The sequence below is a fragment of the Urocampus carinirostris genome, chromosome 2 (assembly GCF_059441175.1).
Source record: "Urocampus carinirostris isolate Australia breed hairy pipefish chromosome 2, RoL_Ucar_1.0, whole genome shotgun sequence".
NCBI lineage: Eukaryota > Metazoa > Chordata > Actinopteri > Syngnathiformes > Syngnathidae > Urocampus > Urocampus carinirostris.
The window spans coordinates 59,718,854-59,790,942 of record NC_142350.1 but is presented as its reverse complement, the minus strand read 5'-3'; the positions used below and the strand labels follow the sequence as shown (position 1 = coordinate 59,790,942).

At 40.6% G+C, this 72,089-nt stretch overlaps 1 protein-coding gene, 1 non-coding gene and 1 pseudogene across 3 annotated transcripts; 2 read left to right on the top strand and 1 right to left on the bottom strand.

The window, feature by feature from the left end:
* Positions 1-13,172: 13,172 nt before the first annotated feature.
* Positions 13,173-70,706, bottom strand: rorc (RAR-related orphan receptor C). 2 transcript variants are annotated; one of them, XM_088327341.1, is made up of 13 exons: positions 70,434-70,706; positions 70,267-70,345; positions 53,065-53,091; positions 28,796-28,881; positions 26,057-26,198; positions 24,073-24,408; positions 23,894-23,995; positions 23,683-23,804; positions 21,310-21,442; positions 21,136-21,243; positions 20,948-21,058; positions 14,787-14,896; positions 13,173-13,616 (listed from the first exon to the last, which is right to left on the bottom strand). In XM_088327341.1, exons 1-13 carry the CDS (start codon positions 70,674-70,676, stop codon positions 13,446-13,448), a joined length of 1,770 nt encoding a protein of 589 aa, XP_088183467.1. In that variant the 5' UTR covers positions 70,677-70,706; the 3' UTR covers positions 13,173-13,445. The 2 variants fall into 2 exon arrangements, with proteins under 2 accessions (XP_088183467.1, XP_088183468.1); XM_088327342.1 differs by having other exon boundaries at positions 70,424-70,569.
* On the top strand, positions 57,660-57,741 carry trnas-uga (transfer RNA serine (anticodon UGA)). Its single transcript has one exon. It is a non-coding gene; the product is annotated as a tRNA-Ser (tRNA).
* Positions 63,398-63,530, top strand: LOC148372771 (U2 spliceosomal RNA; annotated as a pseudogene).
* Positions 70,707-72,089: the final 1,383 nt, after the last annotated feature.

The following is a 72,089-nucleotide window of genomic DNA, read 5'->3' as shown; positions in this document are numbered from 1 at the left end:
ATTGTTATTATTTTATCTTTCATTTTTCATTTTCTAGTTTTAATTTTTAATTACTATTATCATAACTGACATTAACTGTAATCGCTATTGTTATTAGATAGAAAGGAGTGGAGAGGTGTTGTGAAAAGAGAGTGGGATTGTGGACGCGTTCTTAAGGATGGGCTGGGCACCCGTATGATGCGGCAGGGGTAAACCAGTGAAAGCTGTCGGGCCCTGCTGTTGAACGAAAGAGTGTGTTGTGTCACCCTGACCCGAGTGACATGGCCGCTTTCTGGTGTCCCGTTTCATCTGGAGGGACGAAAGCATGACCAACTTGGGTGCCGAGGTGCCTAACTTGTTTGGGTGTTTGGGCAATTGGGTTGGCCATTGGTCCCAAAAATTTTGTGTGGTTTTTTTTTTGCTATTCATTTCCCTTTTATTTTCTTTGTTATTGTATGTGTGTGTCTTGCTGTCGGTCACCCCTCTTGAGGGATATGACCAAGGTAGATAGATAGATAGCTATTGTTATTATTGTCATTACTATCGGTGCCTGAATGATATTTAGCGATTAGTAACACAATAAAGTTAACAGATGGGTAACACTAATAATTATTCCGGTATTATTAGAACTATTATTATGATGATGTTGATTATTCGAACTTCTATGTGATTCTTATTCTTATTCTTATTCTTGTTCGTTTTAGTACTAGTAGTAGTAGTCGTAGTATCATAACTGCCATTAACTGCTATCACGATTGTTATTATTGTCATTACCATTGGTGCCGAGATATCATATCTAGTGATTAGTATCATAATCAAGTTAACAAATCGGTAAAACTGTCAGGACAAGAACGGAAACAGGACCCAATTGCGCTACGTTTCTCACCATTTTTTTAGGAGGAAAGAGAAATGGCTGAGCCCACGATCCGGTGTTCGCTGGACGCGGGAAGCAAGTCGTTCTCATACTCGGATTGTGCTCCGAACGCGGAAGTGAATCTTCTGTAGCAAGCGATGGCGGGTCGGTAGCCGGGACTGGGAAAGCAAGGCGTGGTCGGGGTTGGAAACGAGTCGTAAGCCAGAACGGGAGAGTAGATGTAGTCGGGGACAAAAAGAGGTTGTAAGCCGGGACGGGAGAACAGACGTGGTCGGGAGTAAAACAGGTCTTAGCCGGAGACAGACCGGAGCAAAATTGAGACAGTTTGGAGTCAGGGTCGAAAAAGACTTGCCTAGCATTCACTGAGGTTCGCAGACGGACTGACAACAGGGGATAAATAATCTGTTACCATATTGTTAGAACTATTCTTATGATGATGTTGATTATTCAAACTTTTATTTGACTATTATTATTATTATTGGTATTGTAATAATTGTTGTTATTCTTATTGTTTTTATTGTAAGTATTAGTATTATGATTATGATGATTAATTATTATTATTAATATTTTTCCTTTTATTTGAATTATTGTTATCATAACTCCCATTAACCGTTATCACCATTGCTGTTATTGCCATTACTATTGGTGCCTGAATGATATTTAGTGATTAGTAAAACAATATAGTTAACAGATGGGTAAAACTAATAATTAATCTGGTGTTATTAGAACTATGATGATGTTGATTACTTGAACTTTTATCTGACTATTATTGTTATTATTATAATTAATTATAGTAGTAGTAGTAGTGGTAGTAGTAGTAGTAGTAATAGTAGTAGCAGTAGTAGTGGTAGTGGTAGTGGTAGTAGTAGTAGTAGTAGTAGTAGTAGTAGTAATAGTAGTAGCAGTAGTAGTAGTAGTAGTTATAGTAGGAGTATTATCATAACTGCCAGTAACTGTTATCACTATTGATATTATTGTCATTACTATTTGTGCCTGAATAATATCAAGTGATTAGTAACATAATAGAGTTAAAAGATCAGTAAAACTAGTAATGAATCTGGTATTATTAGAACTATTATTATGATGATGATGTTGATTATTTGAACTCTTATGTGACTTATTATTATTATTATCATTATTATTCTTATTAGTCGTAGTTTTTCTTGATAAAAAAAATTGTCATACGGCCTACACAATTTAAAGTGATCAAAGTCCGTATAAAATACGGGGAAAACATATAAGGTGACAGGTATGTGTACCTTTGTGTGAATAAGTAGTTTTGAACTCAACTGTTCAGGGAGAAATTAACCAATACACATGAGGCTACTTATCAAGTAAGCAGGAGTTTTCTTGTATCATTTGTCTGTGTACTACAAGTCCCAGAGTGCACTGGGACAAAGAGTGAGGGAAACTGTGTGTGCGCACAAACAATTGGATTATTTGAATGTGTACACTGTACATGCGCATTATAACTGCAATTTGAAAACTAGCAATCGGACTAGGACTGTTATAATTAGTGGTTTCCTGCATGTAGTATTGTGAAAAGTATTTAGACTTGTCTGCGATTGGCTGGCAACCAGTTCAGGGTGTCCCCTGCCCACTGCCCGATGATTGCTGGGATGGGCTCCAGCACCCCCGCAACCCTACTGTGGATAAGCGGTGCAGCTAATGAGATGAGATTTTGACTTGTCAGGACCAGAACGGAAACTGGACCCAATTGCGTAACATTTACCACAAGTTTTGTTGAAGGAAAGAGGAAGGTCTCTGCCCAAAAATCCGGTGTTCGCTGGACGCGGGAAGCAAGTCGCTCTGGGACTTCGACTGTGATCCGAACACGGAAGTGGATCTTCCGTAGCGAGCGATGGCGGTGTCAGGGACGGAAAAACTGGTTGGTAGCCGGGACTGGGAGAGCAAAAGCGTGGTCGGGGTCGGAAACGAGTCGTAAGCCAGGACGGGAGAGTAGACGTAGTCAGGATCCAAAAAGGGTGATAGGCCGGGACGGGAGAGCAGACATGGTCGGGATCAAAACAGGTCATAGCCGGAGACAAACAGAAGCAAAAACGGGACAGGCGGGAGTCAGGGTCGAAAAAGGCTTGCTTTGTATATACAGAGGTTTTCAGATGGACTGACAACAGGGGATTGACAGGACTGGGTTTAAATAGGGACAGGGAGCCAATCAGAACCCGCTGCGGTTGGCACCAAATGAGCGGGCACAGGTTCACATCGGTAATCATGAGAAGACTGTCAAGGGAACAGGACCGAGATAAGCTCAAGCTTTTTCCCCAAAACCAGTATTGATACCAGTTTCTCTGGTCCACTTTAAAAGATGCTGGTATCGGCACCACAACTCATATAATGTTAATCAACTTTCCCTGATAATAATGAGGAAGTGCTGGTTATCTCTCCCTTTCCTGACTCTGACAATGGTTTTAAAATGTGAATTTATGACTCATCCTTTCACTGCTAAGATAAGAATGTGTTATTAGAAAGATGACTCTTCCATGTTACATGACCTTCATATTGTGCACGTCATCAACTTTTTTACGTCAACTGTTTAAAGCACATGTGTCAAACCGGCGGCCCGCGGGCCAGATCAGGCCCGCTAAGGGATTGAATCCGGCCCGCGAGACAACACTCAGAGAAGCGCAAGAGAAAAACAAGCTGCAGGTTGAAATATGTCAACTTGATGTTGCCAAAGCCAGGTGCCTTGAACAAAGACACTGTACTTGTATTTATTTCTCTCTCTCTCTTTCTTTTCCACCCCTTTTCTCCCACTATGTCTGTTACACTCTGTGTCTCTCTCTTTCTCTTCCTTTGTTGCTCTTTGTCTCTTTCTCTGTCTGTGTCTTTTAACCTCGTTTGCTCCTTCCTTTTTTCCTTTTCTCTCTTTTCTCTTTCTCTACTCATACCCTTTGCGCTTTCTTTTCTCTTTTCTCTCCTTCTGTCTTTCTATTTCTCTTTGGATTTCTTTCTTCCTCTCCCTTTTTTCCCCCTCTCTCACGACTTTTTATTTTTTGTTTCTCACATAGGATTTTATTTACTTGCATGTTTAGTATTTTTATGACTTTAACAAATGACGGCTAAAATTAGCATTAGTTGGGATTTCCGAATCATTTATCTTAAATGTATTTTCCTTCAGGAGTTTGGAAACCTCGGGTGTCAAACAGGCAGCCCGCAGGCAGGATCAGGCCCGCTAAGGGATTGAATCCGGCCCGCGAGACAACAGTCAGAGAACCTCAGGAGAAAAACGACCTGCAGGTTGAAATATGTCCACTTGACGTAGCCAAAGCCAGGTGCCTCTCACAAATGCTCTACTTGTATTTCTTTTTCTCTCTCTCTCTCTGTCTCTCTCCCTCTCTCTCTCTCTCTCTTCCTCCCTTTTTCTCTCACTCTCTATCCCTCTCGCTTTCACTCCCTCTGTCTCTCTTTTTCTCTTTCCTCTTTGTCTTTTTCTCTCTGTGTCTTTTTACCTTCGTTTGCTTATTCTTCCTTTCCCCTTCTCTGTAATGATTACCGATGTAAATACCCTGTGCCCGCTCCTTTGGCGCCAACTGCCTCGGACTCTGATAGGCTCCCTGTCCCTATTTAAACCCACTCCTATCTGTCCACTTTTGTCAGTCCGTCTGCGAACCTCAGTTAACACTATGCAAGCCTCTTTTTGACCCTGACTCCCACCTGTTTTTGGCTCCCGTCTGTCCCCCAGTTTTGACCCGTTTTTGATCCTGACCACTTCTACTCTCCCGTCCCGGCTTTCAACCTTTTTTTTTCCCTGACCACGTTTACTCTCCTTTCCTGGGTTACGACTCGCTTACGACCGCGAACACGTTTTTGCTCTCCTCTCCCGGCTACTGACCCATTTTTCCTTTCCCGACACCGCCATCGCTCGCCACAGAAGATCCACTTCCGCGTTCAGAGCGACCTGCTTCCCGCGTCCAGCAATCACCGGATCGGGGGCGCAACCCTTTCTCTTTCTTCCAATAAAACATGTCAGAAACGCAACGCAAGTGGGTCCTGTCTCCGTTCTGGTCTTGACATTCTCTCTTTATCTTCTTCTCTCTTTCTCTCCTTTCTTTTCTCCACTTCTCTCTTTCTCTCTTTCTGTTTATCTTTGCATTTCTTTCTTTCCCTTTTCTCGCTATTTCTTTTTTTCTTGTTTGTTTCTCATGCTCTTTCTCTCTCTCTTTTCTATCTTTCAAGCTTTCTCTCTTTCTTTGTTCCACCCTCCCTACTTTTCTCTCTCTTTCTTTCTCCTATTTCTTTCTCTCTTTGTATCTTTCCATCTAATCTACTTGTTTGGCCCCCGAGAGATCGTTTGTTCTATTGCGTGACCCCGAGTTGAAATGAGTTTGACACCCCTGGTGTAAACCTTTCATCTCCATTTTATGTAACCTGCTATGAGACATCGTCTCTTAGAGGCCTCTAAATTCCTTCTTATCGTGAGCCCAGGGTTACGGTGGCCTCCTGGATTCCACTCAAAGAAACAATAACAATGACCTTTCCGAGATCTCTCTCCCTCGCCTCGTTTTAAAAACACATAAAGAGAAACTCTGTTTGTTGCAGAATAAAACTTAAATGCAGTACAATGTCTGCTCTCAAACATCAGAGATGCATCAAGCTAATGTTAACAAACATGCATGTTTCATATTGTAGAAGCATCATCAGAATACTGATAGGTCTTGGGCAATGTTCCCTCTAAGCTGCGCGCGTGCGCAATCGCGCACTGCCCGCACATGAAAATCTATCCAGCGCAGTTTTTCGAAAACCGGCTTCTTCGGCTCGGCTCACTAAAAGGAACCGGCTCTTTCGGGTCCTAAACGGCTCTTAAGGTTGTTTTTGCTTCTTTCATCCCTATATGACCAAATATTATGTAAAATTATGCACAAAATGACTTAAAGGAAGGGGAAATAGAACAAAAAAGAAAAAAATACCAAAATGAAAAAGTTGTGAAAAGCTGAGAAAAAAAGAAACAAAGGAAAGAGAAAAAAGAAGGAAAAAGTCAGAAAATAAGCCAGAAAAATAAGAAAGAAACAAAGGAAAAAAGTAAATAGAGAACAAAAAGAAAAAAGTAACAGCGAGGAAAAAATAAACACAATGAGAATTTTTTTGAAGGAATTAAAGGAAAATAGAAAAAACAGGGAAAAAGAAGAAAAAGTTTGTGTTGCATTCAAATATTTTCCAATTATACCAAGTCAATCTTGTTGCCAACATTGTACTTCCACTAAAAAATGTGATTAAATACAGTTCTGTATCGTGCAACCGACTAATTTATTTTGCATTGCCGGAAACTCAGCAAAATATAACTTGATTTCAAGTTTTGGACATGTTTGATAATGACTTAGTTGCCTCACTTGGGATTGCTGTTGCTCACTGTTGTTTCAAGCGTTGCTCACCGACTTTGTGTGAATGCTCAGACCTGTGGAAAATTACAGGGAGCATTGGTCTTGGATAGAACTAATAAAATCAAATAATGGAATATTAAACAAAAATATTTGGAAAAGAAAAAAGCCAGAAAAATCCACTATGTCAGTTGAACTTTATTCTTCTGACTCATTTAATACAAATTTATTGTACATGTAATTTGCTCATTCTAAACTCAGCCATATCATTTTTGCAACGGCATAACCTCAGTTACTTTTAATCTTATTTTTATCCCTCCTTTATTCCGGTAATTGGTGGAAAATAATCAGCGAACGTTTATCAAAGCATCATTGGTCCTTTTGTATAGTGTGTGTCTGTGTTTGTGTGTGTACGTGTATTTGTGATTTTCAGTTTAAATCTTCATAAGTCTTTGGTCTTTCCTGCATATTTGGATGGATGGTGTTATGGGTGCACTGCAGGAAAGAGGTCTAAATATAGTGGAAGCTAGAGCTCTTGTTGGTGATAGGAATGAGGGGAGAGGGGTTGTAAAAGGATAGTGTGATGTTTAGACGTGTTCTAAGGATGGGCTGTATGATGCGGCAGGGGTAAACCAGTGAAAGCTGTCCGGCCCTGCTGTTGAACAGAAGAGTGTGTTGGGTCACCCTGACCCGAGTGACATGGCCGCTTTCTTGTGTCCCGTTTTATCTGGAGGGACGAAAGCATGACCAACTTGGGTGCCGAGGTGCTTAACTTGTTTGGGTGTTTGGGCATTTGGGTTGACCATGGTCCAAAAAACTGTGATTTTTTTGCTACTTTTTCACTTTTATTTTCTTTGTTTTTTTATGTGTTTGTCTTGCTGTCAGTCACCCCTCTTGAGGGATATGACCAGGGTAGATAGATAGATAGATGGATGGATAGATAGATAGATAGCTGTCTCTAGTAGTCAGGAAACCATCTGAGGTGAAAGGAAGATGTAACAGTGTGATACCTGATATCCATATCAACTCAGCATTCTGGAACAAAGCGCAAAAGAATTAGGGGCAATGGGGCTGAGGTGGTGTGTTGGGCAAGCATGTGGTATTTCCCTGTTTCCCAGACCATTTTCCTTCACCTGAGGCAAAGTTTTACCAAGGTGCCTACCTTCAGAAACTAAAAGAGGATTTAGAATGAGATGAGTGTTGACCACGGATACCAGTATCAATCATCTAGGAGGCGATTGTTCTTCCGCATCATAGTAGGCACTGGTGTACCATCCGTGACTGGGAGGTTGTTGGTTCTAGCCTCGGCTGAGTCATACCTAAGGCTTACAACATTGGTCTCCTTTGACTCCCTGTTTGGCACTCAACAGCTAGGAATTGGGGGGTTTGGTCATCTAATGACTCCCAACGTCAAGTTGTACAACTGTATGGGAGCTGACCCCTGGCAAGATTGGCTAAGGCGAGGAATATTAAACCTACACTGAAATGACCCAACCTTGATCCAGAAAGCTTATGTAATTATAGACCGTTTCTTTCTAACATACTTGAAAAAGTTGTGGCAGCAGCAGCTGAAAATGTTTATATCCGAGAACAATCTTTCTGAATCTATGCAATCAGGATTCAGGGCTAACCACTCTACTGAGACAGCCCTGATTAAGGTAACCAATGATTTTCTACTGGCAATGGACTCCGGCGCTTCATCACTCTTGCTGCTGCTGGACCTTAGTGCCGCCTTTGACACTGTTGACCATAATATCTTACTAGAACGGGTGGAAAAATGGATTGGTCTCTCAGGAACCGTCCTCTTATGGTTCAGATCCTACCTCTCAGATAGGACGCACTGTGTTAAATATGGTGAAATGACATCTGAGCCCTTTAGTGTTACCTGTGGTGTTCTGCAGGGTTCAGTACTTGGCCCCCTTTTTTTCAGCACATGACTTGACTTGACTTGACATGATGGTAGGCGCTTGGTGTGTCTTGGTTTCACAGATAATAGCTAGAGAACAGGGGTTTGGTGTAAACTTTTTATGTCCACTCTGGATATAATACTGGAATGAATGCATGTACAAGTTACATCACAGTTTGTTTGTTGATTTACTTGCATTATTTATTAGAACAAAAAATCTACAGTGACATTTCCACCGAACAAGCATGAAAAAAAACCGAGCCAAAAGATCCGCAGAAAATGTGTTTTTTGTGTTTTCAGAAAACACAAGACAGCATGAAAAAGTGCCAAGCTCTATGAGTTTCCATAGTAACCTCATAATCATGTGTTTAAAAACCGCTATCGCAGCAGATGCGTAATGTGTCAGGCTCTCTTACTGACTCACAGCAGTTTGTTTTGTCTACATGACAACACTTGCAGAGACCACTTAATGGTACAAATTTTGTTTAAAATCAATGCGATAGTGTGATAGTCGGAGTTAAGCCGACTACTATTACTACTACTACTACTAACACTGTATACTTGTCCACAGTGTGGAATACTTCAAGTGCCGTAGGAGCGTCCAGACATCCTCACGATTATTTTATAATCAAACCTCCAAAACAGAGAAGTGGCTGACACATTTCCTTGCACTTGCACTGTCAGCATCTGGCTTTATTCCTTACACATTTCATCCAAATGCTGAATTATTATTATTATTATAAAAAGCATGAGTTTTGTTTCCAACACGACAAAGCAACATTTAGTTCAAGTTCATCTGATAATGAGCCACCGTATTTTCACGTCCATTGGGCGCACTGTGTGAAGGGGCGCAGTCTCCATAGCTGGTTCTATTTCGTTTTTTAACACTATGATGGCGCACCCGTACGTTAGGGCATGGGGGCCCTCTGCCTGCATTAATTGCTTCTTTTCTCGCATAAAAGGTGTAAATGTTCCGTGCTTTATTGTTCTATTACACTCCCCCCAAAATTTAATACAAACACTTTAAATAATGTTTGTGCGAGGTGTTTAAAAATACGGCGGTAGAAAAACTTGGTTTGGTTGTAGTTTATTTCAGTATTGATTACAAAGTAAAACACATGGATAAAAATGAACAGAGTTTGCTGAAAAACCAGCTTCCTTCAATTCTGAATCATCGATTCATTAATCTTCAATTCTCTCGCAGCCGCTGCTCGGTTTTAATTTTCTTCCGCGTAGCGCGGCAATCAACACACCATTACGGACGAAAGCATTCAATGGAGGGAAAGTGAGATTTTGGATTTAATGAATATTTGGGCAGACAACTCTGTTCTGCCTCCGGTAGTGAAATAACTTTCAAATTGTAGGGTACACTATGTCGTTAGCATCCATGAGCACTTCCACTAACAATGCAATGCTTCTCCCGGGACATGATGGCAAGAGTCCCAAGAGATGCATAGAAGTTGCATTTAGTCGGAAATGTGAACTGTGATCTCACAAAAACATTGGATTTCACCCAAAAATGTTGTACGTGTCATAATTACCGATGTGAATCACCTGTGCCCGCTCATTTGTTGCCAACCGCTGCGGGTTCTGATTGGCTCCCTGTCCCTATTCAAACCCAGTCCTGTAAATCCCCTGTTGTCAGTCCGTCTGTGAACCTCTGTTTATACAAGGCAAGCCTTTTTTGACCCTGACACCCGCCTGTCCCGTTTTTGCTCCCGTTTGTCGCTGCCTACGACCTGTTTTGATCCCAACCACGTCCGCTCGCCCGTCCTGGCTTACAACCCATTTTTGATTCCGACTACGTCTACTCTCCCGTCCTGGCTTACGACTCGTTTTCCGATCTCGACCACGCTTTTGCTCTCTCTGTCTCGGCCAGTTTTTCTGTCCCTGACACTGCCATGGCTTGCTACGGAAGATCCACTTCCGTATTCGGATCACAATCTGAGTGCAAGAGCGGCTTGCTTCCCCAGTCCTGCGAACACCGGATCATGGGTGCATCCCTTCCTCTTTCCTTCAATAAAACTTGTAGTAAACGTTAAAGGAAATAAAAAAAAAAAAGTGGAAAAAAACGAAAGAAACGCAACGCAATTGTGTCCTGTTTCCGTTCTGGTCTTGACAGTACATCTTTGACTCGAACCTGTGACCTCCCATTCTCAGCTGGCACCCAACCCTACAGCCACCAAGCTTGTCTATGTCTGCCGCTCTGCATGAAAAACATGGCGCACGGCACGATTTGAAGAAAATCGGAGGCTTTCACGTACGCCCAATGGTCCTGAAAATACAGTATTTGAAAAAAAAACATCAGTTTTACAATAATCTGAGCACCATGTTGAATATGCTGCTAAAGGTTGTTACAAACAAAAATTCAAGTTTTGAAAAGACCTACATTGCTTGGAACCTGATCACACAATACTGCAAGCTGACACAATTGAATAACATACAAGTATTCAAATATAGTTTTACCAAAAATTCTGGAATTAAAAATAGTTTTGAAAATACTAAATCATCTGGGTGAAGTGTTATTTCAAGTTTTGGCGTCTCTTATCTCCAACAATATAAAAATAGATTCTGTCAAAAAATGTACACCCAGAAAAAATATTATTTCCACTTACTTATCAACCTGATTCTGTTTTGCTCAAAATGACAATGATACTCACATTTTATAAATATTTGGAGGTATTATCAGTATTTAATGCCTGGATATTCGCTTTATGGTGGAATCAACATCAGAATAAGCTCTTTTAAACATTGAAACTTCACAACAAGAAACATAAAAAATGACATTGAAATATCAACTACACACATGAAATCGAGCAATTATTTTCAAATATAATTTTGTAATGTACAGGGTTGGGTAGGGTTACTTTAACTTGATTACTTTCAATTACTTTTGGATTACTTCAATACCAAATATGCTAATAAAAGACAAAAGAAACTGAATATGAATAAAATGATGACTCACAACATGTGGTAAGCTTTCTCTCCTGGCTTTGATCTCTTTGATCTCCGGCAAAACTAACATAAAATGCGACAGAAACAACATGAAAGTAAATCCAAACAGCTTGCCAACATCATTTTTGCCGTTCCATGTATTCCGTTACTCCCCAAGCCTGCACAAAATTTAGTCATTTCATTCATATTGAGTTTCTTTTGTCTTTTATTAGCATATTTGATATTGGAGTAATCCAAAAGTAATTGAAAGTAATCCAGTTAAAGTAACCCTACCCGACCCTGTAATGTACAGTCCAGTCAAAGCTACTGAAAAAAGGAAGCCTTATATGTTGCATTGTAGATATTGTCACTTGTGACTGCCACCTCAGGCCAAAAGGAGTAACTGCAGCCCACCTGAGAGAGAACATTTTGAAGTCCACTATGTACATTCAATGGTTGGTTGGATCCTTTGACCACTATGGTCATAGGGAAACCATTCCCTGTGGTGTGTCATGGGCAAATACAGCCTGGTGGGGCCCAAATATGTCTCGAATGGGAAACTTGTTGCGTGTTAGGTGAAAGTGCTAACCACTGCACTATAGAAACATTTGATGTACCACCCAAAAGGTTATTTTTTACCGTTATATACCATAAAATAAGGCCAATACTTTGCTATTAACATTTTATCTCACCAAATACTGGAATAGTCTTTGGCCTAGTAAAAAAAATAAAAATGTACCTTAAAATATTGCCTACAATGTGGTGCCTGTCATGATTACTGATGTGACTCAGCAGTGCCCGCTCCTTTGGCGCCAACTTCTGCGGGTTCTGATTGGCTCCCGATCAGTATTTGTACCCAGTCATGTCTGTCCCCTTTTGTGAGTCCGTCTGCGAACCTCAGTTAACACTAAGCAAGCCTTTTTCGACACTGACTCCCACCTGTCCCGTTTTTTGCTCCCGTCTGTCCTCCGGCTTCGACCCGTTTTTGATCCTGACCACGTCTACTCTCCCGTCCCGGTTTTTGACCTCTTTTTGTCCCCGACCACCTCTTCTCTCTTATTCTGGCTTACGACTTGCTTACGACCCCAACCACGTTTTGGCTCTCCTGTCTCGGCTACTGACCCGTTTTTCCGTCCCCGACACCGCCATCGCTCGCCACGGAAGATCCACTTCCGGGTTCGGAGCACTATCCGAGTATCAGAGCGACCTGGTTCCCGCGTCCAGCAATCACCGGATCGTGGGCGCAACCCTTTCTCTCTCTTCCAATAAAACTTGTGAGAAACGCTACGCAAGTGGGTAATGTCTCCGTTCTGGTCTTGACAGTGCCTACTATTTACAGTATGATTGCATTGGTGTCAGACTGAATATATTTTCTAGATAATTCCACAAGTATTAACCATCCTTAAGATTAAACACGTCTCAAACAAAACAAACATTGAGTAACAGTACTCATTGTTTAAATTCACAAAAAAAAACATATTACAAAATTGACTGCTGAAGCTATTAGATTATAAGCTTGTTGCAAACCAAAACAGCAGCACATACAGAGGCATATCGCTTAGCGCATGTTGCGCAGAGCTGAAGATGAGCTAACATTAAGCGATGATGTCGGTATAAGTGGCGATTATTGCTTATGCTAGCAACTTTAGTCATTGCATTAAATTGATATCCGCTTTTGTAAATTATTGAAAAACATTTTTTTGTGTTTAATTTTTCTTGAGATTTTAATTGTTAATGTTAGGACAAACTTATGTCTAATTAACATTTCCCATGGGTAGTAGTGCAAAAAAAAGTCGATGTTGCCAAAAATCGATTATAGAAATAATCAGGGTTGGGTAGGGTTACTTTAACTGGATTACTTTCAATGACTTTTGGATTACTCCAATACCAAATATGCTCATAAAAGACAAAATAAACTAAAAATGAATAAAACCACTAAATTTTGTGCATGCTTGGGGAGTAACGGAATACACGGAACGGCAAAAATGATGTTGGCAAGCTGTTTGGATTGATTTTTATTTTGTTTCTGTCGCATTTGATGTTAGTTTTGCCGGAGATCAAAGAGATCAAAGCCAGGAGAGAAAGCTTACCACGTGTTGTGAGTCATCATTTTATTCATATTTAGTTTCTTTTGTCTTTTATTAGCATATTTGGTATTGGAGTAATCCAAAAGTCATTGAAAGTAATCCAGTTAAAGTAACCCTACCCAACCCTGGTCTCAAATTTTACTCGATAATAAAAATTGTGCATAAAAAAACACTGTTCTAAGTCGTTCTCAATCGAAAGTGTAAAAGCTATTTATTTAGATGTACTCTGCGACTGGCCGTCGATAAGTTGTACCTGAGTCAGATTTTTTCATACAAAGATCGTATTGGATCCGATTCGATGTCTATCTGGGCATGTTTCTTGAGTTTTATCAGTGCGCGACCCCCGGTAGCATCATCAATTCTGCCTCTGGCGCAAATAGCTCCTTGTAGAGTGGTGGGAAAAGAGAGTGGGCGGTGAGCGGGTAGCGTTGACTGAACCAGCGCAACTTCTCGGAATGCAGGTTGCACAGTGAATGCAACATGGACATCCTTTGGTACAGCTGCAGACAATAAACAATTAATAAATAATTGAATATTGGAATAATTGAATAAATGAAATATGATTTTATATATATATATATATATACATATATTTCTCCCCTTTAGAAATCATGTAGGGGTCTGAAATTTTAATTGTAGGTGCATATCCACTGTGAGAGAGATAAACTAAAAAGAAAAATCCAGAAATGACAATGCATACTTTTTTTTAAAGATTTATTTGTGTGATGCTACCACCCCCATGCTTCAGAGTAGGGATGGTGTTCTTCAGATTGTACTCTTCATTCTTCTTCCTAACACACTTAGTAGAAATAGGACCAAAAAGTTGTATTTTGGTCTCATCTGACCACAAAGCTTTCTCTCATGACTCCTCTGTATTATCCAAATGGTAGTATGCAAACTTAAGACAGGCCTGGACATGTGCTGGTTTAAGCAGGGGAACCTTTTGTGCCATGCATGATTTCAAATCATGATGTCTTTGTGTATTACCTACAGTAACCTTGGAAATGGCGTTCCCAGCTCTTTTCAGGTTATTGACCGATTCCTGTAGCGTAGTTCTGGGCCGATTCCTCACCTTTCTAAGAATCATTGAGACCCCAAAGGGTGATATCTTACATTGGGCTCCACCCCGATTGACTGTCATGTTTAGCTTCTTCCATTTTCTAATGATTGCTCCAACAGTGGACCTTTTTTCACCAAGCTGCTTGGCAATTGCTCCGTTGCCCTTCCCAGCCTTGTGGAGGTGTACAATTTTGTCTCTGGTGTCTTTGGACAGTTCTTTGGTCTTCGTCGTGTTACAGGTTAAAGTCTTACTGATTGTATGGGGTGGACAGGTGTCTTTATGCAGCTAACAACCTCAAACAGGTGCATCTTATTGAGGATTATACATGGAGTGCAGGTGGACTTCTAATGGGCGGTCTAACAGGTCTTTCAGGATCAGAATTCCAGATGATACACAGGTGTACAAATACGTATTTGCAGCTGTATCACACAAATAAATTGTTAAAAAACATGCATTGGGATTTCTGGATTTTTCTTTTTAGTTTATCTCTCTCAATGTGGATATGCACCTACGATGAAAACTTCAGACCCCTCCATGATTTGTAAGTGGGAGAAATAGCAAAATAGCAGGGTGTTCAGACTTATTATTGTATAAGGTCGAGTGGTCTTACCTTGTGCATCAGACTGACCCGGTTGTCTCTCTGTAAAATGTGCGTGAGACCCAACTCCACACTTCTTTGCACGCGCATCACCCTGACCCTGTCTTCTAAACATGGACGATCTGCACACAAATAATTTATTTTTATGTATGAACAAGTCATCCCAGTGTGAGTGCCATGAGTTGCAAACCATTATCTTTGTTACACAACATGACCACGTGGGGGCAGCCTTATGCTGTAGCAATCAGTTCCCTTTTAATGTGGTCAAAATTGCATGAAGTGATACTGTATTGGGCAGCACGGCGGCGCAGTGATTAGCGCTTGTGCGGCACAGTTCATGTCATGGGAACCTGTCGTGGGTTCAAATCCAGCTCCATACTTCCTGTGCGGAGTTTGTATGTTCTCCCCGTGCTTGCGTGGGTTTCCTCCGGGCACTCCGGTTTCCTCCCACATTCCAAAAACATGCATTTCAGGTGAATTGGCCGATCCAAATTGTCCCTAGGTGTAAATGAGCGAATGAGTTGTCTGTCCTCGTGTGCCCTGCGATTGGCCGGCAACCAGTTCAGGGTGTCCCTTGCCCACTGCCCGGAGATGGCTGGGATGGGCTCCAGCCCCCCCGCGACCCTAATGAGGATAAGCGGTACGGCTGATGAGATGAGATGAGATACTGTATTGTGGTTGTTGAAGTTCATGTGCAAATTAAAGTAGATATTCATGGGATTGTGAACGTATATTACAGATTCCTGTGACGTTTAAAGGGTCACCTTATATCATCTGACCACTAGATGTTGCAGTATTCTTTAGTGACACCAAAAACAAGTGCTCCACAGCAATGTTCTCTCTAATTTTCCAGGGGTCTGAGCTTTCACACAAAGTCGGTGGGCAACGCTTGAAACAACAGTGAGCAACCATAATCCCAAGTGTGGCAAGATAATTTTCAAACATGTCCAAAAATTGACATCAAGTTACATTTTGCTGAGTTTCCGGCAATGCAAAATTATTTTTCTCTTTTGAATGAATTGACTTATGTACTATTGCTAAGGTTGTACGGCCTACAAACGTCGTTTGTTCTTACAATTCTTTCACAAGATATCCATTTCTTTTTATTTCCTGATATATTTTGTGGCATAATATTAACATTTTTTGGGGCTTATTTAGTCGGTTGTAAGATACAGAAATGTACTTAATCACATTTTTTAGTGGAAGTACGATGTTGGCAACAAGATTCACTTGATATAATAGGAAATTATCTGAATGAAACACAAACTTTTTCTTCTTTTTTTCTGTGTTTTTTTCTACTTTTTTTAAAATTTCCTTTAAAAAAATCTCATTGTGTTTATTTTTTTCCGAGCTGTTACTTTTTTCTTTTTGTTCTCTATTTACTTTTTTTCCTACATTTCTTTCTTTTCTTTTTTTCTGGCTTTTTTCCAAGTTTTTCCTTCTTTTTTTCTCTTCCTTTTTCTCAGCTTTTCACTACTTTTTCATTTTGGTATTTTTTTTCTTTTTTGTTCTATGTCCCCTTCCTTTAAGTCATTTTGTGCATAATTTTACATAATATTTGGTCATGTTGGGATGAAAGAAGCAAAAACAACCTGAAGAGCCGTTTAGGACTCTTGTGCGCTGGCTGGATTTTCTTGTGCGCTGAGAATGTGGGAGCAGTGCGCAATTGCGCACGCGCGAAGCTTAGAGGGAACACTGCTCCACAGCACAAGGGAGATAACAAACTACGGAGACTCAAAGTGACCAAACTGCACCTATGCATCCATCCATCCATCCATTATCTTTACGGCTTATCCTCAACATTTCTTGACCTGCACTTTTATATAATAGTTTATGTATTTTTGCATATCATTCAAATCTTTTTTCTAATATGTTAAGACGTTTTTACCACTAGGAGGTGCTAAATAATACACAATGTCCCTTGAAGATAAAAAAACAGAACTCAAAATCACGATGATATGAAATTTTCCTTGAAAATACTCAGACCATAGGATTTTTCAATTGTATTTGAGATACAACAAATAATCGATGACATACTGTCTAATGCACAGGTGTCAAAGAGGCGGCCCGCGGGCCAGATCGGGCCCGCTAAGGGATTAAATCCGGCCCGCGAGACAACACTCAGAGAAGCGCAAGAGAAAAACAAGCTGCAGGGTGAAATAGGTCAACTTGGTGTTGCCAAAGAAAGGTGCCTCGAACAAAAACACTGGACTTGTATTTATTTCTCTCTCTCTCTCTCTTTCTTTTCCACTCCTTTTCTCCCACTCTGTCTCTTTCTCTTTCACTCTTTGTGTCTCTCTTTTTCTCTTTCTTTGTTGCTCTTTGTTTCTTTCTCTCTCTGTGTCTTTTGAACTTCTTTTGCTCTAACTTTCTTTTCTTTTTTCTCTCCTTCTGTCTTTCTATTTCTCTTTGGATCTTTTCTTCCTCTCCCTTTCTTTTTCCCCTCTCTCACGACTTTTTATCTTTTATTTCTCTCTCTCTCTCTCTTTCTTTTCCACTCCTTTTCTCCCACTCTGTCTCTTTCTCTTTCACTCTTTGTGTCTCTCTTTTTCTCTTTCTTTGTTGCTCTTTGTTTCTTTCTCTCTCTGTGTCTTTTGAACTTCTTTTGCTCTAACTTTCTTTTCTCTTTTCTCTCCTTCTGTCTTTCTATTTCTCTTTGGATCTTTTCTTCCTCTCCCTTTCTTTTCCCCCTCTCTCACGACTTTTTATCTTTTGTTTCTCTCTCTCTTTCTCACCCCTTTTCTCCCACTCTCTGCCTCTTTCACTCTCTTTGTCGCTCTTTTTCTCTTCCTTTGTTGCTCTTTGTCTCTTTCTCCCTCTGTGTCTTTTGAACTTCTTTTGCTCGAACTTCCTTTTTTCCTTTTCTCTTTCTCTCTTCATACCCTTCACGCTTTCTTTTCTCTTTTCTCTCCTTCTTTCTATTTCTCTTTGGATCTTTTCTTTTCCTCCTCTCTCCTTTTCCCTCCCTCTTTCTCTTATTTCTTTCTCTCTCTTTTTCTTTCTCTTTAATCAACTAGTCCGGCCCTCGACAGAATGTTTGTTCTATCGTGTGGCCCCCGAGTTCAAATGAGTTTGACACCCCTGGTCTAATGGATTATCAATCTCCCCAGCAATTAAAAAAATAAAAATGTTTTTCATTGTTTTGATGAGAAATTTTAAATAGTCAAAAGTAAACATTTTGCTGATTTTACATACCATGTAAGATAGATAGTATTTTTCAACAAATGTGTTTTTTACTTTTAAGTGTCATGTCCAGAACAAAGGGATAGACCCAATCGCATAACGTTTCTCACAAGTTTATTGAGATAAAGAGTAAAGGCAGAGCCCGTGATGCAGTGCTCGCTGGATGTGGGAAGCAAGCCCCTCACGCAATTGGATCGTGATCCGAATACGGAAGTGGATTACAGATCGATAGGCGGGACAGGAGAGCTAAAAAGTGGTCAGGATCAAAAACGGGTCGTAAACCGGGACGGGAGAGAAAACGTGGTCGGGATCAAAAACAGGTCGGAGCCGGAGACTAACGGGGAGATCAGAACGGACCGGTGGAAAAACAGGTGGAAAAACGGGACTGGCGGGAGTCAGGGTCGAAATGCTTGCCATGTAACAACAAAGGTTTGCTGACGGACTGACAACCGGCGAGTGAAAGGACTGGGCTTAAAAAGGGAAAGGGAACCAATCAGGTAACCCGTAGCGCCTGGCGCCAAATGAACGGGCACAGGTGATCATGACATTAAGATTAAGATTACCATTCTTAAATATAAAAATTCAATGCTAACTTTTAAATAAGCAAGGTATTTATATGGTCTTAAAATGATCATGACTGTGATCTTTTTTTACTTTAGAAGACAATGATGAACATTTTTGCCTATTTTATCTTTGGCCAAATTTCCAATTACAGAAAAATAGAATCATTTTTCACAGTATTCATTTGAAGTCATATTTTTTTAAAGGGATACTGTAATATTTGACAGCTAAATGTCACTATTTTGTGTAGTGCAACCAAAACAAGTGCTATAAAGCCCAAAGAAAAACAAACTACAGAGACTCAAAATGGCCCACCCGCCCCATTTTATGTAAAGTAAATCCACATTTTTTTCCAAATTTCGAAGAAAAATGCGTGTCCAATGAGTTCATGTACTTTGGCGTATTATTCATATTAAGTTTATTTTTTATGAATTCAGTTGTTGTTTTTATCACTAAAAGGCACTAAATAATACACAATGTCCCTTTAAGAAAATGGGTATTGAAATAAAAACATTTTGCTTTATTCATGTGGTGTTATTGTTTTTTAGTTGGGATTTTCTGTGGGTGTATCGTATGTTTGATGTTACCGGCCCTTTAAGAGAATCAGGAAATTACAGACGCTGCCCTACTTAGGACGATCGTTCGAAGTTGAATTTGTTCGTAAGTTGCTTCAGTGCTATATTTTGTATGTTTTAGGTTCATATAAGTATCTTTAGGGCTTGTTTTAGTAACCTGTATTGTTTTGTCCTAAAAATAAACATTACATAAAATAATTTGCTCTACAAAGATAAAGTTGAGTTTAACTTACTTTTAGAAGATGCGCTTCAAGATGTCCTTCTCCGTGAAAAAAGTGGCCGAAAAAAAGCGTTCCGACTATTTTTTCAACCGCATCAAGCTTTCTTATTCCACTTTCATTTCAAAAAACGGTTCGCCTCTTCTTTACACTTTACACTAACCATATTGAATGGATGCACGAGATATTGAATAACTGTTTTCTCAACCGCATCAAGCTTTCTTATTCCACTTTCATTTCAAAAAACGGTTCGCCTCTTCTTTACACTTTACACCAACCATATTGAATGGATGCGTGAGATATTAAACAATACTGTCAAAGTTCCTAGCACGCTGGAGATACAGTGTAGAATGTTTACACACGAACTAGGAAGAGGAAGCCGGATTTCTTCTTCACGGTGGATGCTGGGTGACATCTCACAGCGCCACCTTATGCCGGTAGCGGCAGAAAGAAGCACTACAGTACTATCCTGTACTCGGAAAAAGATGTGCACAGTACAAAATCTAACTTACAGCAAAGTCCAGATATTTTTCGACTTCCCGAACCAAATGTTCGTATGTACCGTATTTCGTAACTCGAATGTTCGTAAGTAGGGGAGCGTCTGTATATTCAATCAGATGCAAACAAGGAAGTAGAAGCACATGGTAATAGAAAACAAAGAATCCAACAGAGACATCTGCACACACATTTTGCCATCTTTTTCAACATATAGCTGTCTTCAGAGTTTTGATGAGCCCAACGTCTTTAGCGTACTGCTAAAGTATATTCAACATATACCCAGGGCCAGGGTTGGGTAAGGTTACTTTAACTTGATTACTTTCAATTACTTTTGGATTACTCCAATACCAAATATGCTAATAAAAGAAACTAAATATGAATAAAATCACTAAATTTTGTGCAGGCTTGGGGAGTAACGGAATAGATGGAACGGCAAAAATGATGTTGGCAAGCTGTTTGGATTGATTTTCATTTTGTTTCTGTCGTATTTTGTGTTAGTTTTGCTAGAGATCGAAGAGATCAAAGCCAGGAGAGAAAGCTTACCACATGTTGTGAGTCATAATTGTATTCATATTTAGTTTCTTTTGGGCAGCACGGCGGCGCAGTGGTTAGCGCGTGTGCGGCACAGTTCTAAGGTCTTGGGAACCTCCTTTGTGGGTTCAAATCCAGCTACCGGACTTACTGTGCGGAGTTTGTATGTTCTCCCCGTGCTTGCGTGGGTTTCCTCCGGGCACTCCGGTTTCCTCCCACATTCCAAAAACATGCATTTCAGGTGAATTGGCCGGTCCAAATTGTCCCTAGGTGTGAATGAGCGAATGAGTTGTCTGTCCCTGTGTGCCCTGCGATTGGCTGGCAACCAGTTCAGGGTGTCCCCTGCCCACTGCCCGATGATTGCTGGGATGGGCTCCAGCACCCCCGCGACCCTACTGAGGATAAGCGGTGCAGCTAATGAGATGAGATGAGATGAGATTTTGTTTCTTTTGTCTTTTATTAGCATGTTTGGTATTGGAGTAATCCAAAAGTCATTGAAAGTAATCAAGTAACCCTACCCAACCCTGCCCAGGGCAGCACAATTCAATTCAATTTCATTGACAGAAAAATCCACAAATGAATCCAACCGTACCCAGAATGATCATACCTGCGTTGATCAAGACGAGAGCACTGAAGAGCGCCACCTGCTGATCGGTCAGCTTTAAAGCGCACATGCTGTGCGCAAAGTCGAAAACCGCCGCTATCAAATCTCCGCACGCTGCCAGAGAAAATCGTAAAGATGCCATCGAATGAAGCAACGATTTCAGAGGTGCGTTAACATTCAAGCCGCCTCACCCAAAGATTTGAAGATTTCAGTTCCTGCAAATTTGCCATCGAAGAAAACGGTGTCGTTCTCCGTGTTGAAAGACCGACTCATCCTCACCAGGACGACCTCCATGGAACCTAGGAAGGAAGAATAACTTCAAGAGATGCTCTCTGACTTTTTCGTGAAAGGAAAAGTGAGCTCACCGGTCTTGAGAAGGCCGATTTGGTCGTTCTGACTGAGCAGACGGAATCCCGGGATGTGTTTTGCAAATTCCACAACGTACTGCACAGCCTCGGTCAGACGAACGGCGCAGTGCTGCCACATCTCATCTATGGACTAAAGTCAATCAGTTAGATTCATATCAAGTCAACTAACTCGGGTCGGGTTGACTCTCTCAATCTATTATAATTTAGACTAGGCAAAGAGTGTGTATTTACAAATACATTGAGAGATATTAAAGGATTTTTTAATTTTATTTATTTGACTATTGTATATATATATTATATATATACCGCAGCCATATCCCCCTAGTGGGAGGTGGCTAGAGTCATTTCTGACTCTTTTTGGGATAAAGATACAGAGGAGGGGATTCCCAGCCCCCTAGCTCAACCCAACTGAGGTGTTGGGAGTCATTAGGTGACCAAACCCCCCAATTCCAACCCCTAATGCTGAATGCCAAGCAGGGAGGCAACGGGTACCAATGTTTAAGTCTTAGGTATGACTCGGCCGAGGCTTGAACCACAACCTCCCAGTCTCGGGGCGGGCGCCATACCCCCAAGGCCACCGAGCTAAGAAAGAAATAATAGCAAAATATGAAGGAGGTGTGCGAGTGTCTGATCTTGCTAGGGAATACAGCATGGCTAAATCTACGATCAGTAAAATACTATCCAGACAGAAGAGCAGCTTCAGCGACAGACTGCTGTCACTGTCTTGTACCACGGACAGACTGAAGAGATCTTTTCTTCCTCATGCCATGAGGCTCTTTAACTCCACCCGGCGGAGTAAAGGCCCACATTAAACCACACCCCCTACATTGCATATTACCGTACTTTTATTGCAGTGTGTATTTTATGTATCACTATTTAAATACTCTATACAACACGCTACAGTGGGTATTAGCACGTCACATTGGGTATTTGTATATTGTATTCCTTTTGCTTTATTATTGTATTGTTGTCAGCGAAGGGATGCTGCTGGAAATGTGAATTTCCCTGCAGGGATGAATAAAGTATCTATCTATCTATCTATCTATCTATCTATCTATCTATCTATCTATCTATCTATCTATCTATCTATCTATCTATCTATCTATCTATCTATCTATCTATCTATCTATCTATCTATCTATCTATCTATCTATCTATCTATCTATCTACCTTGGTCATATCCCTCAAGATGGGTGACCTGTGTAACCCTGTGGTGAGGGGCCCTCTACCCGTGAGATGTGAGAGAATTCTCCCACCGTGGTCCGCTGCCTGTCGTAAGAGGTGACTAAAGTGGAGGGAGCGAGGGGACTGGGAATCCTCTCCTCTCTATTTCTACTCCCTAAGAGATAGCAAGGCAAAGAAAGGGGGACGGGAGACCGAATGGCCGCAAACCCTCATTATAGGGTCACTAAATGTGAGAGGATATGGAAGTAAAGCGACTGAGTGGAAGAAAGAGGAGATGGGAAGGATGATTATATTTAGCTGGTAATTATTCACTCTTGAGGTCGGTCATACCGATCGTGTCTATGTGTGATTTATCCATTTCGTTATTACGTTTGTGATCTACATTTGGCAGAAAAACGTTAGTAATGATTTAATTGATACATTCAAATCCTAAATTCAAGCAACCAATTTGTTTGATTTAGTTATCCTCTGTTAAAAATGGCTCTTATCAAGGCAGGCAAGTACCACAATTCAGTCCCACTTTTTCTTTTCATCCTGATAGGTTGGTCGTTTTGGTTGTAACATTTCTCAGAATTCACTGTGTGAATATAACTTGTTTTTATATTCCTAAATATAAAAACAATCTTTCACACACACACACACACACACACACACACACACACACACACACACACACACACACACACACACACACACACACACACACACACACACACACACACACACATGAAGTAATGTTTCAATAATCAGTCTAATTGCATCTCTTGTACGTTTATCAGTCTTGTACTCTTTTATTCTGAAGTCGCATTTCCGGTGTATTTTTCTGTTTCCTGTGTGAATAAAGTTAACTACACACACGGGAGGGGCCAGTGCTGCCGAGGTGGTGGCCCGGATGGGCCACCGGACAGTGCTCTCCCGCTTGGGAAATTTATTTACCTTAATGCTTGTTTTTATTTGAGTAATTCTGCCAACATAGAGTTTATATAAGTTTTAACTTTAACAATCCTTAAACAACATTTAGGCTTTTGTGTATAAGGCGTCATTATAGTTTCAAGGAACTGTGAGACGAAGAGGAGAAGTGGTACAGTCTGGAATGTATGTTATTGTATTTTCCTGTTTGGTTGATGGAAAAACAGTACGCAGGTAGCGTTTTCAAGAACAGCCTCGTGAGTGTTTGGTAAATACTTTGCTTTGATATGCTTGGATCTCCTCCCTGCTGAACATTTTCCACCTGAGTGCCTGCAGCTCCTCCGCTCGGTACTGGCAGGTGTCTTTGTTGGAGCGTACAATGCTGTCACACAGCTCATCTATACAAAACAGAAAGAATCAGGCCATTACTTGAAATAGGAGGATAGGTTGTAGACTAGAAAATATTGCTACCAGGCTTCTAGTTTACCAATGTTGCGTAGGGAGTGAAGGTAGGCCCCACGTGAATCTTCTGTAGGACTATAGGGATTAATTGCCATCGGGTCATGTAAAGACTGTCTGCATTCCATTCCTAATGTGGGAATGAGACATTTATGACATTGCCTTTTGGATTCACTACCTAGAAGACAGTAGAGCACTAGGCCTTACCAATGATATCTGGGGGTCCACCGGAGTCTACCCTCAGGTGGCTTCTGGACGAGGGTGAGACGCCAGAGCTTCGGTAGATCAAGTCAGACACTTGAGGCTGGTTGGGGGAGCACAGCCGGTAGGGGTGAAGATCAGAAGAGAAGGACAGCAGCTCAGATTCGCAGTTGAGGCCTGACATCACAGGCTGAAGCTGTGGGGAGCAGCCCTGGTTTTCTTTGACATGGTAGGACAAGCCAGAAAGGGCCGGCACCTGGAGCTGCTGCTGCTGCCGGTGCCGCTCCACCTCAGCGATGAGGGAGTCTCGTTGGCGCTTGGACATCCGACCAAACTTCACAGCTGAAAGGCGTAGACATTAATCCCATGTAAACATCTATGGTTAACTACTGTTATTTTGAAAAATGAGATGACCTAAACCTCAATTGAGAGGGGAGGAGGTATTCTCTAGTGCTACCCAGCATCTTACACTCTTGAGTTCTTCCTCTCTGTAGATAAGCCGCACCCACCACATTTTAAGAGGAAAACCGATTTTGTACTTACACAAGCCGCACCTGTATATAAGCCGCATGCGCCCACATTAAAACATGTAACACAATCACAAAATAAGCCCAAATTGAGTCCCGCGATTGTAACTGAAAATAAATTACACTGTCCAAAAACTACAGCCGGCAAAATGAACAGAAAATGATACCGGTACTTAAGGTTTGATGCAGACCTGCAGAGTCCGGGTACCCGTTGAAACTAATCCAAGGAAAAAAGTCTATATTTCCAAAGGTAAGGGTGGGAAAAATATATATCCACTATTGTCCGCCGCGACAACGGGTCTCACTCACCTTTACCCCACTTCCCGTCAGTCCGCGTTTGCTCCGCCCCTCTTTTTTAATTCGCAAAATATATCAGAATGAGTGTCTCAAATACATTACAAAAATAGACAGTTGCAAATACATATTATACATGGTTACACATATTTACAAAGAAAGACGGTACACCGAGAGAGTTTTCAAAGCTTTAATTATAATATTATAACTTTCATCCCAAACCGTGTCTGTGAAGGGTAGCAAAATGCTACTAGCAACACGCTCGCAACACAGTATACGGGGCTGTATACCGAACTTGCAGAAACCACTGTAAACCGTCCTCATCTTCCTCCTTATAATTGACGTCATCAAAGTCGTCTTCCCCAGTATGGGAAAGAGACTTTGTCATATAGACGTCGTCCCACGCTCCCTTATTCAAAAACACGCTAGCAACACGCTTGCAAAGTGAAGTTTACATGCAGTAGCTGTTTCCTTCTTAATCGGACTGCTCGTTTGCTTTTAGCTTGAAAGTTACGTCATGTGCCTTTCTCTTTGCAATTTGCATGATGAGGATATGTCTACGCTAATTTAATTTGTGCACAAGCTAAGAAGTTGCAGTCTCCCTCGGCACATATATTCCACAGGTCTAAATCTTACCTTTTGTACTCGAGCGCCGCTGGCGGCCGTTAGAAAAATGACATAAATTGGCCGCATCACTGAATAAGCCTCAGGGTTGAAGGTTTGGGAAAAAAGTAGCGGCTTGTAGTCCGCAATTTACGGTATTTTGGTCACTCACTTTCGCACTCTATTTTCCTCCTCACAGTGGTTGTCCCTTGTCTTGATTTCTCTGCTGTTTTTCCTCCTATCACATCTTGTCCATTACCCCTGTTACAGCGCTCTTGACTACCCACTGCACCAAACCCCTGTCTGACCTCTCAGACTACGAGATTACCTGATAAACTTTTGGTCTGTCTACTTGGCTGCTTGGATTAATTGGATCCCTGAATCCTTACGCCTGTGTACCTGGTAATGCGTGTTTGCCTCTGGTGTTTTGGACACTGTTGCCTCGCCGCCTGTCTGTCCTAGAGATGAACACTGGGGACAACGGTTTGACTGTACTAACCTGTGCTTCTGTATTGTGCTTTCGCACCATCCCGAGAAGGTTCCTGACAATCAATTAATAGGCTCACCGTCTCTGCTCATGCCCAGGGCCAAACACTTCTGTAGACGGCAGTGTTGACAGCGATTGCGACTGGACCGGTCGATGGGGCAGTTGCTCTGCCTGGAACAGGAGTAGGACACGGTGGGCAGCTGGCTGCGCCGGAAAAATCCCTGAAGCGGGAACAGTCACAAAGGAGAAGTGGTAAGCGTTTAGCATTGTTAACTCTCATTTGGGGTGGACTCTTCTTGTCTATCTGTAGTGCATTCAGGGTTTTTGCAGGATATTGTATTTGATTTTTGCATTTTGTTATGATGCCGACTTGTGCAAAAATTCATAAAAAAAACGTAAATTATCATATATAATAACGGTTTTTGATTTAACTATGGTTTGTCACATTTTTAAAGAAGCGTATGTAAAATTAGAAGAAAGAAAATACAAATACACAAAGAGTGGAATATTGAGGGTTGTTTTATTTAATTTTTAAATTTTGGTATCAAATGCACATTAGGGATGTGACATGCAGTCAGAGGAGGCTGTGCCTCACCTGTCATTATGGAAATCTAAAATTAAAAATACATTCAATTGTTTTATCTACTCCGGGTTTTAATTTATTTCTCAATTAACTCCACAAATTTGGGATTTCCTTTTTCAAAATTGCAAAACTTTTACATTGTATTATGAATATTACTCATACAACAAGTATGCAAAGTTGTCATTTCCAGCATGGTCGCCATGACAACCAGCTGGCCCCGCCCCTTGGCACCGGCTGTAACAGATTGTCTAAATTGCGTGTGTGCTTCTTAAGGGCGGGTTTTGGGGACTGCCGGTTGCTGGATCATTGCATTAGTCTGTTCTGTTTTGCTCTGTTCTGTTTTGTTTGACTCGAGGAAGACCTGTCATTCCCGTTTGTCTGAGTTAGTAACTTTAAGCCTGTTTGTGAGTATTACCCAGTCTGAATTTCTGATTGCCTCTAAGTCTGTTTTTGTTTTGTTTTTGTCCCTGCGTGTTGGACAACTTTTATTTTCTAAATAAAAGTAACTGATCGTTACGCAAATGAGTTCACCCTTCCTGCCTCCCGGTCCGGTTCCTTGACACAAAGTTTTACTGTGGTGAGCATCTGCAGATGCAGAGTGAGGCACACAATTGCACTTCTCTTGCCTCAGCAGAGGGCGACAGTGAGACAATTTTATACATATATATCTATATCTCTACATCTATATATCTACATATCTATCTATATCTATATCAATATATATATATATATATATATATATATATATATATATATATTAAAATTGTTTTAATTTATTTATTTTTTAAACTTGAAATGAATACTTTTTCTGCTAGTTTAAGGTTTCTCGAAACAACTACAGTGAATATAGGCAACAATATTAAGATTTAATTTTTGAAAGGTACATTGCGGTTGTTATTTGTAGCAATATGCACAAGTAAAGATGTCAGTTTTCTGTCATACGATCACATTCCAAAAAACTATCTGTACTCTTGCAAGACGTTTCTGTCATTTAGTACAAAATGTCATGGTTCAGCTCCTGCAGTCCCTCCCTTTCTCCAAGAGATGGCAGCATTCCCCCATTTCCCAGTCTCCCTCTAAACTCCCCTGTCAATGTGCTCCCAATGAGTTAATTCGCCAACCTCTGCCGTAAATACTCCAGCCTTCCAATGTACTTTGAACACTGCTCAAGATATTCCCAAACCAAGAAAACAAGCTTCTCTTTGTAAGAATTTCTTCACCAATCCCTTTTTTATCCCAAGACCTTCTTCCCCAAGCATTTTCTTCAAGGTACTCCCAAATTTTATTTCAAGACTTTCGTCACACTCCAACACCACCCTCTGAAGATTCTGTCAGGACCAGAATGGAAACAGGACCCACTTGCGTTACGTTTCTCTCAGATTTATTGGAAGAAAGGAAAGAAGAAAGTTGTAAGAAAGTTGCACCCAGGATCCAGTGATCGCTGTGCGCGGGAAGCAGGTCGCTCTGAACGCGGAAGTGGGACTTCCGTGGGGAGCGATGGCGGTGTCGGGAATGGAAAACGAGTCAGTAGCCGGGACTGCAGAGCAAAAAAAGTGGTCGGGATCGGAAACGGGTTGAAAGCCAGAAGAGGAGAGTAGACGTGGTCAGGATTAAAAAAACGTATCGAAGCCAGGAAAACAGACGGGAGGAAAAACAGGTGGGAGTCAGGGTCAAAAAAGCTTGTACACCAGACCTGGGCACTCCGGTCCTGGAGGGCCGTATGTTCTGCATGATTTTTGAGGTTTCTCTGATCCAATACAGGTGATTCCAATCGCCAGTATCGTTAACGAGCACTTGCTAGCTTGCTAACGAGGTTATAATTTGTATCACCTGAGTTAAAGAAGAGCAAACTTCAAAATCTGGCAGGACGTATGGCCCTCCAGGACCGGAGTGCCCAGGTCTGTTGTACACTGAGGTTCGCAGACGGACTGACAACAGGTGACAGATAGACGTGGGTTTAAATACTGACAGGGAGCCAATCAGAGGCCGAGGCAGTTGGCGCCAAAGGAGCATCGGTAATCATGACAGTTTCGCCCTCAAGCTTCTTCTCTTTAGCAGTCCCGGTTCCACTCTCCCTTATCATAAGTGAATTCCAATTTTGTTTATGTCCTGCATTTGGGTCTGTCCAACGTCACGTGACAAAAAAATGCAGATTCTCACGTAGAGTGAACTTGAATGTATACTAACTCCCCTAATGCGTGTGCGTGTTTATGCAGTACACAACAGTTTTCTTACCTTGCAGCCTTCACATGTAATGACTCCATAATGCACTCCAGAGGACTTATCACCGCAGATCTTGCAAGGGATAACTTCGATTTGAGCTGCACAAACAAAAAAGGTTTACTTATATATGGTAGCATGTTAACCAATATGATCTCATGAGTATTCCGTACAATATCAAGAAATATTCCGGTCCTATGATAAAAGGAAGAAAAGACTAACAATAAAAGAATTATAGATAGATAGATAGATAGATAGATACTTTATTCATCCCCGTAGGGAAATTCACACTTCCAGCAGTCTACCCCGTTGTTTATTAACATATTAACATGATGCCCTAGGGGTGCTTGTAGCGGAGTGGATGACGTCACGCTAGTCCAAAAGTTCGACATCCCTGCGGCAGATGGAAATCTTTTCTTTGTGAAAATCCAGGGATACACCACCTTGTGTTAGCAAGTGCGCCTCCTCTCCGATTCCCCCCGGCTTTCGTTTCTCTGTATAGCGGCGTTGAAGCCGGATAGCTCCGGGTGGCTACACGTTAGCGTCCGGAATGCTAAACGTGAGCCACGTTTCCGCAAAACACAGCAACTACGCTCCCTGTGCGCTTCGATGTTTTCCACCAGCACTCGATGATCTTATTTGGTTGTGAGTTCGCATTTACCATGATTACGGATGGTACTGACGACTTATAACGCCGCTAGCCGCTTAGCTAGCTTCTTCCACGATAGGCCCCTTCATCACGCCGGCACCAGATTTCTTCAGGGCAAGGAGTTGATTCCTTGAACAAACGCATTTTTGTGCGCTAAAACCCATGTCCATAGGATAGAAGTAATCCATAGTGTAGTTGTCAAAACGGGAAGAAAAACACCGAACATAGGAGCAGACAATAAAACAATAAGGCAGCTGCTGGAAAAGGCAGCCGCTCGTGGCAGCGCCGCTTTGATCTAGGACTAGGTCTTAGTATAATTTGAATAGGATACAGAAACCTTAGAATATAACCAGCTTGTGTATTTATGAAAGAAAGCAATTGAAACTGAAAGGACATGAATATGGATATGATCATTTAACATGCTACTACATTAGCTATATACATATGAATGTCATGATTACTGATGCGAGGCACCTGTGGCCTCAAACACTGATTGGCTCCCTGTCCCTATTCAAACCACCTGGTGTCAGTCTGCCTGCGAACCTCAGTTCACGCTAGGCAAGCTTTTCGACCCTGACTCACCCTGCTTCGACCCATTTTCTGATCTCGACCACATTTATGCTCTCCTGTCCCGGCTACTGACATGTTTTTTCCGCTCCCGACACCGCCGTTGCTCACCACGGAAATACCACATCCGCGTCTGAGCAACCTGCTCCCCGCGACCTGCGATCTCCGGATCGTGTGTGCAATCCTTTCCCTTCTTACCAATAAAACTGAGAGAAACGTACGCAAGTGGGTCCTGTCTCTGTTCTGGTCTTGACAAAAGTACGTTTATTTTTCAAAAATTTTAGGTAAAGGAATGTTCTTCGTGTTTTAACAATGTATTATAATAAGGAAATCCTGTATAAAGACGGCTTTGATATTTGATTAATAATAATTTGTTAAACTGGAAATTGGGTAAGTTTGAAGATTAAAATGACAAAGAAATCACGTCAAATTTTATTCGAAAAAGGTCTGTCTTGGATTAGACTAGATTAGATTCAATTATTCTAATGGTAAATAATTTAGGTATTTTAAGTACTATTTTTTTAAATGTTTTATCTTTACTTACTGTTTCAGGTGTAGTACCTTTAACTTGTTGTTCTCATAACTTTGTTAAAAAATGGGAACACAACACAGTTTAACAAATTTTTTGGGGTGGTTTTGGCCCAAAATGACCCAATTGTTTGGGTTATTTTAAACAAGATAACTCAGACTGGTTAGTGTAAAATGAACCATTTTGTGCAGTGTTATTTTAAACAAAATTCTCAAAAACATTACTCAATTTTGTTTCTTTAGAACATTCCATTTTTAATATGAATATTCGTTACTTTGGGCTACATTGAACCCGTTACTTAAATTCCCTCCACGTGCCTGTCTGTCTCTGCTAATAAGCATTTATTTTGTTAGCGATCTTGTTTCTTATATTTAAATTTGACAAGTGACCCAAACACCCACCTTTTTTTAAACGGTACTCTATGGGCAGCGTATATAGCTGTAGCCACACACACACACACACACACACTCATACACACACGCATGTATTTATATATACCCAAATAAACTGAGTACTGTACACAGATTTACAATCACACAGACTTGTAATTTATTGTTGATCGGATGGAAAGTCTATTCCCACTTTCTGAAGAGACAATGCACTTCCCCTGCACATCAAAAGATGCAAAACTGCTTTAGTTACCATCAAAGTACAACTGTTATATAAGTCGGTGAGCAACGCTTGAAACAACAGTGAGCAACCATAATCCCAAGTGTGGCAAGATAATTCATTATCAAACATGTCCAAAACTTGACGTCAATTAACATTTTGCTGAGTTTCCGGCAATGCAAAATTATTTTTCTCTTTTGAATGAATTGACTCATGTACTATTGCAAAGGTTGTACGGCCTACAAACGTCGTTTGTTCTTACAATTCTTTCACAAGATATCCATTTCTTTTTATTTCCTGACATATTTTGTCGCATAATATTAACATTTTTGGGAGCTTATTTAGTCGGTTGTAAGATACAGAACTGTACTTAATCACATTTTTTTGCGGAAGTGCAATGTTGGCAACAAGATTGACTTGCTATAATTGGAAATTATTTGAATGCAACACAAACTTTTTCTTCTTTTTTCCGTGTTTTTTTTTCTACTTTTTTAAAAATTCCTTTAAAAAAAGTCTCATTGTGTTTACTTTTTTCTTTTTGTTCTCTATTTACTTTTTTCCTACATTTCTTTCTTTTATTTTTTTCTGGCTTTTTTCTAAATTTTTCCTTCTTTTTTCTCTTCCTTTTGTTTCTTTTTTCTCAGCTTTTCACTACTTTTTTTTCTTTTTTTGATGTATTCCCCCATTCCTTTAAGTCATTTTGTGCATATTTTTACACAATATTTGGTCATTTTGGGATTAAAGAAGCAAAAACAACCTGAAGAGCCGTTTAGGACCCGAAAGAGCCGGTTCCTTTTAGTGAGCCGAGCCGAAGAAGCCGGTTCTCGACAAAATCTACTGACTTTACTTTTCAACTTCGTTCAACATTGACTTCAAAATACCGCATTTAGGACACAACGTCAGGGGAACCCGTGTATTTTTACCTTCATGCACTGTAACTTTGACTTAAGTCGCTTCTTAGTTAGTAATTTTGAGCCCTCATTTTTATATATATAAATATATAAATAAATATATAAATCTATATATTCATCCGGTTTTAATCATCACAGTTTATTGGTAATACAAAGCAGTTATCACTTCAGATTTTTCAGTTCACAAAAATATTGTACATTATACAAAATAATATTGCTGAAATATTAGTCTGTATATTCATGCAGTTTTAATCACTTCAGTTTTTCAGTTCATATATTCTTCGTGGTCTGCTGTCCCGCCACAGTTGTAATGCCTTCTCAAGGTCCAATTGCAGCAACGGAATTTCCATAGCTAATTTGTGGTTTTCATGTCGTTGTGCCGATCCAATGCGCTTTTCTGAAAGTTCGTATTGCGAAATGATTTATGCAATCCAGTTTTTTTGTCATGCTGGGTGCATGCATCACAGAACATGTAGCCTTCATTATCATCCTCCTCATAGCGTAACCAGGAATATAATGGAGTCCATTTTGGCAGAAAAGTTCTTTTCTTGTTAGGAGTATTTTTTTGTTTATTATCTTTCGTCGAATCGTTCGCTTCAACACACGTGTTTTCCTTGCCTTCGCGGTCTCCTGAAGAATATCTCCGCTGTTTTTTCGTGCCAGAATTATTGCCGTCGTTGCCACTTTCTTTATTATGTTTCGACTTATTGCCGACACTGAAGAAATTACCAATTTTTTATTGATTTGCACCTAATACCAACTGTTTTTTCGGAGGCATACTTCTCTTTCACTCGACAACCGCCACAACAATGACGTCATCTCGAAGCAACGAGATCTCGTTTGGCGAGATCGGCGCGAGACCAAAACAACAATGGCGGATCTGCCTGACGAAAAGTTTGGAGTGCGGTAAATCTTAGTTTAAAAAAAACAGTAATCGGGTAATAATGACAATTTGGTGTCAAAAAAGTTGCTTCCGGGGGACGCACGTTGATTTGACACAATGCGTCCCCAGCAAAAATGACAAACGAGAACACCGTAAAAGTGAGGAAATTGCAACCCTATACAAATCTCGCGTGCAGGTTAGTTTTGTACAAAAGAAAAGAGGCAACAAGTGCGAGGAGGTGCGAAACCTCAAAAGTCTTTTCAAGTGGTTGACTTGATTCTCGAATAAGCTCTTTCTCGGCCCGATCCTTCTCTGTCTCGCTCATAGAGGAAACGGCTGCCAGTAATGATCTTTCGCCATTGTTACCAGTAATGCGACTGACCTCAATGAGATATTTTCCAACTGAGTCATTTCAGTTGCTATCCGCCCCCCAAAAATCTATTGAGAAGCATAAATTCAATTTGTTTTTGCAACACCGGGTATGTTTAAGTGTGTTCAATAAATGTTTATCCTGGTTGGCCCACGACCTTAAGTGTGTTTTGAATTTTGGCCCCATGTGCAATTGAGCTTGACATCCCTGATGTAAATCTATGTAAACACGTTCAATAATCTGATCGTAGTCACAAAGTGAGTATTCCGATTGCAATGGTGAAGTTGGTCCAGTGTTTTCCAACCTTTTTTGAGCTGAGGCATACTTTTTCCTTTAAATGTCTAAAATATTTGGAAAATAAATTACTGGCACCAGTTTTATTTTTTTCCAAGCTTTATGTCACGACCAGAACTGAATCAGGACCCAAATGCGTAGCGTTAACCACAAGTTTATTAACCACAAGTTTATTAACCACAAGTTTATTGAATGGAAAGAGGAAGGGCAGCGCCCGCGATCCGGTGCTCGCTGGACGCGGGAAGCAAGTCGCTCTCGCAATTTGATCGTGATCCGAATACGGTAGTGGATCTTCCGGAGCGGGAGATGGCGGTGTCAGGGACGGGAAAAACAGGTCGATAGCCGGGACAGGAGAGCAAAAACGTGATTGGGATCAAAAACGGGTCGTAAGCCGGGACACGAACGAGACGGAGACTCCGGTAAAAACAGGGGTTGGGGACTATGCGCTACAATAACAGCCAAATCATTGACACACACTGCTCACTCGTTATAGAGTTTCTAGCAGTATCGTGTAGACCCTTCTATCTACCGAAAGAGCTAACTGTGGTCATTGTGCTTGCTGTTTACGTTCCACCGGATGCTAACGTTAGCATAGCGCTAAATCTCCTGCCCGCTGCTATCAATAAACAGCAGCTTGCACACCCCAACGGAGCTTTTATCGTCGCCTGCGACTTTAATAGGGCATGTTTAAGGACTCTACTTCCCAAATCCATTCAACACGTGGACTGAGCAATTAGGGAAAAAAACACTGGACCGTGTGTACAGTAATATCAAACATCTAGTTGGATCCGTCCATCTCTGTCTGTCCCTCACGCCCTCATACAACCCCCCCCCTCCGGAGGAAAACAAAGTCTATACAACAAGGACAGTACAAACATCTTCTTTGTTCCTTTATCTCTTTGTTTTCCTTATATCCTCACTATAAAATGTGAAACTGGAGTGCCACGTCCAATTTTGTTGTCACAATATATCCCATGTTGTAACAATGACAATAAAGGTATATTCTATTCTAGTCTAGAGCAGACGTGGTCTGGATCGAAAACAAACGGGCAGATAAGGAACGGACAGGTGGAAAAACGAGTGCAAAAACGGGACAGGCGGGAGTCAGGGTCAAAATGCTTGCCTTGTAACAACAGAGGTTCGCTGACAGACTGACAACCGGAGAGTGACAGGACTGGGCTTAAAAAGTGACAGGGAACCAATCAGGTAGCCCGCAGGGTTTGTAGTCACCGTGGCTTAGGAAGTACCAGTGCTACAGGTTATCCATTTTGGTTGGTAATCTTGCTGTAATTTGGGATTTTACTATTATTTAACCTGTTTTTCAAGTTTTACTATATTTTCTAGAAAAATAAAAGTATGTATGTATTTAAATCAAGCAAAGTTTTCTGATGTGTTTGTTTAAATTTCCGCCTACTTCCTTCTTCACTGAAGTCACTTATTGATTGGCTACATTCTGATTCACAATATAATTCACGAAATAGTATTGCCAAATAAAGAAATCTAATTTTTTTATCCATGGTAAACATTGCGCTCTTAAAAAATGTAATATAGAGGATACTCGGATCTTGACTGATACTACATACCGATAATATTACTGAAGACAATTTGTCTTCCCTTTTCAAAAGAAAATAACTGGAAGAAATCCCAAATATGTAACTTTAAATTGCGTGGAATTAATCGCACAAGCGCATTTTAAAATTAATTGATCAAACTTAATCGTACTTTGGATCTATTTGCCAAAACAAAGAACTTTAAGCATGGAAAGTGCAGAATAGCCAAAGAAAGGAAAAGTGGTCTCCATCAACGACTTTTAGGCATTACGACTGCTTTTTAGCACTTTGTCGACCTCAAAACAACAGGAAACCCACTACAGCCCGCAACGTTTGGCTGTTCACACATTAACAATCACACACCACAGAAGCGAAGGTGTTCAAATAATTTTGCATTAAGGCGGAGTACTGATTTTTTTTTTGCAGGAGCTGATAAACAAGATTTTATCGCAAGTCAGTCAAATAGACCATGAATACATGTACAAGAGAGAGAGAGAGAGAGGGAGAGAGAGAGATACTGTATATACAAAGATATATTGATATATATATATATATATATATATATATATATATATATATATATATATATATATATATATATATATATGCAGTGAATAAAATAAGTAGTTGAACACCCTGCTATTTTGCTATTTCTCCCACCTATGGAGGGGTCTGAAATTTCCATAATAAGTGCATGTGCTGTGAGAGGGATAAACTAAAAAGAAAAATCCAGAAAACACAATGCATGATTTTTTAACAATTTATTTGTGTGATATAGCTGCAAATAATTATTTGAACACCTGAGAAAATGAATGTTAATATTTGGTACAGTAGCCATTGTTGGCTATGACAGAGGTCAAACACTTCCTGTAGTTTTTCACCAGGTTTGCACACACTGCAGGAGGGATCTTGGCTCATTCCTCCACACAGATCTTCTCCAGGTCAGTCAGGTTTCTGGGCTGTGGCTCAGAAACACGGAGTTTGAGCTCCCTCCGAAGATTCTCAATTGGGTTCAGGTCTGGAGACTGGCTGGGCCATGCTAGAACCTTGATATGCTTCTTACGAAGTCACTCCTTGGTTGGCTGTGTGCTTTGGGTCGTTGTTGTGTTAGAAGACACAGCCACGACCCATCTTCAATGTTCTGACCGAGGGAAGGAGGTTGTTCCCCAAAATTTCACAATACACGGCCCCATTCATCCTCTCTTTAATGCAGTGCACTCGTCCTGTTTCATGTACAGAAAAACACCCCCAAAGCATGATGCTACCATTAATATACTTCAACGCAGGGATGGTGTTCTTCGGATTGTACTCTTCATTCTTCTTCCTCCGAACACGCTTCGTGGAATTATGACCAAAAAGTTCTATTTTGGTCTCATCTGACCACAAAACTTTTTCCCCTGACTCCTCTGTATCATCCAAATGGTCATATGCAAACTTAAGACGGTGTCATGATTACTGATGCGAGGCACCTGAGTCGGTTCCTTTGGCGCCAACGGCCTCGGACGCTGGTTGGCTGCTTATCTATTTTTAAACCCGCGTCTTCCTGTTGTCAGTCCGTCTGCGAACCTCAGCCCACGCTAGGCTAGCCTGGGTGCAAGCCTTTTCCTCCTTCTAAATAAAGCTGAGAAAACGAACGCAAGTGGGTCCTGTCTCCGTTTTTGGTCTCTGACAAACGGCCCTTGACATGTGCTAGTTTAGCAGGGGAACCTTTTGTCTCATGCATGATTTTAAATCATGATGTCTTAGTGCACTACTACCTACAGTAACCTTGAAAACAGTGGTCCCAGCTCTTTTCAGGTCATGGACCAACTTCTGTCGCTGAATTTCCCGGCTGATTCCTCACTTTTCTAAGAATCATTGAGACCCCAAAAGGTGATATCTTACATGGGGCTCCACTCCGAATGAAATTGACCGTCATGTTTAGCTTCTTTCATTTTCTAATGATTGCTCCAACAGTGGACCTTTTTTCACCAAGCTTCTTGGCAATTGTTCCGTAGCCCTTTCCAGCCTTGTGGAGGCTTACAATTTTGTCTCTGGTGTCTTTGGACAGCTCTTTGGTCTCTGCCATGTTACAAGTTAAAGTCTTACTGATCGTATGGGGTGGACAGGTGTCTTTATGCAGCTTACGACCTCAAACAGGTGCATCTTATTGAGGATTATACATGGAGTGCAGGTGGACTTCTAATGGGAGGTCTAACAGGTCTTTCAGGATCAGAATTCCAGATGATACACAGGTGTACAAATACTCATTTGCAGCTGTATCACACAAATTGTTAAAAAAATCATGCATTTTGATTTCTGGATTTTTCTTTTTAGTTTATCTCTCTCACAGTGGACATGCACCTACAATGAAAATGTCAGACCCCTCCATGATTTCTAAGTGGGAGAAATAGCAAAATAGCTGTTTTTTTTCACTGTATATTCATTTATCTTAGGCAATGGGCTCTTTTTTTCGTAAAAGTTAATATACAAAAAAGGAACCGACAATCTAGACGATATCACATCTTTTGCTAAAACTATCTGAGGTTTGCGTGTATGTGCATGCATGGGGGCGGGTGGGCGCCTATTGGGTTAAGCGGATGAAAGATCCGCTTCAGACAAAAATTGCCCGTCAGCAGTCTGCGCTATACACTGAAAATGGACAAAAAAACCTCAATTTTCCTGTGACGGAAGCTAAGAAAAAGTAAAGAAATACACCCACGCACACTTGTAATATTCACTGTACATAATACTAAAATAGCAAAATAGAGTTTTGCCCTCAAGTAAATTCATTTAAGGACCAGTTTTTAAGCAATTTTTCAGCAGTAAAAGAGTAGGAAATAATAAAAACATGTAAATATCATGCATAAACAAGAGGTTTACTTTTATTTGTTTTTCTTCAATTCATATAACTGTCTGCCTATAGCAGGCACAAATCAAAGTTTGTGTATTTTGTGGATAGCTTTAAAAAAAACTACATTTTCCCTTACTATATCAAGTATTATCTCATGTTGTATTGGACGCAAAAGTACTGTTATTTTGTAAGAACATTGATTTCCAAAAATGATATTTTAGTGCTCTCTACTTTAAAGGCTTTGTGGAATTTACCTTATTCATTTGTGTATAAAACACACTTATGTCATGGTTGCCATGGCGCCCAATTGGCCCAGCCCGTGTGGCGCCAGCTGCAGCTTGTTGACAGATTGGCTCCCTGTCAGTATTTAAACTCTGTCCTGTCAGTCCCCTTTTGTCGGTCCGTCTGCGAATCTCTGTTTTTACAAGGCAAGCCCCTCTTGCCTATCCCGTGTTTTTGCTCCTGTTTGTCTCCTGCCACGATCTGTTTGATTTCAACCACGTCTGTTCTCCCGTCCGAAATAACGACCCGTTTTTGATCTTGACCACGTCTACTCGCCTCTCCTGGCTTTCGACTTGTTTCCGATCCCGATCACGTTTTTGCTCTTCTATCCCGGCTACTGACCCGTTTTTTTCCGTTCCCGACACCGCCATCGCTCGCCACGGAAATACCACTTCCGCATCTGAGCAACCTGACCCCCGCGACCAGCTATCTCCGGATCGTGTGTGCAATCCTTTGCCTTCTTCCCAATAAAACTGTGAGTAACGTTACGCGAGTGGGTCCTGTTTCCGTTCTGGTCTTGACAACTTATCCCATACAAGTGTGCATATACACTCACAACTTTTGATTAAAAAGCGGTAAAAATGCTTTGTTTCACTTTTTCTCATCTCAAACTAATCAATGTAAGCGACAAACACTGTTCCATTTTTGCAACCATGATTAAAACAATTTATTGACAACGTTCCCGATCAACACAATACCCACACAAAATTTCAAATGTATGTATTTAACGTCCTTCAAAGTTGGATTCATAATGAGTTACACAAAAGGGTTGTTTCCCTTGTAGTACTTTTTCACTTTTATTTATATATTTTAGGACGACTTTTTTGTTTTATCCGTTCTCTAACATTCATCTCTGGTACTGTGACTAAAAATCTTGTGATAATGAGATAAAATCGAATGCCTTTTTGCATGTCATCTACAGGGTTGGGTAGGGTTACTTTAACTGGATTACTTTCAAGTATTTTTGGATTACTCCAATACCAAGTATGCTAATAAAAGACAAAAGAAACTAAATATGAATAAAATTATGACTCACAAAACGTGGTAAGCTTTCTCTCCTGGCTTTGATCTCTTTGATCTCTGGCAAAACTAACATAAAATGCGACAGAAACAAAATAAAAATAAATCCAAACAGCTTGCCAACATCATTTTTGCCGTTCCATGGATTCCGTTACTCCCCAAGCCTGCACAAAATGTAGTCATTTTATTCATATTTAGTTTCTTTTGTCTTTTATTAGCATAGTTGGTTTTGGAGTAATCCAAAAGTAATTGAAAGTAATCCAGTTAAAGTAACCCTACCCAACACTGGTCATCTACAGATATCACTAGCGTTCAAGTGGTAATGCTTCGGCGCTATCACCGTCACAACCCGTGTTCGATTCTTGATCAATCGTTGCATAGATATGGTAATATACAAATAAATACATTATTTGGTCTTAATTCGGGGATAGTGGAACATAAGCTTTTGTGTTTTTATGTAGGAATTGCCTTTTAAGATTTCTTTCATGCAAAAAAAGAAGAATAATTGACATTTTGCTATCAATGTTGTATTGAGAAAAACAGCAATTGTAATTTATGACATTTTTTTCGGTTCTTTTCCTAAGATTCCTATTTTCTGATGAACCCAGCGCTACCTCGTAAATATGCTTGCCTATTTATCCCAACGTGCTTTATTTTTTTACGTTATTTTTCTCTTTTAAGTCTTTTATACACATTTATCCTGGAGTGCCAATCATCCTGTTGTAGAGAATGTTTGGTATTCTGTTATCAATGACAGCAAAGATTTGTAATTCTGACATAACTTTTGCAATAGATAAGAACATAAGATCCGGTCTGATCTTCAACTCTGCTTTGAAGGGAAGTTGGTTGTAATAATATAAATCGGTCGGACTCTTTGTTTATCATTTTCTTTTTTGGGGGGGGGGAAACTGTGTCACCTGCCTGACGGCACTTTGATGCGAAAACTTTGATAAAGACGCTGCTGCTCAACTGAGGAAAGCCTTTCAGATCAACGAGCTACACTAATGTAGGAATCCCCCGATTCACAATTTCATTTCTCTTTGGATTGTCTGTGAGCATTGTGATGTGATATTTGATGTCCTTCTCATTTTTTAGTATTTGCACCATTGTGAACCGATCACCATTTCTTCGGCGATCTGTATCTATCTATCCATCAAAGTAGTAAAAAACAAAAAAAAATGTGACCGTGGCCAATGTTCCCTGTAATTTTTCACGGGTCTGAGCGTTCACACAAAGTCGGTGAGCAAGGCTTGAAACAACAGTGAGCAACCATAATCCCAAGTGTGGCAAGATCATTAATTATCAAACATGTCCAAAACTTGATTTTTTGCTGAGTTTCCGGCAATGCAAAATGATTTTTCTCTTTTGAATGAATTGACTCATGTACGATTGCAAAGGTCGTACGGCCTACATACGTCGTTTGTTCTTACAATTCTTTCACAAGATATCCATTTCTTTTTATTTCCTGATATATTTTGTCGCATAATATTAACATTTTGGGGGGCTTATTTAGTCGGTTGCAAGATACAGAACTGTACTTAATCACATTTTTTAGTGGAAGTACAATGTTGGCAACAAGATTCACGTGATACAATTGGAAATTATTTGAATGCAACACAAACTTTTTCTTTTTTTTTCCGTGTTTTTTTCTACTTTTTTTTAAAAAAGGTCTCATTGTGTTTATTTTTTCCCGAGCTGTTACTTTTTTCTTTTTGTTCTCCATTTACTTTTTTCCAACGTTTCTTTCTTTTCTCTTTTTCTGGCTTTTTTCTAAATTTTTCCTTCTTTTTTTTCTCTTCCTTTTCTTTCTCTTTTTCCCAGCTTTTCACTACTTTTTCATTTTGGTATTTTTTTCTTTTTTGTTCAATCCCCCCTTCTTTTAAGTCATTTTGTGCATAGTTTTACATAATATTTGGTCATGTTGGGATTAAAGAAGCAAAAACAACCCGAAGAGCCGTTTTGGACCCGAAAGAGCCGGTTCCTTTTAGTGAGCCGAGCCGAAGAAGCCGGTTCTCGACAAACTCTACTAACTTTACTCAACTTCGTTCTACTTCGACTCGACTTCAAAATACCGCATTTAGGACACAACGTCAGGGGAACCCGTGTATTTTTACCTTCATGCACTGTAACTTTGACTTAAGTCGCTTCTTAATTAGTAATTTTGAGCCCTCATTTTTGTGCGCTGGCTAGATTTTCTTGTGCGCTGAGAATGTGCGAGCAGTGCGCAATTGCGCACGCGCGCAGCTTAGAGGGAACACTGACCGTGGCCAACCCAAATTCCCAAACAAGTTAAGCACCTCGGCACCCAAGTTGGTCATGCTCTCCTGTTAAACAACTTTCACTGGTTTACCCCTGCCGCATCATACAGGTGCCCTGCCCATCCCTTAGAGCACATCTAAACGTCCCACTATCCTTTTACAACACCTCTCCACTCGCTCCTATCACCAACAAGAGCTCTAGCTTCCACTAGATTTAGTGCACTCATAACACCATCCATCCACGTCAATCGCGGCCTTCCTCTTGGTCTCCTTCCATTTACTTCTGCTCTGTAGAGCCTCTTCAACTTTCGCTCCTCATCCATCCTCTCCATGTGTCCAAACCAACCTAGTACTCTCTTATCCACACGCATGCTCAGTTCCACCACTACTCCAGTTCTGTCTCTCACAATTTCATTTCTCAATCCTTCCAATCTTGTCACTCCTAACATACTCCTCAAACACTTCCTCTCAAAAACATATAATTTCCTTCTCAAATCAGCTTTCAGGCTCCAAGTCTCTGCACCATACAACACAGTCGGCACAATCACACTCTCATAAAGTCCCCTTTCAACATCCATACTCATACTCTTGTGGCTCATCACTCTCCTCAGAGCACCCAAAACCTTTTTGCTTTAGCAAAGAAAATAAATACTACTTTTCGTTGACCTGAAGAGTAACTCATTTTACAGTAGAGTATCTATAATTCTGTATGTGAATCTGTGGTATGGTGTTTCAAATATTCTGGTTTTACTCGAGAGCATAGGTGTCAAACTCACAGCCCGCCGGTCGCATCTGGCCCGGTGTACAATTTTATCCGGCCCGCAAATTAATTTGATACATCTACTATCATGGCCTACCTTCAAACTACAGATCCGGTAATGCAGCGCTTCAGCTGCCGCAGCAAGAGGTCCTCAGAAACTTCAATCGATTAGCTTGAACGAGCGCAGCCACTGTTAAATCTAGTCAAGTCATGTTTATTTGTATAGCCTTTAATCACAAAGAGTCTCAAAGAGCTGCACAAACCACAGACTATTGCAAACTACTGAGTATTAGTACACCATCCCCTGATCTAAAACCAACATGAGGGCGGGGATTTGTAGAGGGTTATTGTTCTATATTCTTTATCAATTATCCATTATCCGTTATCGGTCAATTGATAATACACTGCAAAGCCAAGAGGCCGAGACACTTGTTCCCAGCCAAGAGGCTGAGTCAAGGTCCTAGCCACAAATGATTACGGCATTTATTTCCTTATTACGGCATTTATTTTCTAAAACCAACATGAGGGCAAGGAAAAACTCAAAAGATGATGTAAATGAAGAAACCTTGAGAAGGGATCTCTGTGCAAATGAGTTTGACACCCCTTCACTAAGGTTTAGGTGTCAAACTCACAGCCCGTGGGCCACAAATAATTTTATATACATTTATTATAATGCCCGGCTCTATAAAACGCTGATAACTCTCAAAAAACAGATCCCACAATGCAGCGCTTCTGAAATCCGGCTTCCTCTTCCTAGTTCGTGTGTAAACATTCTATACTGTATCTCCAGCGCGCTAAGAACTTTGATATTTTTATTTTTAGTATCTCGTGCATCCATTCAATATGGTTGGAGTAAAGCACATGTGTCAAACAGGCAGCCCGGGGGCCAGATCAGGCCTGCTAAGGGATTGAATCCGGCCCGCGAGACAACACTCAGAGAAGCGCAAGAGAAAAACAAGTTGCAGGTTGAAATATGTCAACTTGATGTTGCCAAAAGCCAGGTGCCTCTCACAAAGACACTGTACTTGTATTTATGTCTCTCTCTCTCTCTCTCTCTCTCTCTCTCTTTCTTTCTTTTCCACCCCTTTTCTCCCACTCTGTCTGTGTCTCTTTCACTCTCTGTGACTCTCTTTTTCTCTTCCTTTGTTGCTCTTCGTCTCTTTCTCTGTCTGTGTCTTTTAAACTCTTTTGCTCTAACTTCCTTTTTTTCCTTTTCTCTCTTTTCTCTTTCTCTCGTCATACCCTTCGCGCTTTCTTTTCTCTTTTCTCTCCTTCTGTCTTTCTATTTCTCTTTGAATTTCTTTCTTCCTCTCCCTTTCTTTTCCCCCTCTCTCACGACTTTTTATCTTTTGTTTCTCACGCTCTCTCTCTTTCTTTCTTTGTCCCGCCCTCAGTCCCCTTTTGTCGGTCCGTCTGCGTATCTACACGGCAAGCCCTTTTTCGCATGCCCTGTTTTTTGCTCCTGTTTGTCTCCCGTTACGACCTGTTTTGATCTCGACCACGTCTGCTCTCCCGTTTCGAATTACGACCTGTTTTGATCTCGACCACGTCTGTTCTCCTGTCCCAAATAACGATCCGTTTTTTATCTCGACCACGTCTACTCTCCTCTCCTGGCTTTCGACTTGTTTCCGATCCCGATCACGTTTTTTGCTCTTCTATCCCGGCAACTGACCTGTTTTTTTCCGTTCCCGACACCGCCATCGCTCGCCAAAATCAGAAGTCCCACTTCTGCGTTCAGAGCGACCTGCTCCCCGTGACCAGCGATCACTGGACTGTGTGTGCACTTCTTTCCCTTTTTCACAATAAAACTGAAAGCGTTACGCGAGTGGGTCCTGCTTCCGTTCTGGTCCTAACAATTTTTTGAACATGATTGTGATAAAAAAAAAAATGCATATAACTATCCAAAAATATCTAAAGTATTTATGAAAAATAATGAAAATATTATATCTAAAATAATTATCTTTTTTTTATTGCTACTATAGTATAGTTTACAATTTTGTATTGTATAATTACAATAATTATTACTCATTTTTAAACTTCATGTAACAAAATGAAAGATTTTTAAGTAGATTACTCTCCAAAAATGCAAGTTACTACAAACAATAATTACAAAAAATGAAAATATATAAATATATATAAAAAAATAATAATATTTAAATTATAAAACATATTTAGGAGAAAATATTAGAATTTTTCTTTGCAAACAAATATTTTTATGTGCTCAGTAAATTATTTTAATAATAACAGAAAAATCAAACTGGCCCTTGTGTCCTTGAATTTTTTTTGTATGTGCCACCAAAAAGAAAAACTTTTCAAAATAAATGTTTTACAGGTTTAAACAGGTCGGAAAATATATTAATATTAATATATTAATATCACCCCGGCTAAAACTTTTGGGAACAAAACGGGTAGTTTAGGAGGTAAAGCGCTTGTCTTGGGATCGAGAGGTCCCGGGTTCGATTCCCAGCTTCTTTGTGTTATACGTCAAAGTGTCCTTGGGCAAGACACTGAATCCCTAATGCCCCTGATAAGCAAGTAGTTGCCTGGCATGGCTGACGCTGCTATCGGTGTGTGAGTGTGTGTGTGAATGGGTAAGTGTGAAGCACATTGTAAAGCAGACCATTTACGTTGACTATTACATTTTTTTTTTTTAAATAACAATAAAAAAATGTTGCAAGTTTTATTAATGTTCCGATTTGATAAACTAAGAAATCCATCCCTTTAAAGAACGAAACATACAACAACTTGAATAAATTGATTTTGTTATTTTATATAGAGGTTGCTCGATAACATGAAAATGAATGAATAAATAATTGGATTTTATCGTCATTATAAAAGTAAAAGAAAGTTAGAGGGCTTCTTGTTTCAGTGCAAGTAAAATAAATTAAAAGATAAAAAGGATAAAAAGCTTAAAAAGCAATATACTAATAAATATGCGCATATTCACAGTGGCCGTTGCACAGGGAGATGATGTATTCGATAAAGGTACAGTGTTCTCGTTTGCCAATGTCCCTGCGTCCTGCATCATTTTTGCTGGGGACGCATAGTCTCAAATCAACGTGTGTCCCCGGGACGCAACCTTTTTGACACAAAATTGTCATTATTACCTTATTACTTTTTTTTTACGAAGATTTACCGCACTCCAAACTTTTCGTCGGGCAGATTCGCCATTGTTGTTTTGGTCTCGCGGTTCGAATTCTTGTCTGCACGCCGATCGCGGCAAACGAGATCTCGTTGCTTCGAGATTACGTCATTGTTGTGGTGCTTGTCGTCGAGGGAAGGTGAAAATCAACACAGTAATAAGTCGAAACATGATGCAGAAAGTGATAACAACGGCAATAATTCCGGCTTGAAAAAAATTGCGGAGAAATTCTTCAGAAGATCGCGGAGGCAAGGAAAACACGTGTGTTGAAGTGAACGATTCGACGAAAGAAAATAAACAAAAGAATACTCCTAGCAAGAAAAGGACTTTTCTGCCAAAATGGACCAAATTATATTCCTGGTGACGCTATGAGGAGGATGATAATGGATTGGACCTTGAGAAGGCATTACAACTGTGGCGGGACAGCAAACCAAAATGAAAAATCTGAAGTGATAACTTGCTTTGTATTACCAATTAACTGTGATGATTAAAACTGCATGAATATCTCATCTCATCTCATCTCATTAGCCGTACCGCTTATCCTCATTAGGGTCGCGGGGGGGCTGGAGCCCATCCCAGCCATCTTCGGGCAGTGGGCAGGGGACACCCTGAACTGGTTGCCAGCCAATCGCAGGGCACACGGGGACAGACAACTCATTCGCTCAGTCACACCTAGGGACAATTAGGACCGGCCAATTCACCTGAAATGCATGTTTTTTGGAATGTGGGAGGAAACCGGAGTGCCCGGAGGAAACCCACGCAAGCACGGGGAGAACATACAAACTCCGCACAGAAAGTCTGGAGCTGGATTTGAACCCACGACAGGTTCCCATGACATGAACTGTGCCGCACAAGCGCTAACCACTGTGCCGCCGTGCTGCCACTGCATGAATATATAGATTCATATTTCAGCAATATTATTTTGTATAATGTACAATATTGTGAATTGAAAAATCTGAAGCCATAACTGCTTTGTATTACCAATAAACTGTGATGATTAAAACTGAATGAATATATGGATTTATATTATATATTTGTCGCCGATTTACAATTTTAACCGCGATAACACAAAATTTGGGGGACCCATAGATCTCTGTTGGGACCCATAGATTTTTGAGCATGCGAGTCCCCGGGACCCATCACTTTCAGAGCTAAAATGAACACTGCAGCGTATTAAACTGAAATTTAATTTTGAAATTGCATCTAATCAGCACCTCATTCTTATACCCCCCGACCCTTCTCGCCCAGAAAGATGGCAACCACGAAAAAATCGGATGCCTACCTCGCATCATCTTCACTCTTGCACTTGTCGCAGACGATTGGCCAACTTTCACAAACTCACTATTTTTCCCCCCCCCCAAGTCTTGAAACCTTCCTCTATTGCGTGAGCAAAGGCGGGGAGAGTGGGCAAAAAAAATGGTACTCAAGTAAAAGTACTGTTACTAAGTAACTGTAGCGATGTCTTATTTATTGATTTTTTTTACAACCGTTCAATTAAATCATCAAAATCCATCCAATCAACAATAAGTCTAAAGTCAAAATAATTGTTCCCTATAATTTTCCACGGGTCTGAGCGTTCACACGAAGTCGGTGAGCAACGCTTGAAACTACAGTGAGCAACGGCAATCCCAAGTGTGGCGACTGAGTCATTATCAAACATGTCCAAAACTTGACATCAAGTTACGTTTTGCAAAATTATTTTTCACTTTTGAATGAGTTGACTCATGTCAGACATGGGACCAAGTCACACATGTGCAAGTCTCAAGTAAGTCTCAAGTCTTCACCTTCAAGTCCCAAGTAAGTCCCAAGTATTTTTTTCTTGGGCAAGTCAAGTCACAAGTCAAGTCCCGAGTCTTAGATTGCCAAGTCCAAGTCAAGTCACAAGTCATAAAAACAGCGACTCGAGTCGACTCGAGTCCAAGTCACTAAGTCTCAAGTCCCCATGTCTGACTCATGTATTATTGCAATTGTTGTACGGCCTACAAACGTCATTTGTTTTTACCACAATTGTTTCACAAGATTTTCATTTCTTTTTTTTTTCCTGGTATCTTTTGTCGCATAATACTAAAATTTTTGGGGGCTTATTTAGTCGGTCGCACGATACAGAACTGTACTTATTCACATTTTTTTAGTGGAAGTTCAATGTTGGCAACAAGATTGACTTGGTATCATTGGAAATGATTTGAATGCAACACAAACTTTTTCTTCTTCTATTTCTCTATTTACTTTTTTACTTTGTTTCTTTCTTTTCTTTTTTCTGGCTTTTTAAAAAAGAAAAATCCTTCTTTTTTCTCTTCCTTTTGTTTATTTTTTCTCTGCTTTTCACTACTTTTTCATTTTGGATTTTTTTTTGTGCTATCCCCCCTTCCTTTAAGTCATTTTGTGCATAATCTTACATAATATTTGGTCATGTTGGGATGAAAGAAGCAAAAACAACCCGAAGAGCCGTTTAAGGACCCGAAAGAGCCAATTCGCTTTAGTGAGCCGAGCCGAAGAAGCCGGTTATCGACAAACTTTACTGACTTTACTCAACTTTGTTCTACTTTGACCTTGACTTCAAAATACCGCATCTATAACACAGCGTCAGGGGAACCCGTGTATTTTTACCTTCATGCACTGTAACTTTGACTTTATTTGCTTATTAATTAGCAATTTTGAGCCCTGATAAATAAAGTTAAGTTTAGCTTGCTTTTGGAAGATGTGCTTCAACAGTTAGGCGACTTCCTCCTCTGTGATAAAAAGTGGCCGAAAAAAATGCGATACAACCATTTTCTCAACCGCATCAAGCTTTCTTATTCCACTTTCATTTTAAATGAAACGGCTCGCCTCTCCTTTACACTTCACACCAGGGGTGTCAAACTCGGGGGCCACATGATAGAACAAACATTCTCTCGGGGGCCGAACTAGTTGATTTCGGAGAAAGAAAGAAATAAGAGAAAAAGAGAGAGAGTGGGACGAGGAAAGAGAGAAAGGGAGAAAGAGAGAGAGAGAGAAAGAGAGAGAGAGGGGGGTGGCAAGGAAAGAGGGAAAGGGAGAAAGAGAGAGAGAGAGAGAGAGAGAGAGAGAGAGAGAACGTGAGAAACAAAAGATACAAAAAGAGAAATTGTAAGAGAGGGGGAAAGAGAGAAAGAAAGAAACCCAAGAAGAAATTGAAAGCAAGAAAGAGAGAAGGAGAGAAAAGAGGAGAGAAAGAGAGCGAGAGAGAAAGAAAAATACAACTACAGCGTCTTTGTGAGAGGCATGTAGCTTTGGCAACATCAAGTGGACATATTTCAACCAGCAGCTCGTTTTTTTCTTGCGCTTCCCTCAGCGTTGTCCCGCGGGCCAGATTCAACCCCTTAGCAGGCCTGATCCGGCCCACGGGCCGTCTGTTCGACGCCACTGCTTTACACCAACCATATTGAATGATAATATGGTGTGAAGTTCATCAACATCAATAAAAGCAAAAAATGTCTCGTCAAATCTCGTTTTTCACTCGACAAAAATGAAACTTAAAACCCCTTTCAGCAACAATAACCATGTCTGGAAACACAAAATAAGACGGGATGAATATGTTGTAAACGATATTGTTGGTTGCACATTCTAAGCGCACAAGAAAATCTAGCCAGCGCACAAAAATGAGGGCTCAAAATGACTAATTAAGAAGCGACTTAAGTCAAAGTTACAGTGCATGAAGGTAAAAATACACGGGTTCCCCTGAAGTTGTGTCCTAAATGCGGCATTTTGAAGTCGAACGAAGTTGAGTAAAGTTAGTAGAATTTGTCTAGAACCGGCTTCTTCGGCTCGGCTCACTAAAATCAACCGGCTCTTTCGGGTCCTAAACGGCTCTTCAGGTTGTTTTTGCTTCTTTAATCCCAACACGGCCAAATAATATGTAAAATTATGCACAAAATGACTTAAAAGAAAGGGGGAATAGAACAAAAAAAGAAAAAAAATACCAAAATGAAAAATTAGTGAAAAGCTGAGAAAAAAAGAAACAAAAGGAAGAGAAAAAAAGAAGGAAAAATTAGAAAAAAGCCAGAAAAAAAGAAAAGAAAAAAACGTAGGAAAAAAGTAAATGGGGAACAGAAAGAATAAAGTAACAGCTCGGAAAAAAATAAACACGATGAGACTTTTTTTAAAGGAATTTAAAAATAAGTAGAAAAAAAAACACGGAAAAAAGAAGAAAAAGTTGGTGTTGCATTCAAATTTCCAATTATATCAAGTGAATCTTGTTGCCAACATTGTACTTCCACTAAAAAATGTGATTAAGTACAGTTCTGTATCTTACAACCGACTAAATAAGCCCCCCAAAATGTTAATATTATGCGACAAAATATGTCAGGAAATAAAAAGAAATGGATATCTTGTGAAAGAATTGTAAGAACAAACGACGTTTGTAGGCCGTACAACCTTTGCAATAGTACATGAGTCAATTCATTCAAAAGAGAAAAATCATTTTGCATTGCCGGAAACTCAGCAAAATGGAACTTAATGTCAAGTTTTGGACATGTTTGATAATGAATTATCTTGCCACACCTGGGATTATGGTTGCTCACTGTTGTTTCAAGCGTTGCTCACCGACTTTGTGTGAACGCTCAGACCCTCGGAAAATCACAGGGAACATTGTTTCTAACCGTAGTTGAGGCTGACTGAGTCGGTGCTGTGAAAGATACTTTCGATACATTCGACTTCAGACTGAGATGCTATCGCGGTTATATAGGCAGCTGCTGATACGCCCTGTGGTGTGTTTGTGTGTACTGTATATATTTTTCAGGTGCAATCGATACCTTTCCTACGTAAAGCGTTGACCACATTGCATGCGAAAATATATCCAGCACGAGGCATAAGCCAGCTAAGCGGCGGGTTAGGGACCTGCAACCACTAGGGGGCCCCCAAGAGCGGTATACTGTTTTGGTACCATCTCTCATCTCATTAGCCGTACCGCTTATCCTCATTAGGGTCGTGGGGGGGCTGGAGCCCATCCCAGCCATCTCCGGGCAGTGGGCAGGGGACACCCTGAACTGGTTTCCAGCCAATCGCAGGGCACACGGGGACAGACAACTCATTCGCTCATCCACACCTAGGGACAATTTGGACCGGCCAATTCACCTGAAATGCATGTTTTTGGAATGTGGGAGGAAACCGGAGTGCCCGGAGGAAACCCACGCAAGCACGGGGAGAACATACAAACTCCGCACAGGAAGTCTGGAGCTGGATTTGAACCCACGCAGGAGGTTCCCATGACATGAACTGTGCCGCACAAGCGCTAACCACTGCGCCGCCGTGCTTTTCTTTTTGGTACCAATATTGTCAATTTGTGTGTTCACTCCAAAATAATTCTACAGAAATATAAGAAAAAAATAAATGGTAAATGTTTTGCATTTATATAGCACTTTTCAAGTCAATGAAGACCTCCCGCTTTACAATGTGCTTGACACTTACCCATTCACACACACACTCACACACCGATAGCGGCCATGCAGCCATGCAAGGCGCCTACCTGCTTATTGGGTGTTTCGATATACAAAGTCCAAAATACAGTACAGTTTTTGCTGCCATTCGCCATTCCTAGAGTTCTACCTGCCAACCTGATACGTATGAGTGAATCTAGGAAAAGCCATCATTCACAATGGACCCCACTAAGGAAATGTAGTAAAGAGGACAAGGAGAAAAGAAGAGGAAGATACTTTTTCTGGCCATGGAAACAAAGTAAGAGATATTAGAGAGGTACGAAAACACACTACACAATAACTGCAAAACTAAATATCAAATATAGTGCTTAAAAACTGGGACCTCATGTATTATTTTGTTTTCATACTGAAAATAGAAAAATAGTATAGAATTGCTACAAAAATGCTATCACGGTAATACTACATTACAAAATACTACTACAGAATGATTTGCTCCAAAAACACTACAAAAAGACAACTACAGTAATATTACTAATATACCACAAAAACTCTAAAAAAATACTACTAAAATATTGCTTTGGAAATCATCAATTATACTTCTACTGAAATACTAAAACAATCTAAATACAGGGTTGATACCGGGCAGGATCGATATCAGATACTGGAGACTGGAGTCAGATATCAGACAGGACGAGACAGACGGGGTCGATATCGGATACTGGCGAGTGGAGTCAGATATTAGACAGGACGAGACAGATGGGGTCGATACCGGATACTGGAGAGTGGGCTCAGATATCAGACAGGACGAGACCGGTGGAATCGATACCGGGTACAGGCGACTGTAGCAAGATATCAAACAGGACGAGATAGACGGGATTGATACCCGATACTGGAGACTGGAGTCAGATATCAGACAAGACGACACAGACAGGATCGATACCAGACATTGGAGACTGGAGTAGGATTTCAAACAGGACGAAATAGACAGGATCGATACCCGATACTGGAGACTGGAGTCAGATATCAGACAGGACGAGATAGCTGGATTAATACCCGATACTGGAGACTGGAGTCAGATATCATACAGGACGAGACAGACGGGGTCGATACTGGATACCGGAGACTGTAGCAAGATATCAGACAGGACGAGACAGATGGGATCGATACCAGACACTCGAGACTGGAGTCGGATATCAAACAGGACGAGATAGACGGGATCGATACCAGACACTGGGTACCGGAGTCAGATATCAAACACGACGAGATAGACGGGATCGATACTCGATACTGGAGACTGGAGTCAGATATCAGACAGGACGAGACAGACGGGGTCGATACTGGATACCGGAGACTGTAGCAAGATATCAGACAGGACGAGATAGACGGGATCGATACCAGACACTGGAGACTGGAGTCGGATATCAAACAGGACGAGATAGACGGGATCGATACCCGATACTGGAGACTGGAGTCAGATATCAGACAGGACGAGCCAGATGTGATCGATACCAGACACTGGGTACCGGAGTCAGATATCAAACACGACGAGATAGACGGGATCGATACTCGATACTGGAGACTGGAGTCAGATATCAGACAGGACGAGACAGACGGGGTCGATACTGGATACCGGAGACTGTAGCAAGATATCAGACAGGACGAGATAGACGGGATCGATACCAGACACTGGAGACTGGAGTCGGATATCAAACAGGACGAGATAGACGGGATCGATACCCGATACTGGAGACTGGAGTCAGATATCAGACAGGACGAGCCAGATGTGATCGATACCAGACACTGGGTACCGGAGTCAGATATCAAACACGACGAGATAGACGGGATCGATACTCGATACTGGAGACTGGAGTCAGATATCAGACAGGACGAGACAGACGGGGTCGATACTGGATACCGGAGACTGTAGCAAGATATCAGACAGGACGAGATAGACGGGATCGATACCAGACACTGGAGACTGGAGTCGGATATCAAACAGGACAAGATAGACGGGATCGATACCCGATACTGGAGACTGGAGTCAGATATCAGACAGGATGAGACAGATGTGATCGATACCAGACACTGGGTACCGGAGTCAGATATCAAACACGACGAGATAGACAGTAGAACGGTAGAAACCTACAGGCTAGGAAATGAGTCCTAGATACAGTATTTTCATTTTTAAGCAGTAATATTAAAGGAAACATAGTTTGAGGGCACGTTGTACTTACTCAAATGAGTCTTCCTGGACACGCCTCCTGTGGAAGACACACAAAAGTTAGATTTATTAACATTTAAAGTGTGTAAATTCTCAAAGTCATTTTTACTCTCAACTTTAACTTGAACACGAACACACCGCACACGTTCTGTAAGTGTATTTATGTTTTAGTCAGGCCCGCAAAGTGACACTGAGAGAAGCACGAGAGAAAAATGAGCTGCAGTGTTACATATGTTCACTTGATGTCAGCCAAGCCACTCGCAAAGCCTCTCTCTTTCTCCTCCCCCCTCGTTTTTCTGTTTCTTTCTCATCCTCTCTCTCTCTCTCTCAAGTCAAGTCAAGTCATTTTTATTTGTATAGCCCTTAATCACAATTAGTCTCTAAGGGCTTCACAAGTTATTACATATAAGATTAGGTTACTCGTATGCTATAGAGTAGAAGTGAGTTTTAAGCCTAGATTTAAACATTTCCACCGAGGTTGCAGATCGGATCTCAGGGGGAAGAGCATTCCACAACGCCGGTGCCCGGATGGAGAACGCTCTCGAACCAGCGGAACACTTCTTGGCTCTTGGGATCACCAGGAGACCGGCGCTCTCGGAACGAAGGCTTCGGGCCGGGACATAGGGGGAGATCAGATCTGAAAGATATGAGGGGGAAAGTCCATGTATGATTTTGTATAGTAGTAGGAGAACCTTAAAATCGCATCTTAGGCTAACAGGGAGCCAATGCAGGTTAGCCAAAATTGGGGTGATGTGATCGTACTTTTTTGTCCTTGTTAAAAGCCTCGCTGCAGCATTTTGTACCAGCTGAAGACTCTTGAGTCTGGACTTCGGGAGACCGGAAAGTAGTGCATTACAGTAGTCGAGACGGGAGGTAACAAACGCATGAATTATGATTTCCGCATCCGACTGAGAAAGTATAGGACGAATTTTAGCAATGTTACGGAGATGGAAGAAAGCGGTTCTAGTAAATTTCTTCACATGTGTTTGAAAGGACAGATCAGGGTCGAAAATGACACCTAAATTTTTAAGTGAGTCACTCTGTGTGATGTGGCAATTGTCCAAGTTCACTACGGTTTTAGAGAATAAGTCACGGGACTTAGAAGGACCAATAACTAACATTTCAGTCTTTTCAGGGTTAAGACGCAGGAAATTGAGTGACATCCACTCTTTTATCTCAGTGAGGCAGGCCTCCAAAGTTCCACAGTTTAGTGTGGCAGATTCCTCCATCGGGAGATAGAGTTGAGTGTCATCTGCGTAGCAATGGAAACTGATATTATACTTACGAATAATATCACCTAGTGGAAGCATATAAATGCTGAAGAGAAGGGGGCCAAGCACTGAACCCTGCGGAACACCACAAGTAACACTAAATGGCTCAGATGTCAATTCGCCATATTTAACGCAGTGTGTCCTATCTGAGAGGTAGGATCTGAACCATAATAGGACGCTTCCTGAGAGACCAATCCATTTTTCCAACCGTTCTAGCAAGATAATATGGTCCACTGTGTCAAATGCAGCACTAAGGTCCAGCAGCAGCAAAAGTGATGATGTGCCCGAGTCCATTGCCCGTAGGAGATCATTGGTTACCTTAATCAGAGCTGTCTCAGTAGAGTGGTTAGCCCTAAATCCTGATTGCATTGATTCAAAGAGATTGTTCTCGGACATAAAATCATTCAGCTGCTGTGCCACTACTTTTTCAAGTATTTTAGAAAGAAACGGTAGGTTTGACACAGGTCTATAATTACATAAGTTTTCTGGATCTAGGTTGGGTCGTTTCAGTGTGGGTTTAATGACAGCGGACTTAAAAGCAGCTGGAACTACACCTGAGGCGAGTGATATGTTTAAAATATTTAGAACTGAAGGTGCAAGAACGCCAAAGAGACCTTTGATAAGTGAACCTGGAAGTGGGTCGAACTGGCAAGTCGTCGGTTTGGCCGTATTCACCATCTGTTTAAGATTTTCGAGTGACAGTTCACTAAAACGGGACAAAATACCTAGACAGCCACCATGTCGTGCATCTAGAGATTTGAGTGCTTTAGTATGTGTTGAATTAATACTGTCTTTAGCAATTTCTTCCTGTATGCTTTGGATCTTCTTAGTAAAGAAGACCATTATGTCGTGGGCAGAATGGGTGGAGCTATCTGGGATAGTCTGTTGCCTTGTTAGCGATGCTACAGTGTCGAAAAGGACCTTGGGATTGTTCTTTTGTGACGCAATCACTTTCGAAAGGTAGGCCGATTTTGCAGAGGCAAGGGCCGCTTTATACTTCAACAAACTATCACACCAGATTTGATGGAAAACTTCAAGCTTGGTAGCGCGCCATTTTCTTTCAGATTTCCTGCATTCTCGTTTAAGGGATCTAGTTTCATCAAGGGATCTAGTTTCATCAATCTAGTTTCTCTCTCTCTCTCACTCTCTCTCTCTCTCTTTCTCTTTCCCTCCATTTTCTCATTCTATATTTTTTCTTTCTAACTCCCCCTCTTTCTCTATCAATTTCTCTCTCTTGCTCTCTGTTTTTTCTCCTTTTTCCCTTTCTCTCTCTCCCTTTCTCTCTCTCCCTTTCTCTCTCTCTCTCTCTCCAACTCTATCTCTCTTTCTCTTTTTTTCTCATCCTCTATCAATTTCTCTATCTCGCTCCTTTTTTCTCTTTTTTGTCTTTCTCTTTCTCTCTCTCTCTCTCTTTCTCCATTTTTCTTTTTAGATTTTCTTTCACCCTCTCTTTTTCTCTCTCTCCCTCCCTTTTTTCTATTTTTTTTCCTTATTCTCATTCACTATTTCTTTTTCTCTCACTTTTTCTGTCTTTTCTCACTCTCTTTCTCATGCTCACACGTTTCCTCTCGCTTTCTCTATTGTATTTTACTTTTGTCACATTCTTCTGATCTTCCTTTCTCTATTCCTCACTTTATTTCTCTTTTTTTATTTCTCCTTCTTTTTATGTCTCCTGGTACCCCCTTTCTATTGTGTTCTCTCTCCTTTTCCTTCTTTTTCTGTCTTACCTTCTCTCCCTTACTCTCTCCCTTGTTTTCTCACTGTTTTTATCAATTTCTTTCCTTTTTGTTTTCTCCCTCGCTCTTTATTTCTTTCTACTAGTTAGGCCCCCGGGAGTTTTCTTTTTCTAGCATGTGGCCCCCAGCTCAAATGAGTTTGACACTGCTGTCCTGGAGAATGTGAGTGAAGTGTAAAAGGCTCCATTACAGAGAATGGTGTTTGGGATTCATTAAATACAAGAGAAAATAGCTTCATTCTTTCCCATTCAGCTTTATTGTTTACAAGAGTAAAGGCGCACTGCGAAATTCTAAAGTTTTGTTCCAAACTGCAAGTGCTACTAAAACTGAGTCATCTGAGTTGGGACACACAGAAATAGAAGGTTTTTCATTTTCTCCTAAATCTTTTTTCAAATAAACGCCTGCAAAGGCACCTTAGCTGGAAAACAGGGGAGACAATAGCTTAAAGCCCTAACTGGTACCATGTCAAATTTGACCACAATCTTAAAAGACATAATTTTCTAAAGGTAGGCTTAGGCATTGCCTAAGGCGGTCATTTGGAGATGAACGCTTTACAGCTATAAAACCTTTGCAAATGTTTATTTTACTTTTAGACATTTTGGATGAGTTGTAAATGTTTGACTTCTCTTTCCAGAGGTCAATCAATGATTGTGCAGACTTGCACTTAATAATAATGGTATGTAAAAATGGTTCTCGAGTTGCATTTGCGCATGTTTATTTTCGGCTCGATTGGAATACGCATTAAAAAATGTAGACAGTTATGTTGGGAATTGCATAGGCTAACCAATGTATTAATCATCATTTCATTCCGTTTCTACTGGCTGAAGGTATTTGGAGCTACAAGAGGCGATCTCTGTTTTATCAAACAGGCCCTTATAGGCTAATGTGAGCTGCTGACAGTGAAATAAAAACCTGCTATTGGCCAAGAGTGGTGTCAATTAAAAGGTCAGAGGCTAATGACCATATTGGGAATAAGTCTTTATTTCTACAGGGGAGTTTTGTATCAAAACAAACGCATCACAATAAGGAACGTTCAACGAAGCAGACATGCTTTTAGGCGTTTTTTTTTTTTTTTTACCTGTCCGCATTATAGTGTGTTTTAGAGTAAACGTTTTACACGGTAGGTGTTTTCGTATATTTATCTCACTCGATGACTGAATACATGTTGAAATCGTGGGCATATTTTAATACCAAGATGAAAGCTTCGTAATAATAAGTGGCACGTTGTATTTCAGTGGCTGTTAGTTTGACGTTATTCTTATAAATGACTAACATTTGTCATGTTTTGATGATGGCATTGTTTCTTTTTAGAACCTTGTCGGTTTTTATTCATATTTCTCTACTCTCGGGTACATTTTTTCACGCATTGTTTTTCATTGACCTTAATCGTGTACTTTAATGTGTATTTATTAATCGCATTCTTAAATGTAGAATGCACGTACTAAACGTCACTTCCGTTGTAGGCTGATTTGCGTTTTGCACTGTTTAGCAAGCCATACTGCGAGTTTTTTGACAACATTTGTTACAGAAATCTATAAAATTTTGGATTGTGGGCATTAATACTGACGAAGACAACTCTCGCTTAACGTGAGGTTTACATGGCTGCGATGGCCGAGTGGTTAAGGCGTTGGACTTGAAATCCAATGGGATCTTCCCGCGCAGGTTCGAACCCTGCTCGCAGCGTATTTATCATAAAACAATGTTTTACATTTGATTTGATTGTTATTTACCCACAAATTAACTCTCGTTAACGCATGCCTCTTCGCATTGTCGTTGACGAAAACTGAAGCGAAAATGACTAACGATGGCCTTGAATATTAACAAAAATTCGTTTTAGAATTGACCTGCAAATGCCATACAGTATTCCAGTTAGTATTGTTTTTTTGTTTATTTCTTCTTTTTTTTTACTTCAGAAGTATACTAACACATTTTTCTCCCTCCACACATGACTATCCATAAGTTTATGATTTACATTAATATTGTTTTATTAAATGAACAAAGTTTTTACCACTAGGAGGCACTAAATAAAACACTGTCCCTTTAATTGTGTAATGGTGTATTTATTTAATAGTGGCATTGAGGCTTGTCCATACCTGTTCATGTTGATGTTCACATTGACACCACAATTTTTTTTTGTTGGTGTAGCAATATTTTTATAGGTCAGAGGTGGGCAAACTACAGCCCGAGGGCCACACGTGGCACCCCAGGCTTATCACCTGGCAGACCAAATGAAAATGGTCAAATTCTAATGATTATATATATATATACTGGACTGTCTCAGAAAATTAGAATATTGTGATAAAGTTCTTTATTTTCCGTAATGCAATTAAAAAAACAAAAATGTCATACATTCTGGATTCATTACACATCAACTGAACAATTTCAAGCCTTTTATTATTTGAATATTGCTGATTTTGGCTTACAGCTGAAAAAAACTCAAAAATCCTATCTCAAAATATTAGAATACTTCCTCAGACCAAGTAAAAAAAATAATTTTATAACAGCAAAACTAAATCAAACATTTGAAAATGTCCATTGATGCACTCAGTACTTGGTTGGGAATCCTTTTGCACGGATTACTGCATCAATCCGGCGTGGCATGGAGGCAATCAGCCTGTGGCATTGCTGAGGTGTTATTGATGCCCAGGATGCTTCGATAGCGGCCTTCAGCTCATTTGCATTTGTAGGTCTGGTGTCTTTCATCTTCTTCTTAACTATACCCCACAAATTCTCGATGGGGTTCAGGTCAGGGGAATTAGCAGGCCAATCAAGGACAGTGATGCCATGGTCAGTGCACCAGTTACTGGTGGTTTTGGCACTGTGGGCAGGTGCCAGATCATGCTGGAAAATGAAATCCTCATCTCCATAGAGCTTTTCAGCAGATGGAAGCATGTAGTGCTCTAAAATCTCTTGGTACACAGTTGCATTTACTCTGGACTTGATGAAACACAGTGGACCAACACCAGCAGCTGACATGGCTCCCCAAACCATTGCTGACTGTGGGAACTTCACACTGGATTTCAAGCAACTTGGATTTTGCTCTTCTCCAGCCTTTCTCCAGACTCTGGCGCCTTGACTTCCAAATGAAATGCAAAACTTGCTTTCGTCTGAAAAGAGGACTTTGGACCACTCTGCAACTGTCCAGTGCTTCTTCTCCATAGCCCAAGTCAGACGCTTCTTCCGTTGTCTTGAGTTCAGAAGTGGCTTGACCATGGGAATAAGGCTATTGTAGCCACGTCTGTGAACTGTGGCTTTTGATACCTGGACTCCAGCTTCAGCCCACTGTCTTTAAAGCTCCCCCAAATTCTGGAAGCGGCTCTTCTTCACAATTTTGTTAAGGCTGCGGTCATCTCTCTTGGTTGTGCAGCGTTTCCGGCCACATTTTTCCCTTCCAACAGACTTTTTGTGGATATGCTTTGAAACTGCACTCTGTGAACAGCCTGCTCTTTGAGAAATTTCTTTTTGTGTCTTACCCTCCTGATGGAGGGTATCAATGATGGTCCTCTGGACAGCAGTCAGATCAGCAGTGATTTAGTTTACTGAACCAAGCTGAGTGTTTTTAAGGCTCAGGAAACCCTCGCAAGGTGTTTCGAGTTAATTAGATGATTCAGGTGATTAGTTGAATAGCATACTTGTATACTTTTTCATGATCTTCTAATATTTTGAGATAGGATTTTTGAGTTTTCTTAAGCTGTAAGCCAAATTCAGCAATATTCAAATAATAAAAGGCTTGAAATAGTTCAGTTGATGTGTAATGAATCCAGAATGTATGACATTTTTGTTTTTTTTAATTGCATTACAGAAAATAAAGAACTTTATCACAATATTCTAATTTTCTGAGACAGTCCAGTATATATATATATATATATATATATATATATATATATATATATATATATATATATATATATATATATATATATATATATATATATATATATATATATATATATATATATATACAGGGAGTGCAGAATTATTAGGCAAATGAGTATTTTGACCACATCATCCTCTTTATGCATGTTGTCTTACTCCAAGCTGTATAGGCTCGAAAGCCTACTACCAATTAAGCATATCAGGTGATGTGCATCTCTGTAATGAGAAGGGGTGTGGTCTAATGACATCAACACCCTATATCAGGTGTGCATAATTATTAGGCAACTTCCTTTCCTTTGGCAAAATGGGTCAGAAGAGGGACTTGACAGGCTCTGAAAAGTCAAAAATAGTGAGATATCTTGCAGAGGGATGCAGCACTCTTAAAATTGCCAAGCTTCTGAAGCGTGATCATCGAACAATCAAGTGTTACATTCAAAATAGTCAACAGGGTTGCAAGAAGCGTGTAGAAAAACCAAGGCGCAAAATAACTGCCCGTGAACTGAGAAAAGTCAAGCGTACAACTGCCAAGATGCCACTTGCCACCAGTTTTGCCATATTTCAGAGCTGCAACATCACTGGAGTGCCCAAAAGCACAAGGTGTGCAATACTCAGAGACATGGCCAAGGTAAGAAAGGCTGAAAAACGACCACCACTGAACAAGACACACAAGCTGAAACGTCAAGACTGGGCCAAGAAAAATCTCAAGACGGATTTTTCTAAGGTTTTATGGACTGATGAAATGAGAGTGAGTCTTGATGGGCCAGATGGATGGGCCCGTGGCTGGATCGGTAAAGGGCAGAGAGCTCCAGTCCGCCTCAGACGCCAGCAAGGTGGAGGTGGGATACTGGTATGGGCTGGTATCATCAAAGATGAGCTTGTGGGGCCTTTTCGGGTTGAGGATGGACTCAAGCTCAACTCCCAGTCCTACTGCCAGTTTCTGGAAGACACCTTCTTCAAGCAGTGGTACAGGAAGAAGTCCGCATCCTTCAAGAAAAACATGATTTTCATGCAGGACAACGCTCCATCACACGCATCCAAGTACTCCACAGCGTGGCTGGCAAGAAAGGGTCTAAAAGAAGGAAAACTAATGACATGGCCTCCTTGTTCACCTGATCTGAACCCCATAGAGAACCTGTGGTCCCTCATCAAATGTGAGATTTACAAGGAGGGAAAACAGTACACCTCTCTGAACAGTGTCTGGGAGGCTGTGGTTGCTGCTGCACGCAATGTTGATCGTGAACAGATCAAAGCACTGACAGAATCCATGGATGGCAGGCTTTTGAGTGTCCTTGCAAAGAAAGGTGGCTATATTGGTCACTGATTTGTTTTTGTTTTGTTTTTGAATGTCAGAAATGTATATTTGTGAATGTTGAGCTGTTATATTGGTTTCCCTGATGAAAATAAATAATTGAAATGGGTATACATTTGTTTTTTGTTAAGTTGCCTAATAATTATGCACAGTAATAGTCACCTGCACACACAGATATCCTCCTAAAATAGCTAAAACTAAAAAAGCCCCACTCCAACTTCCAAAATATTCAGCTTTGATATTAATGAGACTTTTGGGTTCATTAAGAACATGGTTGTTGTTCAATAATAAAATTAATCCTCAAAAATACAACTTGCCTAATAATTCTGCACTCCCTGTATATATAGTAAATAAAGTACTACTAATTAAATAAAATACCAAATTACACCAAATATCAAATTTAATGCTTAAGAACAGGGACCTAATACATCAGTTTAATCTTTCATTATGAAAAGAAAACAAATACCATAGAAATACTGCTAAAATATTTCCACAGGAATTCTATGATACAGAAATACAACTACAGAAATATTAATATAGAAATACGACAAAATAATTCTACGTCATAAATACTTCTGCTGAAATACTACAAATATACCGCAGAAATACGACAACACAAAACTGCTACAACAGAAAAAGCAAAAGAAAAATAAAACAACTGTAATATTACAAAAATACTAAAGATATACTACAAAAAATCTATATAAAAATACTACAGAAACACTACAAAAATACTACCAAGCAAAACACTTCTGCAGAAATACCTCAAGAATACTACAACATTAAAACTCCAGCAATACTACAAAGTACTACAGAAATATTACAAAAATACTAAAAACAATACAACTACAGTAATACTACAAAACTAAATATCAAATTTAGTGCTTAAAAGAGAACCATTAAAACATGTTTTAATTGTGAGTGTTCAAAAACCAATTTAATGAACCTAATCTATCCATCCATCCATCCATTATCTGCACCGCTTATCCACAGTTAGGTCACGGGGGTGCTGGAGCCCATCCCAGCCATCTTTGGGCAGTGGGCAGGGGACACCCTGAACTGGTTGCCAGCCAGTCGCAGGGCACACAGGGACAGACAATTCGCTCGCTCATTCACACCTAGGGACAATATTGGACCGGCCAGTCAACCTGGCAAGCATGTTTTTGCAATGTGGGAGGAAACCGGAGTGGCCGGAGGTAACCCACGCAAGCACGGGGAGAACATGCAAACTCCGCACAGGAAGGTTGGTAGCTGGATTTGAACCCATGACCTCAGAACTGTGCCGCACACGCGCTAACCACCGCGCCGCCGTGCTGATCAAATCAATGAACCTAATCTATTTAAAAGCAAATACAAAATTGTATACGATGTACTGTATATTTCGTGTATATTTTTTCATAAATGAAAATATTGGATAGTTCTCTGTCATGATTACTGATGCGGGGCCAACAGCCGCGGACACTGTTTGGCTGCTGACCTCATGCAGACCATTTACCATTTACCCGTTTTAAACCCCCGCCTTCCTGTCAACATTTGTCAGTTCGTCTGCGAACCTGAGCTATACGCAAGGCAAGCCCTTTTTGACACCTGACTCTATACTACCCTGTTTCCCGTCTGATTCCCGGTGCCGACCTCTTTTCTGAACCCGTTTTACGTTTTTGCTCTTAGGTCCCGGCCATCGACCTGTTTTGTCCTCCATCTCAACACTGCCTTAGCTCGACACGGAAGAGCCACTTCCGCGTTCCAAGCGATCTGCTACCCGTGACCGACGATCACTGGATTGTTCAGTCAAGTCATTTTTATTTGTATAGCCCTTAATTTGTATAGGGCTGCACAGGTTATTGCACAGACTATTATTTCAGACTAATATTACACCATCCCCTGATCTGGGACCAACAAGAGGGCAAGGAAAAACTCAAAAAACTCAACATGAGTGCAAGCCCTTTCCTCCTTCTAAATAGAGCTGAGTAAACGAACGCAATTGGGTCCCGTCTCCATTTCTGGTCTGTGACAGTTCTCCAAATTGTTTAACCCAATGCGGCCCCCGACTCCAAATAATTGCCCACCTCTGCTTATTTTCCAACACATTTACCGTAAATTCCGGACTACAAGCCGCTACTTTTTTCCCTAACTTTCAGTTTTTGACTTGAATTTACAGCATGGCCTTTTGGCTAAAACCCAGTCATGATCTTTGATTTTTGCAATCCGGAGATGGAATAAGAGCTTGCTCTGTCCACTCCACGCATCGGCCTGGTATTGCAGTACCTCCGGGAACGGTGCATTCGCAATGATCGCAGCAAGGCTTTAGGGCTAGGACCTTAGCTTGGCCTTTTGGCTGAGAGTAAGTGTCCCGGCTCCTAGGCTTTGTAGCGTATTATGAACTGACCGATAACGGATAATGGATAATGAATAACGAAGATAGAACAATAACCCTTAAAAACCCCAAAACCCCATCTAAATTTCAATCGCGGTTTGGGTTAATTTTGTGTTTGTGTTACATGTTCAAATGTGGGCGCATGCGGCTTATATACAGGTGCGACTTGTGTATGTACAAAATCGGTTTTCCTCTTAAAATGTGGTGGGTGCGGCTTATAATCAGGTGCGCTCTATAGTCCGGAATTTACGGTACTTTTGTGCTAGCATCATTAAGACAGTGAAAACACATTTATAAGTCTGCGTTCATAATGGTTTAAGTTTATTGGATTATTACACAGTCTGTATTTGGAAAAAAAAACAAAAACATATGAAATTACGTAAAAAAATATGTTACCAGGCAAAAACTAAAGTCAGATATCTCTAAACCACAGTTGTGAACCCTCAATACTTAGGAAGCTTTTTTAGATTATTTTCAGTGCATTTGATGCTTGAGCACTAAGATTAGGAAACACCAAGAAAAATACAGACAACACATAAAATGGCACCCACAAAACAACCAAAACCACTTGCCGTTACCTACAGAGAACCTTCTCCGCATTTACTGAGTAACCACACTCAAACGCTCCTTTCATCACAATTCCTTCACTCAGATTGGAACTGCATCTCCTAACTGTAGGACATTTTTGTATCTAGATCACAGGTGCTTTCCTTTTCAAGCGAGAAAAAACGCAAGTCCTACCCACTTCTCCTTTAATCTCGCCCACGCTGTCGTGCTTCACGTATAGAAGATCTGAAGAGCCACATTCACCACACATCTATAGAAGAAATCCATGACGTAACTCTAAAATTCCCCAACTACGAATAAATAGAACTTCTAAAGGCACTCAACTATATCTTCCGTTGGAGGAATCTGCCACACTAAATTGTGGAAATTTGGAGGCCTGCCTCACTGAGATAAAAGAGTGGATGTCACTCAAATTCTTGCGTCTTAACTTTGAAAAGATCGAAATGTAAGTTATTGGTCCATCTAAATGCCGTGACTCATTCTCAGTCGGATGCGGAGATCATAATTCACGCGTTTGTTACCTCCCGTCTCGATTACTGTAATGCACTACTCTCTGGTCTCCCGAAATCCAGAATCAAGAGTCTTCAGCGGGTACAAAATGCCGCAGCGAGGCTTTAAACTAGGACAAAAAAGTCCGATCACATCACGCCGATTTTGGCTAACCTGCATTGGCTCCCTGTTAACCTAAGATGTGATTTCAAGGTTCTCTTAGTTTTATACAAAATCATACATGGACTTGCTCCCTCATATCTTTCAGATCTGATTTCCCCCTATGTTCCGGTCCGAAGCCTACGTTCTGAGAGCGCCGGTTTTCTGGTGATCCCGAGACCCAAGAAGTGTTCCGCTGGTTCGAGAGCGTTCTCCATCCGGGCACCGGTGCTGTGGAATGCTCTTCCCCCTGAGATCCGATCTGCAACCTCAGTGGAAATGTTTAAATCTAAGCTTAAAACACACTTCTACTCTATAGCATATGTATAACCTATACTTTTCGTGGACAATATCTGTGCATCATTTGTGATTGCAACATCCTTTGCTGTCTGGTAATCCTGAAAGGGGGATGCCACATGTGCGGTCCCTTCTCAAGGTTTCTTCATTTTCCTCATGTTGAGGTTTTTGAGTTTTTCCTTGCCCTCATGTTGGTTCCAGATCAGGGGATGGTGTAATAATAGTCTGAAAAAATAGTCTGTGTAATAACCTGTGAAGCCCTTTGAGACTCTTTGTGATTAAGGGCTATACAAATAAAAATGACTTGACTTGACTAAAGACAGGTAAGAGAACTTGTTGTTTAGAAAAACAGGGAGATTATTTTTCTTAACCGATACTCGACAAACATACGATTAGTGTACATCGGTAGGACAAATCTAGTTATTCTTAAATGGTAAATAAACGTGTAGTCCCTCCTGAAGGGATGCAGGTTTATTTTCGGAGGGCCGGGAATAGAAAGCCATTGAGCAAAAAACAGAAGCGAAATGAGGGCTAATCCCCAGGGATTACTCCAGATTACTTCCATTTTTACCTCACGCAAAGTGAATGGGATGGGATGTGTTGGCGGGATGAAGTGAGTACATCATTCAATGAAGTTTACAATGGAGTTGTTAAAAAAATTGAATCGATAGAAAAGCAAATAATAGCAAATCGTCCTCAAATTGAACAACTCAACAATATTTATGAAGCCCTTAAAAAAGTATGTATGTATCGATGTGTATATATATATATATATATATATATATATATATATATATATATATATATATATATATATATATATATATATATACATAGATACACATATCTATAAAACACTCACATTATTGCGTTTGTGACTCTTTCTGGGAGATTGACACAGAGGAGGGGATTCCCAGCCCCCTCACTCAACACAACCGCTCCACCCCCAAGGACAGTGAGCTGGTTAAAGACAAAGTGCTGTACACTAATAAAACATATTTAACACTTAAAAATTATGGAAAATAATGGTCAAGTCAAGTAATGTTCATTTGTGACGCCCTTAATCACAAGGAGTCTCAAAGGGCTGCACAGACCACAGATTATTGCAAACCACAGACTATTATTACACCATCCCCTGATCTAAAACCTCCATGAGGGAAAGGAAAAACTCAAACACTTCAACATGAGGAAAATGAAAAAACTTTGAAAACGAACCGCACTTGAGGTAGTCCACCCTTCAGGATGATCCAGAATTAATTTTGCAATACACAGACATTGTGAACATAAAACAAAGGTCATTCATAAACTATAGAATAGAAGTGGGTTTTAAGCCTAGATTAAACAGTTCCACTGAGGTTGCAGATCCAATCTCAGGGGGAAGAGCATTCCACAACAGCCCTGAATGGAGAACACTCTTGAACCTGTGGATCTCTTCTTGGCTCTTGGGATCTCTAGTAGACCAGCATTTTCAATAAATCAATAATGTCAGGTCAAGAGCCAAGAGTAAAAACTAGTTCTAAAAATGGACAGCGGAAGCCTGTCTGATGTGCAAGGGTAAACTGATCCAAAATTTTGGGGCAGCAACAGAAAAAGCTCTATCCCCTCTGAGCTTCCTCTTAGACTTCGGTACCTCCAGCAGCAGCTGATCAGCCGACCTGAGGCACCAAGCAGGAACATGACAGTGAAGCAGCTCACTGACATAAGGAGGGACAAGGCCATTTAAATATTTAAAAAAGAATAAAAGAATCTTGAAAAAAACCTGAGATGCACGGGCAGCCAGTAAAGGGAAGCCAGAACAGGTCTAATGTGTGTCATGAGTGCTGATTCAGGGCACCAGTGACTGCCCAGTTGGTGCCAACAGCCTTGAGCGCTGATTGGTTCAGAAACTCTTTTTAAACCCCCGGCTTCCAAGAGGAAGCCGTCAGACCGTTTGCCCTGTTTTCTTCTACCTGATACCGACCTGTTTCTGGACCCGTTCCTGCCCTCTTCCGCCATCACGAGCATCGACCTGTTTTGCCCTGTTTCCTGCCTGATATCTGTTACAGACCTCTTTTCTTGACTCGATACCGCCCTTGCTCTCCTGTCCCAGCTAGTGACCAGTATCCCTGCTGCCTACGATTATCCTCGCTCGACAGAGAAGTGCCACTTCCGCGTTCCAGCCCCCTGCTACCCGTGTCCATCGATCATCGGATCGTGGAAGCAAGCACTGCTTTCTCTCTCTTTATCAATAAAACTGAGTAAACGAACGCTACTGGGTACTGTCTCCGTTTCTGGCCCGTGACAATGTGCCAGTTAAAAGTCGAGCAGCAGCATTCTGGAACAGCTACAGAAGACTGGCCAATTCCATTATACAGAGCATTGGAGTAGTCCAGCCAAGGTGTGATGGAGGCATAAATCACAATGTCAAAATGCTTATGTATGAAAAAGGGATTCACTTTTGCAAACTGCCTTAGATGGAAAAAGCTTGACTTCACGACTGTACATATTTGGTGATTGTGTTTAAAATCAGTGTCCATCTTCAAACCCAAGTTGAGAACAGTGGGCTTCACATATAGTGCCAAGGAGCCCAAGTCAATAGGTGGAGGTAGACCGGAGCCACTGGGACCAAAGTCAATCACCTCAGTTTTCTTTTCATAGGTTTAAAAAAGTTTAGGGCCATCCAAGCTTTAATGTCATCAAGACAAGGAAACAGGTGTTTAATAGAACATGCACGCTTTTTATTTAATGGCACATATATATCTGACTTTCATTATGAAGCCCAGCGGGAGTAAATACAAAAAGAAGAGGACTGGTCCTAGAATCAAGCCCTGTGGAACGCCAAAAGACAGAGGAGCGGGGGACGTTTCAAAACCAGCAAGGCGTACTTATGCCTCTAGTCCTGCTAGTTGGATAAGACCTAAACCAAAACAAACCATTACCACAAATGCCCACTAAGTGCTGTAGCCTGGTTTCTAAAATACAGTATTGTGTTCCACCTGAGTCGGTAGCCAGATGGATATCATTAAAAACCTTTAGGAGTCCTGACTCCCCGCTATGCAAACTTAAAACCTGACTGGAAAACCTCTGAAACATCATGCTCCTCCATAAAGGACTTAAGTGGAGAACACACAACATTCTCTTAGATCTTGGAGATAAAGAGAAACTTGGAAATGGGCCTCAAGTTAGCCATAACAGACCAGGTGTTTTAAGAACTGCACCAATGCATATGTAAAACTACCGGGGACAACCTCCTTGACAGTCTGGTGTACGTTTTTGTGTCAGAGTACTGAAGTTTGAGTCTTATTTGGAATACCTCTTCTAAAAAAAACTAAAATTATGTATTTTCTGGAGGCGCACCTGACTCAAACATATTCCTCAGTGAAGCTTTTTAATATATGAGGCGCACCGGACCATAAAGCGCATGACATAAAAGAGCAGAAAATACAAAATAAAATTATGAAGAAATCTGGTTTTGTAACTGAAATGAATTAATTCCTTAATAAAGGACGTCCAAAGCGGGGTTTGGCTTCTCTCCCTGTTTCTCCATGCAAATTCCAAATCCATTGGTGTCTTCTCTCCTTATTTTGAGGTGTCTACTAAAGTATAAACTTTACAGAAGCATTTAGTTGTAATCATGCATTTCCAATTGTATCTACTGGATTTCCTGTTCATTAAGCGCACTTTCAAACATCTGGCAAAGTCTGGGAATTGTAGGTGGACCTTGTAGTCCGGAAATTAGGATCGTCTTTTGTCAATATGGGCCAAGTTCAGAAAAGTTTTCCCCAGAGCTTTAAAAATTGGCAGGCCGCCATGCTATCAATGAATGGCAATGGTTGATCAAAGTCCAAACTCTCTTCTCTCACTCACAACCGCACCCATTTTTTTTCTGAAAAAAGTAAGGAACATGGTTCATCATATCCCTCTCAAAATGTGTCAGCTATTCTTTTGCCCAGGTAAAATTAAAGTTCAGGGCCTAACCGTCCTGACCACCAGTTTTCTGGGTGAAACCCTGGCTTTTGACAGCCAACCCTGACTTTCGGTCAAATATGATCGCTCTTTGGTAGTCTGAATAAGCATAAAAGCGCACTCTAAATCTGAAATTTTGTAGACATCTGTCTACAATATCTATAGTATCTATAGTGCCTACAGTATCTATCTATCTATCTATCTATCTCTACAGTGTTTACAGTATATATCTATCTATTTATAGTATCTATCTACAATATCTACAGTATCCATCTACCTATCTATCTATCTATCTCTACAGTGTCTACAGTATCTATCTATCTATCTATCTATCTATCTATCTATCTATCTATCTATCTATTTAACTCTACAGTATCTATCCATCAATCTATCTCTACAGTATCTATCCATCTATATATCTATCTCTACAGTGTCTACAGTATCTATCTATCTATCTATCTATCTATCTATCTATCTATCTATCTATCTATCTATCTCTACAGTGTCTACAGTATCTATCTATCTATATATCTATCTCCACAGTGTCTACAGTATCTATCTATCTATCTATCTATCTATCTATCTATCTATCTATCTATCTCTGCAGTGTCTACAGTATCTATCTATCTATCTAAAAAGAGAGGAGGAAAGGGAGATATAAAAAGAGAGAGAGAGATAACTAAGGGGACAGAAAAAGAGAGAGAGAAGTATAGAGAGAGTGAAAAAAGGAAACAGAGAGCTTAAGAGGAAGAGCACAATAGAAGAGAGCAAGGGGAAAAAAAGGAGAGCGAAAGAGAAATAGAGTGAGAAGGAAGGAGAGAGACAAGAAGAGGGAGAGAGAAAGAAAGGGAATGAGAGGAGAGAGAAAGCAAGAGAATGAGAGGAGAGAGAGAAAGAGAAAGAAAAAGAAAAAAGAGAGAGAGAGAGAGACAGAGAGAGACACAGAGAGAGAGAGACAGCCCCAGTTGCTTTGTGAGTAGTGCCTGGCTTTGGACAAATTTAAAATCGCAGCTCATTTTTCTCGTGCTTCTTTCGGCGATGTCTTACGGGCCGGTTTAAAACCCAATGGCGGGCCTCATCTGGCCAGCGGGCCGCATGTTTGGCACATGATGTCTTCAGTATCTACTCATCTACACTGTCTGTCTGTCCGTCCGCCTGTCTGTATGTGTGTACTGCAATTAAACCAAAGTACCTTTTTTGTTAGAGTCCTCAAGGGGGTTCACGTCACACTGATCACAATCCATGACTTGCCCTCCAAACCCTCTGCAGGCCTGCGCATGCGCACAAAACAACCCGTCAAGTAGAATCAATTCTTCTTTTTCCTAAATGACACAAAAAACACGCATCACCTGTTGTTACCTGTTGTTTTAGCGTCCTGGCCGACGCAGATGTTTCAAAACAAGCGCAGCCATTTGCGGACCACTTGGTGTCGTCACTGCGCTCTCCAGAACGTAACGGCCGTTCTTTGGAGCGGAACCGCACTTGACTCTCCTCCCGGGAGTCCTTGGAGAAGGTGGAGTCGTTTGGTCCACACAAGCGCCCCGTGGACAAGTTTCTCACCTCAATCCTTATGACTTCGTCCCCTTGTTCTCCTCCCTCCATGCTCGCAGTCCCGAGAAAGCATGACTCGAGTTACGTCACCAACTCTTACGTAACGACGGCTCAGGTTCTGTTGGGGAATGGAACCGTTAGGAAATATAATCCCATCGTGTCGCTTGGCTCGCTCAATTATCCAAAGTGGACGAGACATTTTATTTCTAATTTCAAATTGAGACGATTGTAGCATACCTGTCGCGCTCCAGGGCTCCACGTCCTTACAAACTGTCGTATTTTCCCTTACAAAATACAAAATAATCTTACACCATATTTCTTTTTTCAATCGTGTTTATTTATGTAGTTTAACTTGTTAAAATCTGATATAATGAAATTGTCTCATCTCATTAGCCGCACCACTTATCCTCATTAGGGTCGTGAGGGGGGCTGGAGCCCATCCCAGCCATCTCCGGGCAGTGGGCAGGGGACACCCTGAACTGGTTGCCAGCCAATCTGAATGTATTTAATTGCTGTTAAAAGTGTCGATAAAAACTCACATTGTTGGGGTATGATATAATGAAATTGTGTTTAATTGCTGCTAAAAATGTCGGAAAAAAATAGTTAAAACGTCACGTAATTTTGAATATGCTTAATTGCTGTTGAGAAAAATTGTTCAAACCTCACATTGTTTTTTGCTAAAACCCCCCAAAAACAAACCAAGAAGTATTTAATTGCTGTTAAAAGTGTCGATAAAAACTCATTTTGTTGGGGTATAATATAATGAAATTGTCTGTTTAATTGCTGCTAAAAATGTCGGAAAAAAATTGTTAAAACGTCACGAAATTTTGAATATGCTTAATTGCTGTTGAGATTGTCGAGAAAAAATGTCCAAACCTTACATTGTTTATTTGCTAAAAACCAAAAAAAACAAACCAAGAAGTATTTATTTGCTGTTAAAAGTGTCGATAAAAACTCATACTGTTGGGGTATGATATCATGAAATTGTGTTTAATTGCTGCTAAAAATGTCGGAAAAAAATTGTTAAAACGTCACGAAATTTTGAATATGCTTATTTGCTGTTGAGATTGTCGAGAAAAAATGTCCAAACCTCACATTGTTTATTTGCTAAAAACCCAAAAAAACCAAACCAAGAAGTATTTAATTGCTGTTAAAAGTGTCGATAAAAACTCATATTGTTGGGGTATGATATCATGAAATTGTGTTTAATTGCTGCTAAAAATGTCAGGAAAAAATTGTTAAAACGTCACGAAATTTTGAATATGCTTAATTGCTGTTGAGATTGTTGAGAAAAATTGTTCAAACCTCACATTGTTTTTTGCTAAAAACCCAAAAAAACAAACCAAGAAGTATTTAATTGCTGTTAAAAGTGTCGATAAAAACTCATACTGTTGGGGTATGATATAATAATAATAATAATAATAATAATAATAATTTCCTTGTATTGTCATTCTGTGTAACAAT

Bases quoted from the DNA above. Each gene is read 5' to 3' on its own strand.
- rorc (XM_088327341.1), bottom strand. From the start codon at position 70,676: ATGGAGGGAGGAGAACAAGGGGACGAAGTCATAAGGATTGAGGTGAGA. The intron at 14,897-20,947 runs GTATGATCATTC...ATTTGTGTGCAG, and splicing joins TCTCGTCTTGATCAACGCAG to ATCGTCCATGTTTAGAAGAC. The intron at 13,617-14,786 runs GTAAGACCACTC...TATTGTCTGCAG, and splicing joins GGGTCAGTCTGATGCACAAG to CTGTACCAAAGGATGTCCAT.